A 52,028-nucleotide genomic window follows, 5' to 3' on the forward strand; every position below is an offset into this window, starting at 1 on the left:
GATCTGAAATCTGAATCTTGACATTCAAGATGTGTCTGAGGTTTCCCGTTGTGAGCATATGGGGAGCAGAGAGCTCAGAGAAGAAGTGCTAATTAGAACAGTAGATATAATAACCCTGTCAGTCACTGACTCTCTGCAGAGACAAAACACACTGCCTCCCTGTGAGGCAGCAGTAACAAAGAACAGGTAAGGTATTACTGTACTGTATATCTGTACCTACAGTTCAGCCCTGTGATATGCATGGTATACAGTGGTGGAAAAAGTACCCAATTGTCATACTTGAGTAAAAGTAAAGGTACCTTAATAGAAAATGACTCAAGTAAAAGTGAAAGTCAACCAGTAAAGTCCTTCTTGAGTAAAAGTTCAAAAGTATTTGGTTTTAAATATACTTAAGTATCAAAATACATGTAACTGCAAAAATATAGTTAAGTGTCAAAAGTAAAAGTATAAATCATTTCAAAATCCTTATATTAAGCAAACCAGACGGCACGACGTTTTTTTAATTTACGGATAGCCAGGGGCACACTCCAACACTCAGACATAATTTACAAAGAAAGCATTTGTGTTTAGTGAGTCTGACAGATCAGATGCAGATGCTGTAGGGATAACCAGGGATTTTCTCTTTAAATGAGTGAATTAGACAATTTTCCTGTCCTGCTTAGCATTTAAAATGTAAGTACTTTTGGGTGTCAGGTAAAATGTGTGGAGTAGGAAGTACATTATTTTCTTTGGGAAAGTAGTGGAGTAAAAGTTGTCAAAAATATAAATAGTAAAGTAAAGTACAAATACCCCCAAAAACGACTTAAGTAGTACTTTAAAGTATTTTTACTTACCTACTTTACACCACTGATGGTATATCTCTGGATATCTGTTCCGTTTTGGTCTGAACTGTTTCAGGTATTCCCAGGTAGAATGTGCTTATATGACCCTGTGATGCACATGTTCGACTAGCTCTGTATGCACTTTAACCCTCATACTACCAACATATTTTACATTCTGTGTCACGGGTAACTTGGTGCGTGAGGGAAGAATCAGGCGCAGAGGCCTGACCAAAACCCTGGATAAACCTCCGGTAGTAATTAGCAAACCCTAAAAACCGCTGCACCTCTTTCACCATGGTCAGAGTCGGCCAATTACACACGGCTGTAACGCGGTCACACTCCATCAGGAAGGAAACGGCCTGTTTGAAGAACACACATTTCTCGGCCTTGCAATACAGGTTCATGCTCCAGCAGTCGCCCAAGTACCTTACGCACCAGAGACATGTGCGCCGCGCGTGTGGCAGAATAGATCAAGATGTCATCAATGTACACTACCACTCCCTGCCCGAGCAGGTCCAGATGTAGTACTAAATGCGGTTTTCCACTCATCTCCTCCCCGGATACGCACCAGATTATACCCACTCCTCAGGTCCAGTTTTGTGAAGAAGCGCGCCCCGTGAAATGATTCCACCGCCGTAGCGATGAGAGGTAGTGGGTAACTAAACCCCACTGTGATAGAATTTAGACCTCGATAATCAATGCAGACCTCCCTCGTTCTTCTTCACAAAAAAGAAGCTCGAGGAGACGGGTGATGCGAAGGGCCGAATGTACCCCTGTCCCAGCGATTCAGCAACATATGTCTCCATAGCTACTGTCTCCTCCCGGGACAATGGGTACACGTGACTCCTAGGAAGTGCAGCATTCTCAAGGAGGTCTATCACGCAGTCCCCTCGACGATGGGGTGTTAATTGGGTCGATAGCCAAATCGGCATATTCAGAGGGAATGCGCACGGTGGAAACCTGGTCTGAACTCTCCACCGTAGTTGCACCATGGCAACTCCTATACACCTGCCTGAACACTCCTCTGACCACCCTCAAAGAAGCCTCTGTCGCCAGGAAATCACCGGGTTGTGCTGAGCTAGGCAGGGAATTCCCAACACCACTGGAAACGCAGGTGAATCGATAAGGAACAGACTAATCCTCTCCTTATGACCCCCCTGCGTTACCATGTCCAGTGGCACCGTGGCCTCCCTGACCACTCCTGACCCTAATGGTCGGCTATCTAAGGAGTGCACGGGGAAAGGTAGGTCTATCGACACCAGGGGAATCCCTAGCCTTAACGCGAGCCCACGATCCATGAAGTTCCCAGCTGCGCCTGAATCAACTAGCGCCTTATGCTGTAGAGAGGGAGAAAACCCAGGAAAAGAGGTTAACACAAAGATATGACCAACAGTAAGCTCTGGGTGAGTCTTGTGCTGACTCACCTGGGGTGACCGAGTAGTGCTCCGCCTGCCTTCCCAAGCTCCTCCAGCACCGGTCGGCCGTGTGTCCTCGCCGACCACAACTGGTGCAGGAGGAGACTCCTCCTCCGGTTCCCCCTCGATGCAGCCCCCCCTAACTCCATTGGGATAGGAGCTGGAGGGCTGGGGGGTGGAAACAACAGGGTCTGTTCCGGACGCCCGCGGGCAGCCAGCAGGTTGTCAAGACGAATGGACATGTCTATAAGTTCATCCAAACTGAGGGTGGTGTCCCAACACATTAGCTCCCTGCGGATGTCCTCCCTGAGGCTACAGCGGTAGTTGCCTACCAACGCCCCGTCGTTCCACCCCGCTCCTGCGCCAAGGTCCTGAACTCCAGGGCAAAGTCCTGCGCGCTCCTCGTCTCCCGTCGCAGGTGGAACAGCCGTTCACCCGCCGCACGACCCTCTGGTGGGTGATCGAACACTGCTCGGAATCGGCGGGTGAACTCAGGGTAATGATCCCTCGCAGAGTCTGGGCCATTCCACACTGCGTTCGCCCACTCCAGGGCTCATCCCGTCAGATAGGAGACGAGGACGCTCACTCTCTCCTCCCCGGAGGGAGTAGGACGGACGGTCGCCAGGTATAGTTCTAGTTGGAGGAGGAACCCCTGACACCCAGGCGCCGTCCCATCATACTCCCTAGGGAGCGCCAGAAGCAGAGCCCCGGAGCCAGATGCTGTAGCAGGGGTAGGAGGTGCTGGTGGAGGGGGTGCTGGAGATGAGGTGGGAAGGCCACTCCTCTCCCATCGGTCCATCCTCTCCATCATCAGATCCATGGCCGATCCGATACGGTGGAGAATGCTGGTGTGGTGGAGGACCCTCTCCTCCATCGACGGGAGAGGAGGTGCGGCTGCTCCTGCTGATTCCATTCCAGGTGCAGGATTCTGTCACGGGTAACTTGGTGCGTGAAGGAAGAATCAGGCGCAGAGAGCATATAGTTCCACAGGAAGACGTGCACTTTTAATATCGCACAGAAAATAATGCCCACCAAAACAGGGCGCGGAAAATGTGGACCAACACAACACAACAGGGTACCAGGTCCAGAGCACGAACACCAAAAAAACACACACACGTAACATATGAGTAATCCCGCACGAAACAAGGGCGGGTAAACGTACTATAAATAAGGAAACCAGTCAAGCACACAAATAGACAGGTGCAACTAATAAGACAAAATAAACAGACAACGAAAAAGGGATCGGTGGCGGCTAGTAGGCCGGTGACGACAACTGCCGAGCACCGCCCGAACAGGCAGGGGAGCCAACTTCGGTGGAAGTCGTGACATTCTGTGCATGGGTTACAAACTGACCCAAGAAGAAACTATTGGAAAAAGCAATGATCATTGCAAAATATCAACTTAATTCCTATCAAAATATAATTAGACGTGTACATAATATTATTTTAGCACAATTACAGTTCATTTGCATTTTCTGTCAAATGAAAATATACACTTTTCCTTTAATGTACATAATGTGCAGCTTTTTTTCTCCAAAGTACACTTGTGGCCAAAAGTTTTGAGAATGACACAAATATTAATTTCCACAAAGTTTGCTGCTTCAGTGTCTTTAGATATTTTTGTCAGGTGTTACTATGGAATACTGAAGTATAATTACAAGCATTTCATAAGTGTCAAAGGCTTTTATTGACAATTACATGAAGTTGATGCAAAGAGTCAATATTTGCAGTGTTGACCCTTCTTTTTCAAGACCTCTGCAATCTGCCCTGGCATGCTGTCAATTAACTTCAGGGCCACATCCTGACAGATGCCACATGCTTTACTGTTGGCATGACACAGGATTGATGGTAGCGCTCACCTTGTCTTGTCCGGACAAGCTTTTTTCCGGATGCCCCAAACAATCGGAAAGGGGATTCATCAGAGAAAATTACTTTACCCCAGTCCTCAGCAGTCCAATCCCTGTATCTTTTGCAAAATATAAGTCTGTCCCTGATGTTTTTCCTGGAGAGAAGTGGCTTCTTTGCTGCCCTTCCTGACACCAGGCCATCCTCTAAAAGTATTTGCCTCACTGTACGTGCAGATGCACTCACACCTGCCTGCTGCCATTCCTGAGAAAGCTCTGTACTGTTGGTGCCCCTATCCCGCAGCTGAATCAACTTTAGGAGACAGTCCTGGCGCTTGCTGGACTTTCATGGGCGCCCTGAAGCCTTCTTCACAACAATTGAACCGCTCTACTTGAAGTTCTTGATGATCCGATAAACGGTTGATTTAGGTGCAATCTTACTGGCAGCAATATCCTTGCTAGTAAAGCCCTTTTTGTGCAAAGCAATGATGACGGCTTGTGTTTCCTTGCAGGTAACCATGATTGACAGAGGAAGAACAATGATTCCAAGCACCACCCTCCTTTTGAATTTTCCAGTCTGTTATTCAAACTAAATCAGCATGACAGAGTGATCTTCAGCCTTGTCCTCGTCAACACTCACACCTGTGTTAACGAGAGAATCACTGACATGATGTCAGCTGGTCCTTTTGTGGCAGGGCTGAAATGCAGTGGAAATGTTTTTTGGGGATTCAGTTCATTTGTATGGCAAAGAGGGACTTTGCAATTAATTGCAATTCATCTGATCACTCTTCATAACATTCTGGAGTATATGCAAATTGCCATCATACAAACTGAGGCAACAGACTTTGTGAAAATTAATATTTCTCAAAACTTTTGGCCACGACTGTGCAGTCCACATTAGTACTAAAAAGCTGATTTACCTTAATTTCATTGTATTATTATTTAGTTTTTAGAATTTTGAAGTAAATATGAACTCTGCCATATTTATGTTGTAAAAATGACTGCAATTTAAAGGGGCGGTACACCAAAATTTGAAATATAAGTAATTTTATTGACAAAAAGTGTTTCATCCATTGATCTGAGAAACAATGACCAAACATATGGCTTAGTTTTCTTTATTTACTTACCCCACAGTCAGCATACCCCACAGTCGCCGCTAGTGACACAATGGGATTGGTAGTACCTATGGCAGAATGATTCAGCAAGCATGGCTAAATCCTCAAAGTCACTTAAATTTTTTTGGTATAGCAAACAAAATATCTTAACAAGTTGCACTTAGGGCCCAATTTTGGCCCGAGTTAAGAGCACATAAATGGAACGTAATTCCCTTTTTCTACACTTTTCTCTCTATGCCTATTCTGACCTTAAACTTAAGCAATTAAATGAAAGTGTGATGGAGGTGTGTCTACAAATAGGTTGTATTCTGACCTTGACTTAATACCACCGCCTTTACGCGGGAGGAAACTATGAAGAAGGTCTAGCGCAGAGTTTCCTAAACTCGGTCCTGGGGCCCCACCCTGGGTCGACATTTTGGTTTAAGCCCTAGCACTACACAGCTGATTCAAATAATCAAAGCTTGATGACGAGTTGGTTATTTGAACCAGCTGTGTGGTGCTAGGGCAAACACCAAAATGTGGACCCAGGGTGGGGCCCCAGGACCGAGTTTGGGAAACCCTGGTCTAGAGAACCTATCGGTTCCAAGTGGGAAAGCATCTACTACATTTTTTCAGATCTAAATAACACCATTCTCCATGCACTGTAATTTACAACTTGATGAAAGCTATTGATACGAGCTACGTAAATGAATAATCCATTTGGATGAGGGAATTGTAAATATAAATGACATTTGCTTTAGATATATTTAACCTTATAATCCCTGGAGACAGATGTGAAACCAGACATATGGCAGCAAACTGAAGCATATTAACATATCAACGGCCTTGGGATGGGCACTCTCTTAATGTCTTAATTATAGGCTACCCGACATTCTCTGTATCCTATTTCTAACTTGTTAAATATTAACCACTGTCAGTATCGACTGTCAGTGGGCCTAATAACAACACCGATTCAAATGCCAATTTACTGTTAGTTACTTTCAGTTGGTATAGCCTACATGATCATTCCATTTAATTCCATTGTTTCCTTTAGCTTAATTTGCTTCCTCTTTAACACCGCCACGACCATGTGGTTGTTGCCGAGGATCATTAGCAACAGTTGATAATATAAAAAAAGACATGTAGGCTAATTAAATTGTTATGGAGTGGAGCGCAGACCAAGCCGTAACAGTTTAAACACGACACATGGTGCCATACTGGGCTGTGTCATCACACAGTTCCATGGTTAGTGCAGGCAATTGACACCCTATTCTCCCTATTATAATTGTACATGAATCTATGTACACTAATCTTCCAACATTACCATGGATTAAAGAACTGAAGTCCATATCGATACAGAAACACAACACAATTATTCTGATTTATTAAGAGCAAGTTGATTGACAAAGTCATGAAAAGTTGGAAGAATTTAATAAACCACTTTTGGGCTATGATTAAAAAAGCTCAGTGACCATAGGGTTCTTGGTCACCTCCCTGACCAAGGCCCTTCTCCCCCAATTTCTCAGTTTGGCCGGGAGGCCAGTTCTAGGAAGAGTCTTGGTGGTTCCAAACTTCTTCCATTTCAAAATGATGGAGGCCACTGTGTTCTTGGGGACCTTTTTTGGTACCCTTCCCCAGATCTATGGCTCGCCACAATCCTGTCTCTGAGTTCTATGGACTATTCCTTCGACCTCTTGCAAACATTTCTAAAAACCTGTTTTTGCTTTTTCATTATGGGGTATTGTGTGTAGATTGATGAGGGAAGAATTTTAAAAAATTTAATTTTAGAATACGGCTGTAATGTAACAAAATGTGGAAAAAGTGAAAGGGTCTGAATACTTTCCGAATCACTGTAAATGTGATATTTCAGTTATTTATACATTTGCAAAAATTTATAAAAAAACAGTTTTTGCTGTCATTATGAGGTATTGTGTGTAGATTGATGAGGGGGAAAAAAGTGAAACATTGACTTCAATTGAATCACACTACAACGCTGATCTTCGGCGCTACAGATTGAATCCAACCACTACTGTACAGATGTGGACCAGGATAATGAAGAGATTTGAAGTCCGGAACATTGAAAACAACAGGACAAATACTTTTTGTACGGGTCACAGCTTGCTTTATTTTTCATCTCAAACCTATGGGATGCACACTGAGAAACTACTCCAGGCTTTGCTACATATTATCTACCAAAATCACAATAATTCAAAAAGCGTTTTTTGACAACATAAAAAAAAAAATGGTAACAGAACAAAACTACGCAGAGAAGCTTATCTAAAAATGTATCTAAACATTGCAGGACCATGAGTTTTAGCAAAGACAGTGATATGCACACTGTTCCCCATAATCTCCACGTCTTGGGTATTTATCCCTAGCTAGGTCCACATATTCATGTTGTGTACAGTATCTGGACTGTTTTCTAAAGCAAAACATAACTGGCAATAAGGCCATTTTTTTTTCTCCCATTGAATTATTTTTAAAAACGTCATGAAACCTTGCTACAACAATGCACACACAGAAACTAGCATGAATGCATTGGGCTTTATACAGCTTGCCTCAATGACGGAACTATGACATACAGTACAGTACCTTGAAAAGTGGTCAGTTATCAAACCGTCATGATAGAGAATATTTAGCTAGCTTTGCTCAGATAATTCAGGAAATCTATTGTATACTGGTGTTCATGTTCAACTTCCATAGATGTACAAATCGATACTCACTTGGGAAAACCTTTTTTATAAGAATGTATTCCAGTATGATTATGCACAGAGTGACATAGATAAGCCTGGACTTGAATCAGAAACATGTTCCTAGTGTTTATCATTACATGCCTTCCACTACACACAGTCATGACACTACAGGAGGCCTAGCAGATAACAGGCGCACACATCTGAAAAATGAAGTTTGACTCTTGTTAGTAGCAGCTCAGAAAAACTGACTCTGAGTGGATTTCAACATTGACTCGTGCCTTTGTACAAACAGTTGTTTGATATCAAATACAAAACAGCAATAACAAGTTTTAAAAAATAGTGATGATAAATAATAAATACATAGAGGGATGAGAACAGAGACAGCCGGGAGAGAAGGGAGATTCAGATACGGGCAGGAAGGCGGGTGTGAGAGTACTCTGAGCCGAGCAAGACACTGGGGAGACAGACACTCCCTGTTAAAAGCTTGGAATGGAGACGGGCAGACGAGATGGGGTTGGTGGGAGGGTTGGGCAGGCAGACTCAGTGCCCGTCTGTGTTGGGCGGCTTGGCGTCGTGCGGGGCAGCGCCAGCAGGGAGCCAGGGAGAGACGGAGCGAGAGGTGGTCTGCTTGGCCATGCTGTAGTGGCTGATCACCGTATAGAAGCGCCCTCGGGAGTTGGCATCCTGAGCAGTGTAGTAGGCCTCCAGAGAGGCAGGGATGCACCGCTTATGCTGCAGAGGGGGAGAGAGGGAGAGAGTGGGGAGGGTTCAATATCATACTCTCCTCATTTACACACTGTTGCACAGCACTAAGGGCTTTTTCTGGTGAAGAGTTGTTTTTTTTTCCTCTGGAGAGTGCAGTAGCTGTGTCTAAATTAGATCTACTTCAGCTAACATGCCTGTAGTCCACAGCAAAAACCTCTAAAGGTGACTGTACAGACAATTAACCAGTGTAGTTGTAACGCTCTGTCCCAAATAGCACCCTATTCTCTATGCAGTGCACTACTTTTGACCAGGGTATATATGGCTCTAGTCAAAAGGAATACACTATATAGGGAATAGGGTGCCATTTGGGCCCACTCACCTTGTATATGAATCCGTCTGGGCAGCTGTGGTCGTAGGTAAACGCCTTGTACACCACCAGGAACACTATGCATGCCAAGAAGGCCAAGGCCAGGACTATGAGGATAGTGACCTGCGAATGAGAGATACACACCATTCAATTTAATAGCTGCCAGCGAAGTCAGGTTTCCTGTCAACGCGGAGATCTAAAACATCCTAAAGCAAGGTTCTGTTATTTAATAGATTCGATGGAGTTTGACACTATAATATATGTATATGTTCAAAAGGGCACTCAAACAACTACTACCATCATTTGTCTGGTGACAAGGTGAGAGAAAACAAGTCAATTTGCAGGATATAACTAATCATAATTTGTCTCCAGAAATGCCATCTGAGTAGAGGTAGCCTGCTATATTAAGCCCAGTGTAGACGAACAGATTCAATAAACACCTTCACTAATTACATTTTTCACAACCCAGCAGCCAAATTGGTCACAAAATGCAGTTGAAGCAGACAGAAGCTGGAAAAAAAATAGCTCCATAACCACATTCCTAAAAAAGACAATCCAATATGTCAGAATACATTACTGAGTGATCCAAATAAGTACATCTATATAACTACTTGATGTAAAAATTTGGTGCTTCAAATGTGTATTTCCCTGGTAGACAAGATGATTTTATAGTGGGAGATTAACATATAACAAGACCGATTTTCTCCCTTGTTCCTCCTGAATCTATGATTGGTTAATTAACATTATGCAAATGTGTGTCAAATGATAGCTGAGAGATGTTAGAATGGTTTTGTAATCTGATTACTTTAGAGAGGAGTGAAAGAACGTGTACACACGGCAAAGCTCTACCATAATATGTGGTGGTAGTACAGTTAAACTCTGGTTTAGTACAGTGTCAAATCAAGTGACCGAATGGCTATTTTCATCCTCACTTCCACAATTAATCATAATGCACCATAAAACCATTTCCCCGTTTCCAATGGCCTCCCTCCATATCGCCGATCACGCCACCTCGGCAGGATGCTAGGCTAGGGGATTTACATGTAGCTAGCGTGCTGATCAGCAGAGATCAGAGTGATTTGTAAAAAGGGGAGCACAGAGGCTAAATGACTATTGACTTAGGTGTTAATGTGAGGACACATGTTTGGTTCTGTCAGAATGTTCATTAAATTACATTTGCTTACCACACACCCTGAACATGTGAAATGGCTGCTTAAAGGGTATTAGGGCTTTAACGGCAGTTATCCATATGACGTATAAACACATTATTCCAGTACGGGAGTGTTTAAGCATTCAATTGATAGCTTTTAACCTAGATTTGTAGAGTATTGATAATATTGACAGAAGCATGTGGTCTATTAATATTAATGATGAACTTTTTACATTATTCATAAACTCAATGAACCATAAACCTCACAGGATTTGGTTTAATGCCATAACACTAATTTGACATGCTGTAGATATTGGATTTTCTTTATCTATCTATATGTCCATATCTACAGTACCAGTCAAAAGTTTGGACACACCTACTCATTCAAGGGCTTTTCTTTATTTTTTACATTGCAGAAAAATAGTGAAGACATCAAAACTATGAAATAACATATACGGAATCATGTAGTAACCAAAAAATTTGTTAAACAAATCTAAATATATTTTAGATGATAAATTCTTCAAAGTAGCCATCCTTTGCCTTGATGACAGCTTTGCACAATCTTGGCATTCTCTCATCCAGCTTAATGAGGTAGTCACCTGAAATGCATGTCAATTAACATGAGGGCTTTGTTAAAAGTTCATTTGTGGAATGTCTTTCCGTCTTAATGCGTTTGAGCCAATCAGTTGTGTTGTGACAAAGTAGGGGTGGTATACAGAAGATAGCCCTATTTGGTAAAAAAAACAAGTCCATATTATGGCAAGAACAGCTCAAATAAGCAAAGAGAAACAACAGTCTATCATTACTTTAAGACATGAATGTCAGTCAATCCGGAAAATGTCAAGAACTTTGAAAGTTTCTTCATGTGCAGTCGCAAAAACCATCATGATGAAACTGGCTCTCATGAGGACTGCCACAGGAAAGGAAGATCCAGAGTTACCTCTTCTGCAGAGGACACGTTCATTAGAATTACCAGCCTCAGAAATACAGCCTAAATAAACGCTTCACAGAGTTCAAGTTACAGACACATCTCAACATCAACTGTTCAGAGGAGACTGCATGAATCAGGCCTTCATGGTCGAATTGCTGCAAAGAAACCACTACGAAAGGACACCAATAAGAAGAGACTTGCTTGGGCTAAGAAACACGAGCAATGGACATTAGACCGGTGGAAATCGGTAGTCTGATGAGTCCAAATTTGAGATTTTTGGTTCCAACTGCCATCTTTGTGAGACGCAGAGTAGGTGAACGGATGATCTCTGCATGTGTGGTTCCCACCATGAAGCATGGAGGTGTGATGGTGGGGGAGTGCTTTGCTGGTGACAGTGTCTGATTTATTTAGAATTCAAGGCACACTTAACAAGCATGGCTACTACGGCCATCTGCAGCGATACGCCATCCCATCTGGTTGCGCTTAGTGGGACTATCATTTGTTTTTCAACAGGACAATGACCCAACACACCTCCAAGCGGTGTTAGGGCTATTTGACCAAGAAGGAAAGTGATGGAGTGCTGCATCAGATGACCTGGCCTCCACAATCACCCGATCTCAACCCAATTGAAATGGTTTGAGATGAGTTGGACCACAGACTGAAGGAAAAGCAGCCAACAAGTGCTCAGCATATGTGGGAACTCCTTCTAGACTGTTGGAAAAGCATTCCAGGTGAAGCTGGTTGAGAGAATGCCAAGAGTGTGCAAAGCTGTCATCAAGGCAAAGGGTGGCTACTTTGAAGAATCCTAAATATGAAATATATATATATATATATATATATATATATATATATATATATATATATATATATATATATATATATATATGTATATATTTATATATATATATATATATATATATATATATATATATGTATATATTTATATATATATATTTCATACAACTTTTTTGGTTACTACATGATTCCATATGTCTTCACTATTATTCTACAATGCAGAAAATAGTGAAATAAATAAAAAAAACCTTGAATGAGTAGGTGTGTCCAAACTTTTGACTGGTATTGTATATCATAATATTTCCATTACCGGTGGCCAGCATTTGTTAAGCCTGTATAAGACTCATCTCACATCTAGAATCCATTTCTATTTAGTTTGTCTCCATCGTCAGGTATCACCAATACAATTGTTGGCTTTGTCACTGTGTCCTTCTAGTCAGAACACTACAGTATATTGAGGGAATGTAACCCTACTATTGAACAGGGAAGTCTGAGTCACACAATCTAATATATGCCTCCTCTAGGTGAGGATACGTTGGCCAATTTCCACCACATCAAATGTTGAGATAATTTGTACATGTAGGTGAGGGTGACGTGACTATGCATAGATAATAAATAGCGAGTAGCAGTAGTGTACCAAAGGGATGGGGGGGTCAATGTAAATTGTCTGGTGGCGATTTTATTAATTGTTCAGCAGTCTTATGGCTTGGGGGTAGAAACTGTTGAGAAGCCTCTTGGTCCTAGACATGGTGCTCCGGTACCGCTTGCCGTGCGGTAGCAGAGAAAACAGTCTAGAACTTGGGTGACTGGAGTATCCGACAATTTTCTGGGCTTTCCTCTGACACCGCCTATTATATAGGTCCTGGATGGCAGGAAGCTTGGCCCCAGTGATGTACTGGGCCTTTCGCACTACCCATTGTAGTGCCTTGCGGTCAGATGCCGAGCAGTTGCCATACCAGGCGGTGATGCAACCGGACAGGATGCTCTCGATGGTGCAGCTGTAGAACCTTTTGAGGATCTGGGGACCATTGCCAAATCTTTTCAGTCTCCTGAGGGGGAAAAGGTTTTGTCGTGCCCTCTTCACGACTGGCTTGATATGTTTGGACATGATAGTTCGGTGGTGATGTGGACAGCAAGGAACTTGAAACTCTCAACCTGCTCCACTACAGCCCCGTCGATGTGAATGGGGGCCTGTTCGGCCCGCCTTTTCCTGTAGTCCACAATCAGCTCCTTAGCTTTGCTCACATTAAGGGAGAGGATGTGGTCCTTGCACTACACTGACAGTTCTCTGACCTCCTCCCTTTAGGCCGTCTCATCATTGTCGGTGATCAGGCCTACCACTGTTGTGTCGTCAGCAAACTTAATGATGGTGTTGGAGTCATGCTTGGCCACGCAGTTGTGGGTGAACAGGGAGTACAGGAGGGGACTAAGTACACACCCCTGAAGGGCCCCAGTGTTAAGGGTCAGAGTGGCAGACATGTTGTTGCCTATTCTTACCACCTGGGGGCGGCCCTTCAGGAAGTCCAGGAGCCAGTTGCAGAGGGAAGTGTGCACTATGGTGTTGAACGCTGAGCTGTAGTCAATGAACAGCATTCTTACATAAGTGTTCCTTTTGTCCAGGTGTGAAAGGGCAGTGTGGAGTGTAATAGAGATGGGATCATCTGTGGATCTGTGGGACGGTATGCAAATTAGAGTGGGTCTGGGATAATGGTGTTGATGTGAGCTATGACCAGCCTTTCAAAGCATTTCATGGCTACAGACGTGAGTGCTACCGGTTGGTAGTCATTAGTTAGGCAGGTTACCTTAATGTTCTTGGGCACAGGGACTATGGTGGTCTGCTTGAAACATGTTGGTATTACAGACTCAGACAGGGAGAGGTTGAAAATGTCAGTGAAGACACTTGCCAGTTGGTCAGCGCATGCTCGGAGTACACGTCCTGGTAATCTGTCTGGCCCTGCAGCCTTGTGAATGTTGACCTGTTAACCTCTCTGGGATAGTTTGGGACGCTAGCGTCCCACCTCGCCAACAGCCAGTGAAAGTGCAGGGCGCCAAATTCAAAACAACATAAATCTCATGATTAACATTCCTCAACCATACAAGTATTTTACTCCATTTTAAAGATACACTTTTCCTTAATCCAACCACAGTGTCCGATTTCAAAAAGGCTTTTCGGCGAAAGCAAAACATATGTTAGGTCAGCAACTAGTCACAGAAAACATTCAGCCATTTTCCAACCAAACAGAGGTGTCACAAAACGCAGAAATATAGATACAATTAATCACTAACCTTTGACGATCATCAGATTCATCAGATGACACTCCCAGGACTCAATGTTACACAATAAATGTATGTTTTGTTCGATCAAGTTCATATTTATATCCAAAAACCTCAGTTTACATTGGTGCCATGTTCAGAAATGCCTCCAAAACATCTGGATAAATTGCAGAGAGCCACATCAAATAACATAAATACTCATCATAAACTTTGATGAAAGATACATGTTTCACATAGAATTAAAGATAAACTTGTTCTTAATGCAACCGCTGTGTCAGATTTCAAAAAAGCTTTACGGCAAAAGCACAATATTTAATAATCTGAGAACAGCGTTCAGCCACAAAAGCAAGCCATACAGTTACCCGGCAAGTTGTGGAGTCAACAAAAGTCATAAATAGCATTATAAATCTTCACTTACCTTTGCTGATCTTTGTCGGAATGCACTCCCAGGACTCCCACAAGAAATGTTTGTTTTGTTCGATTACGTCCATATTTATGTCCAAATACCTCCGTTTTGTTCGCTCGTTTAGTTCACTATTCCAAAGGCACAATGCGCGAGGGCAAAATCCAGACAAAAAGTCAAAAGAGTTGCATTACAGTTTGTAGGAACATGTCAAACAATGTTTACAATCAATCCTTAGGGTTTTTTTATAATAAATCTTCAATAATATTCCAACCGGACAATAGCGTATTCATTACAGAGGAAAAAGAAGGAACGCGCAGTAAACAACTGATTGGCCACAGCCTAGTCCACTTGTTGAAACAGCTGTTATTCGAGCCCCTTCCACAATAGAAGCCTCAAACAACTTTCCAAAGACTGTTGACATCTGCTGGAAGCCTTGGGAAGTGCAATCTGGCCCCATAGACACAGCATATTGGATAGGCAATCACTTAAATGAAACTACAAACCTCAGATTTCCCGCTTCCTGGTTGGATTTGTCTCAGGTTTTCGCCTACCATATGAGTTCTGTTATACTCACAGACATCATTCAAACAGTTTTAGAAACTTCAAAGTGTTTTCTATCAAATACTACAAATAATATGCATATATACAGTGCCTTGCGAAAGTATTCGGCCCCCTTGAACTTTGCGACCTTTTGCCACATTTCAGGCTTCAACCTTAAAGATATAAAACTGTATTTTTTTGTGAAGAATCAACAACAAGTGGGACACAATCATGAAGTGGAACGACATTTATTGGATATTTCAAACTTTTTTAACAAATCTCTAACTGAAAAATTGGGCGTGCAAAATTATTCAGCCCCCTTAAGTTAATACTTTGTAGCGCCACCTTTTGCTGCGATTACAGCTGTAAGTCGCTTGGGGTATGTCTCTATCAGTTTTGCACATCGAGAGACTGAATTTTTTTCCCATTCCTCCTTGCAAAACAGCTCGAGCTCAGTGAGGTTGGATGGAGAGCATTTGTGAACAGCAGTTTTCAGTTCTTTCCACAGATTCTCGATTGGATTCAGGTCTGGACTTTGACTTGGCCATTCTAACACCTGGATATGTTTATTTTTGAACCATTCCATTGTATATTTTGCTTTATGTTTTGGATCATTGTCTTGTTGGAAGACAAATCTCCGTCCCAGTCTCAGGTCTTTTGCAGACTCCATCAGGTTTTCTTCCAGAATGGTCCTGTATTTGGCTCCATCCATCTTCCCATCAATTTTAACCATCTTCCCTGTCCCTGCTGAAGAAAAGCAGGCCCAAACCATGATGCTGCCACCATGTTTGACAGTGGGGATGGTGTGTTCAGCTGTGTTGCTTTTACGCCAAACATAACGTTTTGCATTGTTGCCAAAAAGTTCAATTTTGGTTTCATCTGACCAGAGCACCTTCTTCCACATGTTTGGTGTGTCTCCCAGGTGGCTTGTGGCAAACTTTAAACAACACTTTTTATGGATATCTTTAAGAAATGGCTTTCTTCTTGCCACTCTTCCATAAAGGCCAGATTTGTGCAATATACAACTGATTGTTGTCCTATGGACAGAGTCTCCCACCTCAGCTGTAGATCTCTGCAGTTCATCCAGAGTGATCATGGGCCTCTTGGCTGCATCTCTGATCAGTCTTCTCCTTGCATGAGCTGAAAGTTTAGAGGGACGGCCAGGTCTTGGTAGATTTGCAGTGGTCTGATACTCCTTCCATTTCAATATTATCGCTTGCACAGTGCTCCTTGGGATGTTTAAAGCTTGGGAAATATTTTTGTATCCAAATCCGGCTTTAAACTTCTTCACAACAGTATCTCGGACCTGCCTGGTGTGTTCCTTGTTCTTCATGATGCTCTCTGCGCTTTTAACGGACCTCTGAGACTATCACAGTGCAGGTGCATTTATACGGAGACTTGATTACACACAGGTGGATTGTATTTATCATCATTAGTCATTTAGGTCAACATTGGATCATTCAGAGATCAGAGTTCAGAGTCATTCAGAGTTTGCTGCACTGAAAGTAAAGGGGCTGAATTTTCAGTTTTTGATTTGTTAAAAAAGTTTGAAATATCCAATAAATGTCGTTCCACTTCATGATTGTGTCCCACTTGTTGTTGATTCTTCACAAAAAAATACAGTTTTATATCTTTATGTTTGAAGCCTGAAATGTGGCAAAAGGTCGCAAAGTTCAAGGGGGCCGAATACTTTCGCAAGGCACTGTAGCATCTGAGACAGAGTAGCAGGCAGTTTACTGGGCACGCTTTTCATCCAAACGTGAAAATGCTGCCCCCTATACCAAACAGGCTAACTAACCTCCAGACAAGCTTCAATGCCACACAACTCTCCTTCTGTGGCCTCCAACTGCTCTTAAAATGCAAGTAAAACTAAATGCATGCTCTTCAACCGATTGCTGCCCGCACCTACCACCTGCATCACTACTCTGGACGGTTCTGACTTAGAATATGTGGACAACTACAGATACCTAGGTGTCTGGCTAGACTGTAAACTCTCCTTCCAGACTCACATTAAGCATCTCTAATCCACAATTAAATCTAGAATCAGCTTCCTATTTCGCAACAAAGCATCTTTCACTCATGCTGCCAAACATACCCTCGTATAACTGACCATCCTACCGATCCTCGACTTCGGCAATATCATTTACAAAATAGCCTCCAACACTCTACTCAACAAATTGGATGCAGTCCATCACAGTGCCATCCGTTTTGTCACCAAAGCCCCATATACTACCCACCGATGTCACCTCTACGCTCTCGTTGGCTGGCCCTCGCTTCATACTCGTCTCCAAATCCACTGGCTCCAGGTCATCTACAAGTCTTTGCTAGGTAAAGCCCCGCCTTATCTCAGCTCACTGGTCACCATAGCAGCACCCACCCATAGCACTCGCTCCAGCAGGTATATCTCACTGGTCACCCCCAAAGCCAATTCCTCCTTTGACCGCCTTTCCTTCCAGTTCTCAATGATTGGAACAAACTTTAATAATCACTGAAGGTGGAGACTCATATCTCCCTCACTAGCTTTAAGCACCAGCTGTCAGAGCAGCTCACAGATCACTGCACCTGTACATAGCCCATCTATAAATAGCCCATCCAACTACCTCATCCCCATACTGTATTTATTTATCTTGCTCCATTGCACCCCAGTATCTCTACTTGCACATTCATCTTCTGCACATCTACCATTCCAGTGTTTAATTGCTATATTGTAATTACTTCGCCACCATGCCCTATTTATTGCCTTACCTCCCTTATCTTACCTCATTTGCACACACTGTCTATATACTTTTTTGTCCTACTGTATTATTGACTGTATGTTTGTTTATTCCATGTGTAACTCTGTGTTGTTGTATGTGTCAAACTGCTTTGCTTTATCTTGGCCGGGTCGCAGTTGTAAATGAGAACTTGTTCTCAACTATCCTACCTGGTTAAATAAAGGTGAAATATAAAAATATATTTAAATAGAGTTGGTTGAGAGAGGTCTTAGTGGCAGCTTCATTCTGTGGTGGTAAATTGACAGCTAGGAACTATATAAATGAGAATTCTCTTGGTAGATAGTGTGGTTTACAGTTTATCATAAGGTACTCTACCTCAGGCAAGCAATACCTCGAGACTTCTTTAATATTAGACATTGAGCACCAGCTGTTGACAAATAACCCCCCACCCCCCCACCCCTCGTCTTACCAGAGGTAGCGTCTCTGTTCTGCCAGTGCATGGAAAATCTTGCTAGCTATATATTGTCCGTATCTTCGTTCAGCCACGTCTCGGTATAACATAAGATGTTAGTTTTTTTCTTCATGCAAAAGGTGGGAATCTGGGTCTGTTCCAGTGAAAGCAGGATATCCTTCTCGACGGACTCGTTAAAGGAAAAAGTTTCTTCCAGTCCGCGGTGAGTAATCACTGTTATGATGTCCAGAAGTTATTTTCGGTCACAAAAGACGGTAGCAGCAACTTTATGTACACAATAAGTAAAAAAATAAGTTACACAAAACGCAAAAAAACTAACAAAACAGCACAATTGATTGGGAGAATGTAAAACGTCTGCCATGCTCTTCGGCGCCATCTTCTGGACCGCAGACTCTGTCTCACAACGCACCCAAACCAGCGGTGTGCGTGCACCATTGTGCGCAAATGTATTTTGTCCCCCCACACAAAACGCGTTCAAGACACGCAGGTTAAATTTCAAAACAAACTCTGAACCAATTATATTAATTTGGGGACAGGTCGAAAAGCATTAAACATTTATGGCATTTTAGCTAGCTAGCTTGCAGTTCCTAGTTAATTTGTCTTATTTAGCTAGCTTTCTGTTGATAGCTAATTAGTCCTAGGATATAAACATTGAGTTGTTATTTTACCTGAAATGCACAAGGTCTTCTACGCCGACAATTAATCCACCTATAAAACGGTCAACCGAATCGTTTCTAGTCATCTCTCCTCCTTCCGGGCTGTTTCTTCATTGAACTTTATATGGCGATTGTCATCTCAGTTACCACGACGACCGACCAAACTCAGTTAATCTTCCAATCACCCACATGGGTATAACCAATGAGGAGATGGCACATGGGTACCTGCTTCTATAAACCAATTAGGAGATGTGAGAGGCAGAATTTGCACCGCGATCAGCATCACAAATAGAACTGACTTCTATTTTAGCCCTTGGCAACGCAGTCGCTTGCGAGCAGTGTGGGTGCAATAATTGAGTAAGGTGCATGTTTAAATTTGTTTTGCGAATCGAGTGGTGTGGTCAGCATGTCAATGGGCTACTATTAGGGTATTAAAGAAAGTCATTACACAGCCATATTAACAGAGAAAACATTTATTATCGATTCAGGAGAATAAGCCATTTAATTAGGCGACCAGTTCAGGAGTGGGTATAATTAATGATAAGATTCAGAACATGACATCGAAACCAGTCCAATAATGTTAATGAACAGTAACACATACCAGTGTTTAAAAATTGAAGAAAAAAAACAATCATTAGGATTTGGTCATCATAATTACCATATGAATAGCTTCACAACCTTGAAAAGGTGTATATTTTTAACTAGTTCAATAAAATGTAATATGAATGTCAGAATTAATTAACAATAATAATTAACATACTGAACAATAACTAATTTATCTGTTTAGTTATTGCGTGTGTGTGTGGCCTATCAGTGGGAATCCTGGGGGTGTTTCTTCATTTTGATAAGTTTATTGATGTCTGGGGTGATGGTTGACAGGGCAACTCGGAGGTCATGCTGGCTGTCCAGTTTGTTTCTGCTTTTCGTTTTGAGCACGGCCATAGCAGAGAAGTCACTTTCAGAGATAGAATCATGTTACCGTTTAGCACTACCTGATTGCAGTGTCATTTCCGGGAAGCGCATGCTCAGTCCACGTTCAAATGACAGCTCCACCAGCTGATCGTCTTGCTTGGCAACGTGATGATTCCCATCTCCACTCGTAAGGGGTCCTGTATACAGTCGTCTCTTGTTCTCATCCGGGAAGTATTCACAAAACTTTCCCTTCAGCTTGACAAGATGCTGTTTAACAGTTGTTTTCAGTGTGCCGCTGTGCGCTTTGTTGATCAGATTCTCAATCTCGGAATCAGCATTGGGGAAACATGTCAATCCTCCCGTTAGAAATATGATTTGCCCAAACGGTAAGCTTCATCTTGAAGGCATCCACGTTGTCCCTCTGTTCAAATCGATTGTGCCCCCGTCCCTTGCTTTGACACATTGAGCGAATTCAGATTATTAAAAAAAACCGCCAGGTAGGCAACCTTCGTGAACTACTCCTTTCAATCGAAATGTTCAGCCCGAGGTGACATGTTTTCCGAAAGAAACATAGCAATCTCCGCTTGAAGTGGGTATGTGTGGGGCGAGAACGTTATTGTTTTGGTCAGTGAGTATGTGCAGCGCGAAAACCCTCTGAGTCCGAACGTAGCTAGCCATTTCATCACTCTGGACGTTCTGCACGTGCAAAGTCAGCAACAATAAGCCGTACAGCGCACGCACGCCTGTGTGTAGCAGTAACGTTCTGTAAAGTCAGCAACAATAAGCGGTGAGGCGGTATCCTTTCTTGCTCCCAGGTAGACTAAATAACTTTTTTGCCCGCTTTGAGGACAATACAGTGCCACTGACACTGCCCGCAACTAAAACATGGGGACTCCCCTTACTGCAGCCGACGTGAGGAAAACATTTAAACGTGTCAACCCCCGCAAGGCTGCAGGCCCAGACGGCATCCCCAGCCGCGCCCTCAGAGCATGCGCAGACCAGCTGGCTGGTGTGTTTACGGACATATTCAATCAATCCCTATCCCAGTCTGTTGTTCCCACATGCTTCAAGAGGGCCACCATTGTTCCTGTTCCCAAGAAAGCTAAGGTAACTGAGCTAAACGACTAGTAGCACTCACTTCCGTCATCATGAAGTGCTTTGAGAGACTAGTCAAGGACCATATCACCTCCACCCTACCTGACACCCTAGACCCACTCCAATTTGCTTACCGCCCAAATAGGTCCACAGATGATGCAATCTCAACCACACTGCACACTGCTCTAACCCATCTGGACAAGAGGAATACCTATGTGAGAATGCTGTTCATCGACTACAGCTCGGCATTTAACACCATAGTGCCCTCCAAGCTCGTCATCAAGCTCGAGACCCTGGGTCTCGACCCCGCCCTGTGCAACTGGGTACTGGACTTCCTGACGGGCCGCCACCAGGTGGTGAGGGTAGGCAACAACATCTCCACCCCACTGATCCTCAACACTGGGACCCCACAAGGGTGCGTTCTGAGCCCTCTCCTGTACTCCCTGTTCACCCACGACTGCGTGGCCACGCACGCCTCCAACTCAATCATCAAGTTTGCGGATGACACAACAGTGGTAGGCTTGATTACCAACAACGACGAGACGGCCTACAGGGAGGAGGTGAGGGCCCTCGGAGTGTGGTGTCAGGAAAATAACCTCACACTCAACGTCAACAAAACTAAGGAGATGATTGTGGACTTCAGGAAACAGCAGAGGGAACACCCCCCTATCCACATCGATGGAACAGTAGTGGAGAGGGTAGTAAGTTTTAAGTTCCTCGGCGTACACATCACAGACAAACTGAATTGGTCCACCCACACAGACAGCATCGTGAAGAAGGCGCAGCAGCGCCTCTTCAACCTCAGGAGGCTGAAGAAATTTGGCTTATCACCAAAAGCACTCACAAACTTCTACAGATGCACAATCGAGAGCATCCTGTCGGGCTGTATCACCGCCTGGTACGGCAACTGCACCGCCCACAACCGTATGGCTCTCCAGAGGGTAGTGAGGTCTGCACAACACATCACCAGGGGCAAACTACCTGCCCTCCAGGACACCTACACCACCCGATGTCACAGGAAGGCCATAAAGATCATCAAGGACAGCAACCACCCGAGCCACTGCCTGTTCACCCCGCTATCATCCAGAAGGCGAGGTCAGTACAGGTGCATCAAAGCTGGGACCGAGAGACTGAAAAACAGCTTCTATCTCAAGGCCATCAGACTGTTAACCTTTCTGATCTCCCCATCCCGGATCCGGGTTCGTGAATACAGACTCAAGCTCATTACCATAACGCAACGTTAACTATTCATGAAAATCGCAAATGAAATGAAATAAATATGCTAGCTCTCAAGCTTAGCCTTTTGTTAACAACACTGTCATCTCAGATTTTCAAAATATGCTTCTCAACCATTGCAAAACAAGCATTTGTGTAACAGTATTGATGGCTAACGTAGCATTTAGCATTAACATTCAGCTGGCAACATTTACACAAAAAAACAGAAAAGCATTCAAAAAAATCATTTACCTTTGAAGAACTTCAGATGTTTTCAATGAGGAGACTCTCAGATAGCAAATGTTCAGTTTTTCCTGAAAGATTATTTGTTTAGGACAAATCGCTCCGTTTTCTGCGTCACGTTTAGCTATGAAAAAAACCCTGTATCCAGGATTGTGTAAATCTATCAGCAAGCTCATTAGCATAACACAACGTTAACTATTTATGAAAATCGCAAATGAAATTAAATAAATATGCCATCTCTCAAGCTTAGCCTTTTGTAAACAACACTGTCATCTCAGATTTTCAAAATATGCTTCTCAACCATAGGAAAACAATAATTTGTGTAAAAGTAGCTAGCTAGAGTTAGCATTTCGCGTTAGCATTTAGCGTTAGCATTAGCGTTAGCATCCAGCACGCAACATTAACAAAAACATAAAAGCCTTCAAATAAAATCATTTACCTTTGAAGAACTTCTGATGTTTTCAATGAGGATACTCTCAGTTAGATAGCAGATGCTCAGTTTTTCCAAAAAGATTCCTTGTGTATTAGAAATAGCTCCGTTTTATACATCACATTTGGCCACCAAAAAAAATCCATAAATTCAGTCCTCAAAACGCAACCTTTTTTCCAAATTAACTCCATAATATCGACTGAAAACATGGCAAACGTTGTTTAGAATCAATCATCAAGGTGTTTTTCACATATCTCTTCATTGATACATCGTTCTTGGACACATGCTTTCTCCCCTGAATCAAATGGTAAAGTGGAAGCAGCTGGCAATTGCGCACCGAATTCGACGCAGGACACCAGGCGGACACTTGGGAAATGTAGTCTCTTATGGTCAATCTTCCAATGATATGCCTACAAATACGTCACAATGCTGCTAAGACCTTGGGCGAACGACAGAAAGTGTAGGCTCATTCGTTGCGCAATCACAGCCATATAAGGAGAGAATGGAAAACAGAGCTTCAGAAATTCTGCTAATTCCTGGGTGATGCATCATCTTGGTTTCGCCTGTAGAATGAGTTCTGGGGCACTTACAGACAAAATCTTTGCAGATTCTGAAACTTCAGAGTGTTTTCTTTCCAAAACTGTCAAGAATATGCATAGTCGAGCATCTTTTCGTGACAAAATATCGCGCTTAAAACGGGAACGTTTTTTATCCAAAAATGAAATAGCGCCCCTAGAGCTCTAAGAGGTTTTAAACAGCCACCACTAACATTGAGTGGCTGCTGCCAACACACTGACTCAACTCCAGCCACTTTAATAATGGGAATTGATGGGAAATTATGTAAAATATTTCACTAGCCACTTTAAACAATGCTACCTAATATAATGTTCCCTACATTACTCATCTCATATGTATATGTATATACTGTACTCTATATCATCTACTGCATCCTTATGTAATACATGTATCACTAGCCACTTTAACTATGCCACTTTGTTTACATACTCATCTCATATGTATATACTGCACTCAATACCATCTACTGTATCTTGCCTATGCCGCTCTGTACCATCACTCATTCATATATCTTTATGTACATATTCTTTATCCCCTTACACTTGTGTCTATAAGGTAGTAGTTTTGGAATTGTTAGCTAGATTACTTGTTGGTTAATACAAGCATTGTCGGAACTAGAAGCACAAGCATTTCGCTACACTCGCACTAACATCTGCTAACCATGTGTATGTGACCAATAAAATTTGATTTGATTTGATTTGAAAATAAATGTTGAGGTGCAGCGGTTACCCTTCAAAATAAAATACATTTTTGATAAATATACAGTGCCTTGCGAAAGTATTAGGCCCCCTTGAACTTTGCGACCTTTTGTCACATTTCAGGCTTCAAACATAAAGATATAAAACTGTATTTTTTTGTGAAGAATCAACAACAAGTGGGACAAAATCATGAAGTGGAACGACATTTATTGGATATTTCAAACTTTAACAAATCAAAAACTGAAAAATTGGGCGTGCAAAATTATTCAGCCCCCTTAAGTTAATACTTTGTAGCGCCACCTTTTGCTGCGATTACAGCTGTAAGTCGCTTGGGGTATGTCTCTATCAGTTTTGCACATCGAGAGACTGAATTTTTTTCCCATTCCTCCTTGCAAAACAGCTCGAGCTCAGTGAGGTTGGATGGAGAGCATTTGTGAACAGCACTTTTCAGTTCTTTCCACAGATTCTCGATTGGATTCAGGTCTGGACTTTGACTTGGCCATTCTAACACCTGGATATGTTTATTTTTGAACCATTCCATTGTAGATTTTGCTTTATGTTTTGGATCATTGTCTTGTTGGAAGACAAATCGTCCCAGTCTCAGGTTTTTTGCAGACTCCATCAGGTTTTCTGCCAGAATGGTCCTGTATTTGGCTCCATCCATCTTCCCATCAATTTTAACCATCTTCCCTGTCCCTGCTGAAGAAAAGCAGGCCCAAACCATGATGCTGCCACCACCATGTTTGACAGTGGGGATGGTGTGTTCAGCTGTGTTGCTTTTACGCCAAACATAACATTTTGCATTGTTGCCAAAAAGTTCAATTTTGGTTTCATCTGACCAGAGCACCTTCTTCCACATGTTTGGTGTGTCTCCCAGGTGGCTTGTGGCAAACTTTAAACAACACTTTTTATGGATATCTTTAAGAAATGTCTTTCTTCTTGCCACTCTTCCATAAAGGCCAGATTTGTGCAATATACGACTGATTTGTCCTATGGACAGAGTCTCCCACCTCAGCTGTAGATCTCTGCAGTTCATCCAGAGTGATCATGGGCCTCTTGGCTGCATCTCTGATCAGTCTTCTCCTTGTATGAGCTAAAAGTTTAGAGGGACGGCCAGGTCTTGGTAGATTTGCAGTGGTCTGATACTCCTTCCATTTCAATATTATCGCTTGCACAGTGCTCCTTGGGATGTTTAAAGCTTGGGAAATCTTTTTGTATCCAAATCCGGCTTTAAACTTCTTCACAACAGTATCTCGGACCTGCCTGGTGTGTTCCTTGTTCTTCATGATGCTCTCTGCGCTTTTAACGGACCTCTGAGACTATCACAGTGCAGGTGCATTTATACGGAGACTTGATTACACACAGGTGGATTGTATTTATCATCATTAGTCATTTAGGTCAACATTGGATCATTCAGAGATCCTCACTGAACTTCTGGAGAGAGTTTGCTGCACTGAAAGTAAAGGGGCTGAATAATTTTGCACGCCCAATTTTTCAGTTTTTGATTTGTTAAAAAAGTTGGAAATATCCAATAAATGTCGTTCCACTTCATGATTGTGTCCCACTTGTTGTTGATTCTTCACAAAAAAATACAGTTTTATATCTTTATGTTTGAAGCCTGAAATGTGGCAAAAGGTCGCAAAGTTCAAGGGGGCCGAATACTTTCGCAAGGCACTGTATATATATTCTTGCACAAGTCTTGCGACCCCTTCAAATCACTCACCCCCCAGTTGAGAATCACTGTTCTAGAGTACACTACAACATTCTATAGTAAGTACTACACATGATCAAGGGATACTACAGTGTGTAGTATACTATACAAGGGGAGGTTCTAATCCTGAATGCTGATGGGTTAAAACCGCATTCCAGTCAGTTTTTATTCCAGAAATGACCACCGGCTAAATCTATGACGTTGAAATGCTTATTTACTCTGTTCCATCTGACTGTGCAATCCACTGTCTCATCAGCCCAGCCAGGCAATTTATGAACTATAAAAAAAAATAATCTTTACATTATCTCACATTTCTTTTAGACTAACATTTAGTTTTCAACAGTGGAGATTTGTATAAACCTTGCTGTATGTCTCTCCGAAATTTGCAACATTGTTTCAATATTCAAATTCGATCACCAGCTGTCCCATAGTAATGAATGTGTCAGGAGTCAGAAGTCGGTATGAGACCGATAAGCAAGCAGCTTTTCTCAGCCAGTCGAAATTATGAATCAGCATCATTTTTATGGATATATACAAAGAACTATCAATGGAAAACATGTAAACGAAACAAAGTGCAGCTAGTTTGCAGTCTTTCCAGCTTCAGTTTGAAGTGATTGTGTTAGCTGTGTTGTTGGCTAGCTCCTCTGAACAACAGTGTCCTGACGAGAGAGCACATTTTCTATGCCAGGCGAAATCACACATCATTAGCTCATTGTTATGGATGTATCCAAATAAATGTCACTAGAAAGCAGCTTAAACAAACGCAAATGCAGCTACTTTGCTGTTAATCTGGCTGCACTGTTTGATGTGACTGTAAATTAGCCGTAGTTGGCTAGCTAGCAAGCAAGGGATAAGAACGTTGCCAGCCAGTATGGCAATGGAACATTTAGAACGAAAGACTGGGCCGCATCCCTAGATACAGAACAATACTGAACGACTGGGTCACTTCTCTGGCAACCAAACCGGTATAACGAACGACCAGCCGGGTTGGGTAGCAACCCTAGATTTGTGTCAGGACTATATCTTGTGGAAGGATGAAAAAGTATGAATAAATGAATATGAAATATGAAAATATGTCAATCATTATTTGAATATGTTGGTAACCTGTTGTATAAAAAGGTTGACTTCATCTCGGGTCTAACAACACCCGTGCCAATATATCTTCACTTAATTATTCTACAGAATTCTGTAGGAAGTACTGTAGTATTCTTCAGTAAACTGTAGTATTTTTTCGTGTGGTTATTGGCAGATGTGTGCTCCACGCTGACACTGGGTTAGTTGAGAATAGGATGACCTCTATTTTGCCTGGACTTGCTTGGACTGTAATGGGGATTACATTGGTGTGCAGTGACAGATGACCCTGTGCCATCAAATTGGCCCATTTGAAGTGCTGGTATTATTTCACTGGGATAGTCAGGGGTCTGGTAACTGTACCGCCATGACACCGTTTGTTTTGATCTGTATTTTGATTAAATACACACGGTTTCATTTTTGAAAGCTTTTTCCGGCTAGTGGCAATGCCAAAGTGTATTTGTCCTTGTGCCAATTGTGGGCCTACATGAACATTCCCTTAGCACTTAACTCTTCAATGAGGTCAGGGAGGGACGTCATCAAATGAGGTCAAATTTGCCCCGAACATTGCAGCTCTAGTCTAGTTAGTGCAGACAGACATAGGCGAGACATTAGACCATCTGCTCGCCTCTCCTATGCCAGCACTGTTTCTTCGCCTGGATGTTAGTCTATTACTCTGCCCTGCTGCTGAGGCTCAAGGTTGATGTTTCTACTGCTGTTGTTGTTGTCGGCGTCATAATCTGACGTCAGTATAATCCATATAGACGGAGGCTCATAATCCCCCGGCAGCAGTGGGATTTATTCACTGGCTAAACATCCCTGGAGTGCAGCAGGGTGGATGTGTTATGGTGCTACAGTAACAATACAGTCAGAGTGGTACAGTACAGAGAGGGTGTGTTCTTCAGCTGGCCACGTTGAGGAAACAAAAGACAATCCAAACAGATTAAAGAGTCAGACGTGATTGTGTCGCTCTCCCTGAGCTGAGCCCCACTGCAGATGTCCATACTGTGGATGGCTGGACATCTCAATGACTCCGTTAACCGCCCACAACAACTGCTTGTTTTCATTTTCTCACTCCCTTCTGTCTATCACCCCTAATCTCCTCTCCCCCACATGTTGTTCAGCAGTTCACTGAATCATCTGTGGCTTTTTGTGTAATAGGTTGCTGTTCAAATCTTGATTTATTGTAGGTTCCGAATGCAGGGGGAAATGTCAGCATATGGCTGCTATGTTTCTTCAGCACCATTTCTGTCACCATCAGACATATGGCTTTGCTATACAAGTGTCAGTTTTATCTACCCTTTCCTTCCTAACACTCACCCAGCCTTGTAATTCCAGTCTCCATCCCGTATGCTGTTAGAACGCCACCCTCACAGCAAGACCACTTTTCCAGCCATATGTTAGAGCGAAAACTCTTACAGTCGCTCCAGGGGGGGAGATAGTGAGAGGCAGAGAGAAAGCTAGAGAGAATCTGTTCTTCTTCCTCTAGCACCAGGTTGGTGCTGACAGAACAATGGGAAGATAAGTCCTAAGTAAATCAATAGGTCCCTGATTGAGGAATAAAGGCCCATTGTCTGTGCGTCATATTCTTATTATGCTGAAGCCGATGCTCAACACAGAGCCAGGCACAGAAAATAAACCATTTTCTTCTACTGTAAGATAAATAACACAAAGAAAATCATCTTCGTCTGCCATTTTCACGACAATGACCAGATAACTGCATCTCCGAGTCTAAGACTTCGTAAAATGGAGGGAGCTTTGTAAGACTGAGGGAACTACAACTGTATTTTTCTTTTCTTTTCTTTTCTTGGATGTAATCATCTTAGATTTCCTGCCAATGCTCTTATGAAATGGTTTCAGAGGAGTGAGCAACATGGCAACCTGCAGGGGAATGCCCACTAGGGCATGGTACTGTAGTAGCTGAGGAAGGGAAGAGGAGGAGTGTCGCACAGGAGACGTGCCAGGGGAGAATGGGTGTCCCCATGCGGGTTGATTATCCTGTGGAGGTAACCATGTCTAGAACAACCACAAAGTACAAACATATTCTCTCTTGTTGAGATGTCATCTGCCTCTCGGGTCAGCTCTACACAGCAACGCGTACATCTTCAATGCAACAAAATCACATTTCTGTACAGTACAATCTGTATGACAATTATGATACCGACAGTCAGGTCCATAATTATTGGCGCCCTTGATAAAGATGAGCAAAAAAAGGCTGTAAAATATACAAATACTGAGCTATAATGTATGCTCCAAGAAATGTGGAAATATTTTTTTTTCTACTAATACAATTGCTCAGAGAAAGAGATGTTGTTTAACAAGTAAACAAATCTAAATAATGTAGCACCCTTGCGAGGATAACGACACTGAGCCTTTTCTAAATTGTTTTATGAGTTGGAGAACACATTGGGAGGGATCTTTAGACCATTGCTCCATACAGAATCTTTCCAGATCCTCGATATACTTCATCTGCTCTTATGGACTGCTCTCTTCAATTCAAACCAGAGGTTTTCTATGGGGTTCAACTCCGGAGACTGAGATGGTCATTGCAAAATTATAATTTTGTAGATTGGATTAGTGCTTGCGGTTATTGTCTTGCTGGAAGATCCACTTGCGGCCAAGTGTCAGCCTCCTGGCAGAGGCAACCAGGTTTTGGGCTAAAATGCTCGAGTACTTGGTAAAGTTCATGATGCCATTGACCTTAACAAGGGCCCCAGGACGAGTGGAAAGCAAAATAGCCCCATAACATTAAAGGTCCACCATAATATTTTACCGTAGGTATGAGTTACTTTTCTGCATGCGCTTCTGTTTTTCAACACCAAACCCACCACTGGTGTGCGTGGCCAAAGAGCTCTAATTTCATGTCATCTGACCACAGCACCGCTTCCAATCCAAAGGTCAGATGATCAGATGAAAATAGAGCTATTTGGCCACGCACACCAGTGGTGGGTTTGGTGTTGAAAACGAGAAGAATATGCAGAAAAGTAACTCATAACTTGCATCTACAGGTCCTGTTCTCCAATGTCATAAAACATTCTTAGAAAAAGGCTCAGTGTCGTTATCCTCGCTAGGGGATAAAAACGGGTGACAATAACAATGACAATAAAAACGGGTGACAATAACATTGTCCCCAATCTTTTTTCTATTTTTTTTGTATTACTTGTTCAACTAAATCTCGTTCTCTATTCTAAGAGTATAAAATAATATAATTTCCCAATTTTCCGAGCATACAATATAGCTCAGTATTTTGTGTTATTTATTTTATAGTCTTTTTTGGTCATCTTTATCAAGGGTGCCAATAATTATGGACCTGACTGTATGTGTATAATGATCAACACACAATTACACTGACACACAAATGCCAATAGAATGCCACTTATCCATTAGAGAAAGGAAGCAGTGTCATGTTCAGTGTGAGTTCATTTCTCATTATGTTAATGTTTCCCAATTAGGACAGGTCTCTCAGGAGACAGAACTTCAAGGGTGTGAAAGAACACACTGCCATGTCTAATAAGGACAGTCCCTGGCTCAAGATTATGAACTTAGGGACACGATCTCGATTTTTATTAGGGATAACACTCGGAAGACTTACTGTAGTGGCGTTCTATGAATATCCGCATGCACAGAGAAGAGGACATGGAGTAAACCTCAGAGAGCCTCATCTTCTTCCTGGCAGCATGGCACTCATTCAAGGCGAGTGATGGCATTTTTTCTTATTTTTTTTAGCGATTAAATGAGTGGAATCCTGGCCATCTACCTGTTCTGAGTAAACACACCACTAACGAGGTTCAGAGGATATGCAAACAAAACAAATTTGATTTGCTAATAAGCAAGCATGTCAGAGACATGACGTTGCTGAGGAGAAAGAGGAGATTATTAATGCTGATGTGTTCGGGGCTTGGGAAATCTACCCGGCAACACCCCATAGGCTTGGTAAAGAACAACTAAACAGTCCTCAAACCTCCTCTTTTAACATCCCTTAGACATTAATATCTTCGGAGTCACTCAGTCTCCAGCGTCTCACACACACACACCTCGTATGTGCTAGATGTAGGGAGAGGAGGAGCAGCTTGATGAGGAGATGAAGAGTTCCACATGGCCCAAGTGCTTAGTTAATTGCACCTAATGCCTACTCCACTGAGTCACTGTCTGAGAGCATCATCAGCGGCACAACAACAAGGCCGGTGCTCCTGGGCAGTGGCTCCACCGCCACGGTGCCAAGGGATCCTCAGGCCAGTTGGCCGAAATGTAATGATGTACAGTACAGAGAGAAAGAGAAGAGATAGAGAGTAGAGGAGAAAGACGAACAGATATAAATCTAGAGAGATAGAGAGCCCAGCGAGTGTCATACTGTAATAACACACAGAGAGAATTGGGGAGGCGAGAGAGAGAGAAAAACAAAACCTGTTCTGTATCTGGAGCCACTAATTGATCCCCAAGCTCACCTTTCCAGGCCAGGAATGGAGGCCCCCTGAAGGTAGGTGCCCCGGGGCCCCAAATGCCGTAGTCTGATGGAGGAGAGAGCTCTGACAGAGCACAGCAGTCAATGAGAGTCCCACTGTTTTCGTCATGGTCTCACAACATGCACAGTGCTTATGGAAAGTGTCAGTCACACTAACCAGAAACAAACCACAGCATCCCTGACATGGACTGCTTGGATCACAAAGAAGATACCTATATGCTACCTCCTCAATGTGAGCACCGTTCTATTCCCACATCATGGTAGATCAAATGTTCCAATCACTTCTGCAGGGAGTGAAAAACAGATGACAGAATGTAAACCTGGTAGAGTTGACGGAAAATTGAACTCGTCCTGAAACTTTATACAGAATGTGTAATCATTAGGGACAAAGTTCATTGGATTTAATATTAGCTCTATATTCAGATGTAATGATTGTGAGGTATTGGAGGCAGCTGAGAGGTGGGATTAATCAGCGTTAGAACAGAGAAAAAGCCATCTGGCTCTATAAATCATCTCAGGCATTGTTCACAGAAAAGCCCTTGTCCCCCATGGCACCTCAAATACGCTGTCCTTTTTGAAATGACAAATCACAAAAAGAAATTGCCCCTTTGGCGCACACACTACTAGCCGTCTTTTGTTGTTATTTTTGGTCCAATGGAACAGTGAATAGGAGTCATAAATTAGCATATCGTATTTCCCATCTGTAGCCTGTTTGTATATGTGTGAGTGGCAATAATGGGGAAAGCAATTCATTGTAACACTTTCTCCACATGCTCAATCTTAGCTATCAAACAATGCCTCCTATCTACTCATGCCATATCCATTAAAAGTTTAACCTCCCCATGCAATGCCATGTTGATCCAATCAATGGCCAGCATTCACCATGAAGGTGTCTCTAATTGGCTACCACTAGGACCTGGCAGTGTTTCCATGGCTCCAGGGTGAGTGGGTCAGAGGGTGAGTGTTTGTATTTACTCGCTGGTCTGCAGCACTCCTACGGCGCAAGTGACAGACTGACAAAATTGTAGAGGACTGGTGGTTGCTGCTGGCCAGAGGCCATAACATAGCTACTGACTGGAGGACTGACTGTATCAAAGGCTGATTCATACTGGCCATTGACATGCCTCAGTTGTGTGGCAGAGCTGAGGAAAGCATGTTAGTCAAATATGCACGTTGGGGACGCTGTGAGCTAGTGCATTACTTATTGTCAGTCTGAAGGGCTGTCTGAATACAGGGAGAATAGCCTCTGTTACGTTCCCCAGTGTCTGTGTTGTTGTGAGTTTGTGTATATGTATGTGCGTATTTCAGGAAATGGCTTCCTGGATTCCAAAGCAGCTGATTGGTCGGCACATCACTAATTGGAGCTCTGACCCCACCTTCTCGTCAGGGGATACAGCTGTCTGCAATTACCGACTCCTTCCTCAGCTTGAAAAGCGAGTGCTCCTTTGTTTCGAGAGAGAGCTTCTTTGTATGTCCTGTGTTTTGTAGCCGCTCCTGTAGAGGTATACCATAGTACCTAGTGTTTTTGGTTTATTCAAATTGTTCACTAAGTTTGGTGAATTATTTTGTTGAATTTATTCCCGGGGAAGGCCCCTTGGGAGTGTTTAGGCAAGAGGACTGCTAAATGACAGTATTGTTACTATGTCTATGCACACTAGGTAAGACCTGGGCGGACCCCCCCCCCCCCCCCCTGTATTTTGGTTAGCGCGCCAGGTTGTGCTAAGAATAGGTAACCAGTGGGTAGGTAGGAGAGGAACTTTATTTTTTACTTCCTTTGCTTTGGTTCCATCCAGCCCCTTTTCCCCACCTTACCGTGTGAAGGAAGAATTACATTCCCTGTAAACTGTAATATTCTCTGTCATCCTTACCCGCACCTACAATCACATACTTTTTTTCACTCCCCAGGGAGTTGAGTTGTAGCAGGGTGTTGCGTTCCACCCAGTTACTGTTCAGTTACTGTTCGATTGAACGTTAGAATGAGCAAAACAAGTGACCTAAGCGACCTTGAGCGTGGTATGATCGTCAGTGTCAGGCGTGCCGGATCCAGTAACTCAGGGTTTTTCACACACGACAGTGTCTAGGGTTTACCAAGAATGGTGCGACAAACAAGAAACATCCAGTCAGCAGCAGTCCTGTGGGCGGAAACAGCTTGTTCATGAGAAAGGTCGAAGGAGAATGGCAAGAATTATGCAAGCTAACAGGCGGGCCACAAACAGACAAATAACAGAGCAGTACAACAGTGGTGTGCAGAACGGCATCTCGGGAACGCACAACTCGCCAATCCTTTTCATGGATGGGATATTGCAGCAGACGACCACACCGGGTTGCACTCCTATCAACTAAAAACAAGAAGAAGCAGCTCCAGTGGACATGCGATCACCAACACTAGGGCAATTGAGGAGTGGAAAAACCTTGCCTGGTCCGACGTATCCCGGTTCCTGTTGCGTCATGCTGATGGCAGAGTCAGGATTTGGCATTAGCAGCATGCGTCCATGGACCCATCCTGCCTGGTGTCAACGGTACAGGCTGGTGGCGTAATGGTGTGGGGAATGTTTTCCTGGCACACATTAGGTCCCTTAATACCAATTGAGCGACGAACGTTTCCAACCCCTTGTAGAACACATGCCAAAGAATTCAGGCTGTTCTGGAGGCAAAGGAGTGTACGACCCGGTACTAGATGAGTGTACCTAATAAACTGACCAGTGAGTGTACGTTGTCTCTTAATAAAGAGAACACCCACACCTCACAAACAGTTTTTATAAATTGCGCTGCTTCGCATTGTATCCCGACTCTACTCCATCTCTCTCGGTGTCCACTGATAAAATGGTAGACAAAACAGCATCGGGGTCTAAACTAGCAGTATTGTTGAATATGTGGAGATTTCTCTGCAAGCCGAGACACCCAGCCAGCGCCTGTCCTTCATTCTCATTCCGCAGCCTGCCGGCTTCTCTAGAGGACGAGTCCCTTGACAGAGAGAGAGGCATCTCAGCTCAGATCTCTGCACTTTCACGTCATTTTCTCTCTCCTCATGTGCACATGGGGAGAGCCTAGCTAGTGTTGCAGATGAACCAATTTTCATGTGTGCGTGCCTAACAAAAAATGACAAAATAATCACACACGGAACATTCTGTATGGCAGCATTACTCATCCAACTGAAACGAATGTGTAGGTCACATGCTGTTTGTAGAACATCCGTGACCTCCAACCTGTTAGAACACAAACACTTCGGTGGAGTGGAGCATTACTTGCGACAGGCCTTTTTTATCTTCAGATTTAGATTTCCTCAGAAGATAATTATAGGATAATTGCTTTGGATGAGTCTCTCTGGTTGTGTGGTGTGGGCAGGACTCTGGACGTGGCTGCTGCTGTGTGCTCTACTTGGCAGGTTGTGTGTGTCAAACATCCTGCCTCCCTGCCTGGAAAGAAAAGAGAGAGCAATAACCTGCACTCCGAGCCCCAGCAGCCTGCTTAAACCCCGTCCACCTATCCATCCACCCACTCATCCATCCATCCCTCAATCCGCCTCCCCACTTTAATTGAGTCCTTCTAATTCCCCCTTTTATTTCGACATGATATGTTAATGTGTTCCGCTTTGCTGCATCAGATACCAAGAGACCTCCGTCTTCTTTTGTTTTGTGTGTTTAATGAGGGAGAACGTTCCTCCCCTGTTTCCCGGATAAAGTAACTAGGGGGAATTTGGCTGCACTCATCAGGGAGCAATCGCACGGAGAACTTCATCCATCAACACAATCTGCACAGCTTTGGAGAGGGGATGTGCGAGCTTTCAACACAGATCCGTCTCTCTCTCCTCAGTCAGCGCTGGGCCAGGTTCATCAGTCACGCAAGGCAGGCAGCCCACCCCAAAAAGTCCCTACAGCACACAAATCAGGCTGAGTAAAAAAAAGTCTCATTTGAATTCCCTTCCAGCCAACAGAAGTTGATAGCTCACTGCGCCTTGCAGTCTGCAAGGGAGGGCCCTCCTTGTTTCCGGGTCATATGTCTCCGTCTCATCTGCCGGTGTGGGAGGGAAGGCCAGGCATGGTCGATCAAGCCTCTCCACTCTGCCACGGAGGGAGCAAGGCAGAAGATATCCGCCTCTCAGTCAGTCACAACCCCACTCAGACAAGCTTCACAGCCTCTGTTTGTGTTGAATATCTAATTCTCTTTCTTCTCTGCTGGCTCCTCAAATGACCTTAACGGCAAAGCCAAACTTCCCCTCTCTCTGCTCTCTTTTCTCCATCTCACATTAATTATAGTCAAACACTCTGCAGAACTCTCTCTTCCATCAAAATGTAACAGTACCAAATGGTTATAGCCTCACTCTCATTGACTGTATAAGGAATTGCAGCTCTTTGATTAGAGGTGTGAAGGGGACAATGACCACTGCTATTGACATTCATCAAGCAGAGGTTGTGTTAATTATGGATGAGGTCAATCCATTTCACTCTATGCTCTGGGTCTCCACTCACTGTTCGAGACAGAGCTGCTCTGGGTAAGATAGTAGTGCATCTTGGTTTGAATATCATCCTGGAAATCTAATTTGTATGTAAATAATGTGATAAATTCAGATGATACAGACAGAATTTACTCAGGTACTGTGGATCGCACACTGTAATATTCATACAGGCATTCAGTACAAGCTTGCTAGCTCAAGTATTAGAGACTCTCATGAGTTTATGCATGACTTCTGGCTACCATGACAACCAAATTACCATTTTGTTTCCCATAGAGCACCTAAGAAATTAAACTACCATCCGGATCCAATGAAGTTGATGCTTTCCCAAAGATAACTCCTCATCAGGAACGATGGTTATGTGCTTAGGACCAGAATTATAATACTGAAAACGCCAGCCGCAGCCAGGGGGGGCTGGTGGGAGGAGCTATAGGAGGATGGGCTCATTGTAATGGCCGGAATGGAATTCATGGAACTGAGTCAAACGTGGTTTCCATATGGTTGATGTGTTGGATGCCGTTCCATGAATTCCATTCCAGACATTACAGTGAGCCCATCCTCCTATAGCTCCTCCCACCAGCTTCCTCCGGCAGCAACGTAGCTGTTTAGCACATCTTAGCACTGAGGGAATAGTTGGTATGTCTCAGTGAATGAAGAAATAAACTTTCCTAGTACCTTGATTCTCTCTGATACTCCATCAGTGAAGCTGATGGTGAACTCCTCCACCTTGGGCACCTTCAGCTTGGTTTTCTTCTGGTCCGTTTGGTACTCAGTCCGTGTCTTCACCACCACCTGCAGGGAGAGGAAAACAATACACAGTCAGTCGGTTACAGTGACACAGCACATTATCACTAATGGGTTGGCTGGACTTCGGTTAGACACAGCCATAAGCCATCATACCACAAAGTCCTACTGTTACGTCATCACTGTGTTATATATACAAAAGGGCAAAGGCAGAGAGGAAAACTAAAACCTCTGCCAAGCAACTGTCAGGGGGTGGCTATTTTAGGCACTGTCCCGTATGATGCCCGCCAATCAGAACCAATCAACTCTCTTTTAACATGATGTAGAAGAACAGAGAGCTGGGTAAGCAGGGGTCTGTCCTAGTAATGTCACTCTGCTATTCTTCACTGAAATTGGCTCAGAATTGCAGTCAAAATACAGAGGGGGAGAGAGAGAGATACAAATGTGCAAGTGTGAGCCTCATTTGGCTGCTTGTATGAATGTCACACCTAAGGTGTCGGCAGAAAGTACCTATGCGGTAAATGACTGATGAATTCAGCAGTTTGTACTGCTGGTTCCTTATCACTTCTACAGGCCACTGTACTGTTTCTCTCAGCTATTAGACACTATTCACCTGAACCTCTCTGAACCTCTGAACCTCTTGACAAAAGCACAGGAACTGAGTGACGCTAGCACTTCCAGTAATGATGGATCAAGGAATATATTTCCAAAATAATTACGCCTTCCACAAACCCCTGGTACCTCCACTCTCCAACTCACAATCTGGAATGAATGGCATTATATTATCCTGAAGTCGCCAAGAGGAGACTCGGCTACTGCAATTACACCCTCTCCGACTCCCTCCCGATCACTTTGACATTTAATTTTCCCCCCGAATTACCAGGCTGTCTGCACCCATTTTTCTCTCCATGCTCCCCTTTATTATTTGAGAGACCCTGTTATCATTACCACTGTCATTTCATTTCTCATTCATAGATAAAAGCAATGGTTAGGCTACCCTTGGGTGAGGACCTGCAGTTTCCCAGGTAGGTAATTCTAGTCAATGGAAGTACCAGGAGCTTCTCCTGAGTCATATAATCCAAAAGGGACTGTATTTGCATTATGATTTACATGGATCAAAATGGCTAATAATAAAGGATGGGCACGGTTATTCAAATATCCAAACGGGCGTTAGTATTTGAATACTTGCAATATTCAGTATTCATTTTTTGAAGAGAAAAAAAATCATAGACCTATTTTAACAATGAAAAGGCTTTATTGTCTCAATTAAATAAAATGTTATGTGACATTGCTACACACAATAAAACAACAAACTTTTGACTATAGTTCTTATGACGTGGGCCGTGAGCTGTGTTCGAATACCCATACTAACAAATTGTATACTACATACATAATGAATATATACTACCTTCTATATACTATTAGTTCATTTTAGCATACTGTAAACGAACGGTATCCCTTTCAGTTGAGCGTACTAGCACTTCGCCTGTCTACCGGAAGTTGATGCTGATGCTATTCTACAATGTATAAAATAGTAAAAATAAAGAAAAACCCTTGTATGAGTAGGTGTCCTAAAACTTTTGACCAGTAGTGTATAAATATTTTGTGGGGGGGAGCCTGTTTTGCATGTTATTTTGGCATTAATGTGTGTCCCATATCAGTTTGCAAACAATGTAAAATAAGTATATACAGTTGAAGTCAGAAGTTTACATACACCTCATTTAAACTCAGTCTGTTCACAATTCCTGACATGTAATCCTGGTAAAAAATTCCCTGTCTTAGATCAGTTAGGATCACCACTTTATTTTAAGAATGTGAAATGTCAGAATAATAGTAGAGAGAATTATTTATTTCAGCTTTTATTTATTTAATTTCTTTCAGGCCTCCTTGCTCACACACGCTTTTCCAGTTCTGCCCACAAATTTTCTATAGGATTGAGGTCAGGGCTTTGTGATGGCCACTCCAATACCTTGACTTTGTTGTCCTTAAGCCAGTTCCCAGTTGTTTTGAAAGCACCATAAATCCAGAGAATGCCAGACTTTGATGACAAAATTTGCCCACGAAGGACCGCTGCACCACCTTCCTGTTCAAGTGAGCACAGCACAACAAGGTGTCCAAAAATGTATTGTATGCTGCTGCACAAATGATATAAATATGCCAGGGGGATATGTATACTTTAGCTATGAAAGTAATACTAAGTGTATGTTGTGTAGTAAGATGTTAGTAGCCCATGTGCCTCACCCTAATAATTTAGTCAATTTTACCCCTCTTAATTTCGCCTACTATTCTGACTTGGTGGTACATGTAGCCTATAACCTGTTTTAGAGAAATGTAATCATCAAAGATTTTAAGAGCTTTCATTGTCTGCTTATACGCCCCCTTTGGTTATCCTACAGACTTTTGGTGTACAGGGAGAACACTGTAAGAACGGCCCATGTTCTGAATTCTGTCGCTGTACATTTCAAAAGTGCTAAACAAATAGTTATATTGACTACGTCCGTCCTAGCTCGCTCATTAATGTCTTAATTGAAATTACAGATTGCCTCTTATCCGCTTGTTGTCCCCTTATGCCATAGTTTGTACATCTCAATTGTCATTAGAAACCATATTTGCTTAAGCAAGTCAGCCATATCAGCAGTATAGGCAGTATATGAGGCTGAATTAACTGTTTTGCTGCCAGACAAGGCTCCGCTGATAGCCAGATGTAGCAGTGGTAAGAGGTTTGAACTGCTGTTGGGACAGCTTTATGTAGGCCTTAACAGTTTGTGGGCACCGTTTGTCACCGTTATATTGCAATTAATGCATTGTTTAGTGTTGTGTTGTGTAGTAGCTTTGCTGGCATTCATCCCACTTTTACTTAAATTTGCCCCACCAATATTTACATTTTAAAATCACCACTGGTGATGCCTTATTCTAAATCTACAATCTACACACACCAGCCCATAATGACAAAGCAAAAAACAGGTTCAGACCTTTTTTCCCCCCATTGTTTTACTAATTAAAAAATTGCTTATTTACATAAGTATTCAGACCCTTTGCTGTGAGACTCCAAATTGAGCTCAGGTGCCTCCTGTTTCCATTGATCATCCTTGAGATGTTTCTACAACAAATTATTGGACATCATGTGGAAAGGCACACACCTGTCTATATACGGTCCCAGGGTTGACAGTGCATGTCAGAACAAAAACCAAGCCATGAGGTCGAAGGAATTGTCCGTAGAGCTCCGAGACAAGATTGTGTTGAGGCACAGATCTGGGGAAGGGTATCAAAAAATGTCTGCAGCATTGAAGGTTCCCAAGAACACAGTGGCTTTATCATTCTTAAATGGAAGAAGTTTGGAACCACCAAGACTCTTCCTAGAGCTGGCTGCCCAGACAAACTGAGCAATCGGGGGAGATCACTCTGACAGAAATTCAGAGTTCCTCTGTGGAGATGGGATAACCTTCCAGAAGGACAACCATCTCTGCAGCACTCCACCAAGCAGGCCTTTATGGTAGAGTGGCCAGACAGAAGCCACTCCTCAGTAAAAGGCACATGACAGCCCGCTTGGAGTTTGCCAAAAGGCACCTAAAGACTCTCAGACCATGATTGAACTCTTTGGCCTGAATGCCAAGCTTCACGTTTGGGGGAAACCTGGCACCATCCCTACGGTGAAGCATGGTGATGGCAGCATCATGCTGTGTGGATGTTTTTCAGAGGGAGGGACTGGTAGATTAGTCAGGATCGAGGCAAAGACTAACAGAGCGAAGCACAGAGAGATCCTTGATGAAAACCTGCTTCAGAGCGCTCAGGACATCAGACTGGGGTGAAGGTTCACTTTCCAACAGGACAACGACCCTAAGCACACAGCCAAGACAACACAGGAGTGGCCTCGGGACAAGTCTCTGAATGTCCTTGAGTGGCCCAGCCAGAGCCCGGACTTGAACCCGATCGAACATCTCTGGAGAGACCTGAAAGTAACTTTGCAGCAATGTTCCCCATCCAACCTGACAGAGCTTGAGAGATTCTGTAGAGAAAACGCATGTCTGAAAATGTGGCCACAATCATAATGTGGACAAGTTCAGGACACATTAGAAATGCAGGTGTTCCAAGCTTGTACAGTGGCGTCATACCCAAGAAGACTCGAGGCTGTAATCGATGCCAAAAGTGCTTCAACAAAGAACTGAATAAAGGGTCTGAATACTTAAGTACATTTATTTTTTTTAATATATTTTTTTTAACACATTAGCAAAAATGTCTTAAAAAACTATTTTTGCTTTGCCATAATGGGGTATTGTGTGTAGATTGATGAGGGGGGGGAAAACAACTTAATCAATTTTAGAATAAGGCTGTAACCTAGCAAAATGTGGAAAACGTCAAGGGGTCTGATTACTTCCCGAAGACACTGTAGGTAGGGATAAAGTGACTAAGTAACGGGATAGATAATAAACAGTAGCAGATGCGTATGTGACGTGTTAAAAAAGTTAGTGCAAAAAAAGTCAATGCAGATAGTTAACCAGTAGCTGCCCGGACTATTAACAAACTATTTAGCAGTCTTATGGCTTGGGGGTAGAAGCTGCCCCAGTGATATCCAGACAATGCCTGCCTGCCTGCCTGACTACCTCCGGAGGTGGGCAGGAAGATCTGATCACAATCAGATCACAATGAATCTTTTGATTGTCTACACTTGTCTAAAAATGTTGGCACAATCAGAATGTGGACAAGATCAGGACAAAGGTTGCATGTTAGAGCCAGTTTTAAAAGGAGCTAGTGAGTGCTACTCAAAGACGACAAACCAAGTAGCCTATTCAAACCATCTGATTTCCTTGTGTTTCTTGAGCCATGTAATTTTCCCTGTTCAGCAAACACAGGACCACTGTAAACACGTCATGAAATGAGCCTTAACTCTACTGTTTCAAATGTCAATAATTCCGCATTAAAAAACAAAATCTTTGGTATTTTCCAAGGCTGTATGAGTCAATAGTCTTTATCTTGCCCTACATTACTCTTCTCATATGTATATACTGTACTCTGTACCATCTACTGCATCTTGCCTATGCCGTTCAGGCATCACTCATTCATATATTTGTATGTACAGTGGGGAGAGTATTTGATACACTGCCGATTTTGCAGGTTTTCCTACTTACAAAGCATGTAGAGGTCTGTGATTTTTATCATAGGTACACTTCAACTGTGAGAGTCAGAATTTAAAACAAAAATCCAGAAAATCACATTGTATGATTTTTAAGTAAGTAATTTGCATTTTATTGAAATAAGAATTCCGGCTCTCACAGACCTGTTAGTTTTTATTTAAGAATCCCTCCTGTTCTCCACTCATTACCTGTATTAACTGCACCTGTTTGAACTCGTTACCTGTATAAAAGACACCTGTCCACACACTCAATCAAACAGACTCCAACCTCTCCACAATGGCCAAGACCAAAGAGCTGTGTAAGGACATCAGGGATAAAATTGTAGACCTGCACAAGGCTGGGATGGGCTACAGGACAATAGGCAAGCAGCTTGGTGAGAAGGCAACAACTGTTGGCGCAATTATTAGAAAATGGAAGAATTCAAGATGACGGTCAATCACCCTCGGTCTGGGGCTCCATGCAAGATCTCACCTCGTGGGGCATCAATGATCATGAGGAAGGTGAGCGATCAGCCCAGAACTACACGGCAGGACCTGGTCAATGACCTGAAGAGAGCTGGGACCACAGTCTCAAAGAAAACCATTAGTAACACACTACGCCGTCATTGATTAAAATCCTGCAGCGCACGCAAGGTCCCCCTGCTCAAGCCAGCGCATGTCCAGGCCCGTCTGAAGTTTGCCAATGACCATCTGGATGATCCAGAGGAGGAATGGGAGAAGGTCATGTGGTCTGATGAGACGAAAATAGAGCTTTTTGGTCTAAACTCCACTTGCCGAGTTTGGAGGAAGAAGGATGAGTACAACCCCAAGAACACCATCTCAACCGTGAAGCATGGAGGTGGAAACATCATTCTTTGGGGATGCTTTTCTGCAAAGGGGACAGGACGACTGTACCGTATTGAGGGGAGGATGGATGGGGCCATGTATCGCGAGATCTTGGCCAACAACCTCCTTCCCTCAGTAAGAGCATTGAAGATGGGTCGTGGCTGGGTCTTCCAGCATGACAACGACCCGAAACACACAGCCAGGGCAACTAAGGAGTGGCTCCGTAAGAAGCATCTCAAGGTCCTGGAGGGGCCTAGCCAGTCTCCAGACCTGAACCCAATAGAAAATCTTTGGAGTGTGCTGAAAGTCCGTATTGCCCAGTGACAGCCCCGAAACCTGAAGGTTCTGGAGAAGGCCTGTATGGAGGAGTGGGCCAAAATCCCTGCTGCAGTGTGTGCAAACCTGGTCAAGAACTACAGGAAACGTATGATCTCTGTAATTGCAAACAAAGGTTTCTGTACCAAATATTAAGTTCTGCTTTTCTGATGTATCAAATACTTATGTCATGCAATAAAATGCAAATTAATTACTTAAAAAAATCATACAATGTGATTTTCTGGATTTTTGTTTTTGTTTTAGATTCCGTCTCTCACCGTTGAAGTGTACCTATGATAAAAATTACAGACCTCTACATGCTTTGTAAGTAGGAAAACCTGCAAAATTGGCAGTGTATCAAATACTTGTTCTCCCCACTGTACATATTCGTATTCATTCCTTTACACTTGTGTGTATAAGTTAGTTGTTGTGAAATTGTTAGGTTATATTACTTGTTAGATATTACTGCATGGTCGGAACTAGAAGCACAAGCATTTCGCTACACTCGCATTAACATCTGCTAACCATGTGTATGTGACAAATAAATGTGATTTTTGATTCGATTTTTTCTATTTATCCAACCTCCTTGGGGAAATCTACTGGCATGGCACCTAGTCCACTTCAACAACTCCATCTCCAAACAACCACAAAATATGTACTCATCTGACCCTCTACATGGTATATCTTTAAAAAAACAAACATTTAGAGGCGTGTATCAACCCATTGAGATGATGAGTCAAAAAAGTTAGTGCAAAAAAGGTCAATGCAGATAGTTAACCAACAGCTGCCCGGACTATGTAACAAACTATTTAGCAGTCTTATGGCTTGGGGGTAGAAGCTGCCCCAGTGATATCCAGACAATGCCAGACAATGCCTGCCTGCACCCAAATATGCTCTTTACATATGCTATATTCTTTTTGATGTTTTGATGTGTTCACTTTACTAAAAAGCACTGCAGTTATATATTGACTAATTTATAGTGTACAGAGTAACAACATGGCATCCCTCATCCAACAGGCTCTCAGATCTCTGGGCCAAGTGATAAGTCATCCAGTTCACTTTGGCAAACAGCAGCTTGTTCTTGAAAGAAGTGCAATAAAAAGGCCCGGCCTGGAGCCTCAATTCTTAAGAAAATGATTTATTCAAAGTGCTGCATGTACCACTCTCCACTACACTCCGCAGGTCAACCATTTCTAGTCAAGCTCTGCTAGTTTCCCTGAAATCACTGTCCATCCAATCAAGATATTGGTGCCCCTGTAGGCGCATCCCTGGCCGTCCAGATGGGATCAAGGCTAATTCCTCCCCATTCCCTCAGCACTGGCCTACTGAGGATTGTGTTTATCAGGCACGTTTGTCTCACTGCTGCCCAGTAGCCCTGGTCCCACAGCCAGCAGTGGTTAGAACGATAAAAACATCTGTAGCTCACTGACAACTCCTCCCACACAGGATGACAGAATGGACTTAAACCCACAGTGTTCTTTTTGAAGGTACAATGTGTATATTATTCGGAGGGGGAGTAATGGTTGACTTTCCTTTTAGTCTATTTCAAACATCTTTTTTTTTATACATCCATCTGAGAAATGTTTTAAAGGTAATACAGGGACATTATTTTCATACAGCCAAGAAACTCTGAGAAAACATGGCATCACCTCAGGCTTGGGAGGCTTTTTACATGAGGGTGAAAATAGAATCTGCGTAAAGCAGAATGTGAACTGTTCCCACTGCTATGGCTTATCTGTATAGCCCAACGAAACCGCCCTGTGCCCACTCTACTCACACCACTGCCCCCAGAGCTCTGAGAGCCTGCATGGACCACCTCTCAATCTCTGGCAGGGATGAACTGGATACAAGAATGACCGTTCTTTGAGTGGAATCTGGAGACTGTAGCCTCATTTAGACCCGGTTCTAATGTGTCCTGATCTTGTTCACATTATGATTGTGGCCACATTTTCTTATCTGCTCCACTGTGTCCGCATCCCTCCCTATATGCAAGTTATTTGACATTCTTTCGTAATATTTATTTTGACACATATTGATGCCATAAGTCAATGATTTTAGAGGGTGGAATAACGATGATTAAAATGTTTTTACTGTCCAGATCCATCTACACTTGTAAGATATCCAGACACAATGCCTGCCTGACTACCTCGGGAGGTGGGCAGGAAGATCTGATCACAATCAGATCACAATGTATCTTTTGATTGTCTACACTTGTCTAAAAATGTTGGCACAATCAGAATGTGGACAAGATCAGGAGAAAGGATTCATGTTAGAACCAGTTTTAAAAGGAGCTAGTGAGTTCTACTCTTCATATATTCAAAGACGACAAACCAAGTAGCCTATTCAAACCATCTGATTTCCTTGTGTTTCTTGAGCCATGTAATTTGCCCTGTTCAGCAAACACAGGACCACTGTAAACACGTCATGAAATGAGCCTTAACTCTACTGTTTCAAATGTCAATAATTCCGCATAAAAAACTAAATCTTTGGTATTTTCCAAGGCTGTATGAGTCTTTACATTTTTCCTTTCTCCAACCACCTTGGGGAAATCTACTGGCATGGCACCTAGTCCACTTCAACAACTCCATCTCCAAACAACCACAAAATATGTACTTAGCTGACCCTCTGCATGGTAAATCTTTTTTTTATTTTTTTTTACATTTAGAGGCATTTATCAACCCATTGAAAATCCTGAATGGTGCTCCAATTCCTCCTCGGGTTAAGACAGCAGAATCCAAGACGAGGGCTGAAACACCACTCTGCAAAGGTGCCAGGGCTCTTCCCCTAATGTTTACTACAGAGTGACGGGTTCAGCCTGCATGGGGCCATGGGCTCTTCTGTGCTGCTGATCAAATAAGCCAAACACAAGCCTTATGATAGGCTGGGAGCTGACAAATAAATCACAGAGGAGCATCATTTCAGCATATCAGCATTCACTCCTGAAGTCAAACATGCATGAAATGACTTCAGTAGGTACTGTAGGCCTTGTGATAACACAACAAAGGATCTGTCCTTCACTCCTATGGAAAAAATATATATTCTAAACTACTTTGATCATATGGAGCTGTTTTGATTGAAAATCACTTCAAAGTAAGATTAAATTATGTGCATTATTAAACAATTAGAAATATCATCACTCATATCAATCATATTAACATATTCAGTTCAGTGAGGCAGCACTGGAAATGTAATAATCAAAACTGTTATATGGCTTTAGTCAATTCATGAATCATCCTGTGTAATGAGACGCAGTCTGGTTCAAAAATAAAACCCCTTGTCAAAGTAAATTAGGGATGACATGTTTGCTGGTTTCCTAGAATGGATGATGTGCATCCCAGTTATAAACAGCAAGGGCTTCTTTAATCTGTTTTAAACAAAGGAGGCAACAGGGCAATTGAGATGACAAAGAGATGGGTTTGCTGTTTTATTATGTAATGGCTTTGGCCATAAATCAAGGAGTGTGTGTGAATCAGAGGAAATCTCAGCAGACAGACAGTCCATTTTACCTTGTCTGGGGCTCCATACTGGAGATTACCGACATCCAGAGGGGTGATGAGCGGCACGTTTTGGAAGCCATCCTCCACACTGACCGGTTTAGCGCCTTTGTCTTGTAGATTGCTCCCCAGTTTAACCATCTTTACCAATATAAAAATAGTGCACTTCTCAAGCAGATGCTGTAAATATGACAGACACTGTTAGTTAATTGTACATGTCTAATTTATCATACAATAAAACATCTACTGAGCACGCAAATCAATGTTTTTTCTTTGAACATTAAATTACATACATCGGATTTGAACTTTAACTTTATATTTATACTTTTTTTACAGTCTAATAAAACGCTCGTTTTAATTTTCTAAATATTGGATAAATTAAATATTGGTGGTGAAAAAAAAAAGAAGATGGAAAATCCCATTTTCCAGCGCCATAGAGCAGGCGTCAAAATACATCTTATATCCGTTCATAGGGTAACTGCATAGGGATGCACCTGCAGTAGCCTAGCCTAGACTACTTCGCCATTCTTTTCGTCCAAAAACAAAAGAGCTCAAACTAAAACATCTACTTACGATGGACGCACTTGTATAAGTCCTTTTCGTTTCTTCGTCTGCTGTTTTGTTATATCAAAGACAGGATGCAAGGAGCAGATGCATGCAGGCAGACCGGGCGGAGTTGCAATCAAAGCTCAGCGATGTTGATGCAGGGAACTGCAGAGACTAGCGGGCTCCGTAGGCAACCCAGAACCCGATTCCAAACACTGCCTCTTCACTTTATGCTTGCATCTGGCGCCGCTAGGGGGATTTTTGAATGAAATCGCACATTTGTAATGCCTGACTTGAAAAAGACCACAAACCCCATTTAGTTGTGTTTTTTAGTCTTTATCGCCACCTAGAGACAACGTTAGAACTGTGCCGTGTCTGTATCTCTCCCTCTGCATAATAGTCTTATCTACTGGAGGCTATATAGGCTTGGTAAAGAAGGACTAAAGTGCAAGACCGTAAAAAGGGGCATTATTGCACTTCAAAGTCCAAATTTGACAGATGTTTTGAGACATCAAAAGTGATTTAATGTCAAGAAAGGTCCCCGTCCCAAGCCATCTGTTTTGTATATCCAGCCCCTATGCCACAATTAATGGAAAAGATAATCAGATTTTTATTTATTTTATTTTATTTTACCTTTATTTAACCAGGTAGGCAAGTTGAGAACAAGTTCTCATTTACAATTGCGACCTGGCCAAGATAAAGCAAAGCAGTTCGACAGATACAACAACACAGAGTTACACATGGAGTAAAACAAACATACAGTCAATAATAAAGTATAAACAAGTCTATATACAATGTGAGCAAATGAGGTGAGAAGGGAGGTAAAGGCAAAAAAAGGCCTTGGTGGCAAGGTAAATACAATATAGCAAGTAAAACACTGGAATGGTAGTTTTGCAATGGAAGAATGTGCAAAGTAGAAATAAAAATAATGGGGTGCAAAGGAGCAAAATAAATAAATAAATTAAATACAGTTGGGAAAGAGGTAGTTGATAGGGCTAAATTATATGTGGGCTATGTACAGGTGCAGTAATCTGTGAGCTGCTCTGACAGTTGGTGCTTAAAGCTAGTGAGGGAGATAAGTGTTTCCAGTTTCAGAGATTTTTGTAGTTCGTTCCAGTCATTGGCAGCAGAGAACTGGAAAGAGAGGCGGCCAAAGAAAGAATTGGTTTTGGGGGTGACTAGAGAGATATACCTGCTGGAGCGTGTGCTACAGGTGGGAGATGCTATGGTGACCAGCGAGCTGAGATAAGGGGGGACTTTACCTAGCAGGGTCTTGTAGATGACATGGAGCCAGTGGGTTTGGCGACGAGTATGAAGCGAGGGCCAGCCAACGAGAGCGTACAGGTCGCAATGGTGGGTAGTGTATGGGGCTTTGGTGACAAAACGGATTGCACTGTGATAGACTGCATCCAGTTTGTTGAGTAGGGTATTGGAGGCTATTTTGTAAATTACATCGCCAAAGTCGAGGATTGGTAGGATGGTCAGTTTTACAAGGGTATGTTTGGCAGCATGAGTGAAGGATGCTTTGTTGCGAAATAGGAAGCCAATTCTAGATTTAACTTTGGATTGGAGATGTTTGATATGGGTCTGGAAGGAGAGTTTACAGTCTAACCAGACACCTAAGTATTTGTAGTTGTCCACGTATTCTAAGTCAGAGCCGTCCAGAGTAGTGATGTTGGACAGGCGGGTAGGTGCAGGTAGTGATCGGTTGAAGAGCATGCATTTAGTTTTACTTGTATTTAAGAGCAGTTGGAGGCCACGGAAGGAGAGTTGTATGGCATTGAAGCTTGCCTGGAGGGTTGTTAACACAGTGTCCAAAGAAGGGCCGGAAGTATACAGAATGGTGTCGATGAGAAAAGCAATGATCTGTCCATCATCAAATATAAATATAGTGCATTGAAAGTGTTAGCCTATGTTTTATCTGTCTGTATGTACGTTATATTAAAGGGCTGTATTGTCCACCTGTTTAATCTGGCCATCAATACCAAAATCTGTTTCACTAAACACCACAAGAGGGCGCAAATATACATGAAAACATGCATCCATCCCATCAATCTACTGTATGAACAAGTAAAACATGTGGAATTGGGAGCTGGGGGGGGGGGGGGAGACCTATTAGGTTTGTGGTTTGTGCTTAGCATTACAGCTGTAGGGCCATTGCAATACCCTTTAAGGGTTCGGGTTTGCTGTTATTATTACAGCCTTAATGCTAACCTCAAACATAACCCTAACCCAAGCTCCATTTGTCCCTTACCTCGAGAAACAAACTTCTGCCCTCAGAATAGCCTCAATTCGTCAGGGCATGGACTCTACAAGGTGTCCAAAGCATTCCACAGGATGCTGGCCCATGTTGACTCCAATACTTACCACAGTTGTGTGAAGTTGGCTGGATGTTCTTTGAGTGGTGGACCATTCGTGATACATTCAGGAAACTGTTGAGCGTGAAAAACCCAGCAGCGTTGCAGTTCTTGGTGCACCTGGCTCCTACTACCATACCTTGTTCAAAGGCACTTATATAAATCTTTTGTCTTTCCCGTTCACCCTCTGAATGGCACACATACACAATCCATGTCTCAATTGTCTCAAGGCTTAAAAATCCTTAAAAATCCTTATTTAACCTGTGTCCTCCCCTTCATCTACTCACATCTACGAAGTGGATTTTTCAAGTGACATCAATAAGGGATTATAGCTTTCATCTGGATTAATCTAGTCAGTTTATGTCATGGAAAGAGCAGGTGTTCTCAATGTTTTGTACACTCAGTGATAAAAATAGTGGATGCATCCAAGAACCACATATGTGCCTTTTGAAAATAATTAAATAGACTTCATGAATCCTTATAAAAAAGTATGGAAAATATAAGTAAAGTACAATTGAAAAGAAGTAGAATTGAAAGAGAGATTTATTTTAATAATGACACTTGATGTGGTGTACAAATCCCCCCCCCCCCCCCCCCCCCATTATTTTTTTGGACAATGTCTTAATTTTTCTAAACGCACATGCATGGTTCCCTTTAAACGCACATGCATGGTTCCCTTTAAACGCACATGCATGGTTCCCTTTAAACGCACATGCATGGTTCCCTTTAAACGCACATGCATGGTTCCCTTTAAACGCACATGCATGGTTCCCTTTAAACGCACATGCATGGTTCCCTTTCAGTCAGCCAACTTTGGCACAACATACTATGGGGAGTAGCACTCTCGCGACTTCGCTTGAAGGTTCAACAATCAAGCCTGACAGGGCCAATAAAATCCACGCCACCCTGGGAACCTGCTGTCCACAGGTGATAAGCATGAGGCTCGGTTTAATTCCTTCAATCATTCCTCTCTTCACCTCGGTGTGAACGGGAACGATTCACGCTACTAAAACAAACAATTGGAAAATGAGACTGTTTAAACTGTTGCATAGTGTTATAGCCTGCTCACCTGCTGGACGTTTTGTGCTGAAGTTTGTACTTGTTCTCATTAGTTTCCTAATCACAAACAATTTGCTAGCACAATGAGTAAGAAGGCTAAGAAAGCAACCGAAACGTGTGGCTATGCCGAGTTTGTGGTGGAGATCCTGACCCCAGTCATACGGTTATAGTATTTCTATGAAAGATACTCACGATTTATGTGTAGTTTGTCTTGGCTTGGAACACGCTCAGGTGGCCCTCGCTCGAACCATTGCCACGTACGTGCGGACAAACTCCCTGGAAAGACATGTAGCATTCTTGAGGAAGCTTGGAGTTACCGATGGCGACTTTCCTTTCCCGAATGCAGGTACCTCGGCTTGGACTGAGGTGCCAGAAGAGGAGAGAGACTTGGGGCTGTGGTCGGAACAGATGGAATTAGCATCCCGAAAGGGAGATAGTGAGACAGTTGGTTACATACAAAGCCCAGGTTAGGATGACAACTTGGTGTCTCTGGACGGCTCCAGGAGTTTCTCGGATGAGGAAGAGGACTGGGACAGCCACCTCCTCACGCTACGGGAGTAGCAGGGGAAAACATAGTTTACAATGCATCGTTCATAGAACTGCGTTGCAGGGTAGCTATGCGTTTGGAGGTGACCAAAGTCAAACACCACCGACCCCTGTTTCTGGATTTCATCGAAGAATTGACAACAACCTGGTCCAACCTACATTCAGCTCAGCTGTTGCTGCATGGGTGCGCCCCCTTCTGGAAAGGATGAAAGGGCCAGTGCTGGATCACACACCAGGGCATTGCTAATGCGAATCCTACACTCCCTATCAAGCCCTGTTGCTTTTCGGCTGCTCAGCTGGAGAAGGTGTATAGTGCAGAGGGGGTGGCTGCCCGGTCCCTGTTGTCGGTGAGAGTCAGACCAAGGTGAGAGTCGGACCTGCAACCTCACTGGGAAGGAGACAGCCCCCGCACACCTAGCTCAGGGATACGGGTGGCACGGGGTCAGGTCTTCCCTTGCCATCTGCCCCAAACACCCGTGGTGACAACAGCACGGTCAATCGGGGTACGTCACGATGCCTCCAAACCCAGAGTGGACCAGGCTTCAGGCAAACGTATGCACCTAAACACATTGTTTCAACCCCATTGTTTTCGGGTTTCAAGAGTGTTGTGTATTTTTCATGTGAGTTCAGTAAAGCATGTCCCTCCTCCACATTCAGATACAAGGTGGTGGAGATTTTTTTTAAAGATACAAAAATAACCTATTTCTGCCAGTCCACGACAGACGTCATGCCCCCTCAGATGGCCCTTTACGGGAGACTCATTGCCTGCTCGCATGCACAGTGTTGCCCTGGGTAATGCAAACCATAACAATGGGGTACAAATTGTTGTACGCACCCTATTTTTCTGCGGCGTCAAGACGTTGACTGTTCTCCTGGCCTCAGCACCAGTATTAAGGGAGGAATTTCCTGGAACCGAAAAGGGACAGGGGGTTACGCCCCATTCTAGACATACATGCCCTGAACAAACATCAGAGTTTACTAATTCAAGATGCTCACAAATCAGTGACTGTTCCAGTCCGTGCGTTGGTTCACCACCATTGACCTAAAGGATGCAAACTTTCATGTGCCCATGTACCTAAGTCACAGAAAGTTCCTGAGATTCCATAAAGAGGCAAGCCTACGAGCTTCTCGTCTCCATCTTTTCAAAGGTGGTGGAGGTAGCTCTGGCACCCACAAGGAGCTAGGGGCTGAGGGTATAGGACTATCTGGACAATTGGCTGATAGCAACAGAGTCACGGGAAGATGTTCGGGTTCCAGCTCTGCTTGGCC

The 52,028-nt window shown here is 43.1% G+C and overlaps 1 protein-coding gene across 2 annotated transcripts; it reads right to left on the bottom strand.

The window, feature by feature from the left end:
• Nucleotides 1-7,272: 7,272 nt before the first annotated feature.
• On the bottom strand, nt 7,273-47,050 carry LOC110537779 (neuronal vesicle trafficking-associated protein 2). Of its 2 annotated transcripts, none has more exons than XM_021624159.2 (5): nt 46,825-47,050; nt 46,264-46,431; nt 36,418-36,534; nt 8,951-9,061; nt 7,273-8,598 (listed from the first exon to the last, which is right to left on the bottom strand). In XM_021624159.2, the coding sequence occupies exons 2-5, from the start codon at nt 46,390-46,392 to the stop codon at nt 8,407-8,409; spliced, it is 549 nt and encodes a 182-aa protein (XP_021479834.1). In that variant the 5' UTR covers nt 46,393-46,431; nt 46,825-47,050; the 3' UTR covers nt 7,273-8,406. The 2 variants fall into 2 exon arrangements, with proteins under 2 accessions (XP_021479834.1, XP_021479835.1); XM_021624160.2 differs by having other exon boundaries at nt 46,836-47,006.
• Between the last annotated feature and the right edge of the window lie 4,978 nt (nt 47,051-52,028).

Source organism: Oncorhynchus mykiss, chromosome 12 (assembly GCF_013265735.2).
Source record: "Oncorhynchus mykiss isolate Arlee chromosome 12, USDA_OmykA_1.1, whole genome shotgun sequence".
Lineage (NCBI taxonomy): Eukaryota > Metazoa > Chordata > Actinopteri > Salmoniformes > Salmonidae > Oncorhynchus > Oncorhynchus mykiss.

Excerpts from the sequence above, each read along its gene's own strand:
- LOC110537779 (XM_021624159.2), bottom strand. The coding sequence starts at position 46,392 with ATGGTTAAACTGGGGAGCAATCTACAAGACAAAGGCGCTAAACCGGTC. Across the intron at positions 9,062-36,417 it reads GAGTATCAGAGAGAATCAAG|GTCACTATCCTCATAGTCCT; the intron begins GTACTAGGAAAG and ends TCTCATTCGCAG. Across the intron at positions 8,599-8,950 it reads CAGACGGATTCATATACAAG|CATAAGCGGTGCATCCCTGC; the intron begins GTGAGTGGGCCC and ends CCCCCTCTGCAG.